Source organism: Lepus europaeus, chromosome 5, assembly GCF_033115175.1.
Source record: "Lepus europaeus isolate LE1 chromosome 5, mLepTim1.pri, whole genome shotgun sequence".
NCBI lineage: Eukaryota > Metazoa > Chordata > Mammalia > Lagomorpha > Leporidae > Lepus > Lepus europaeus.
Window position 1 is genome coordinate 140,307,081 of NC_084831.1, and position 57,255 is coordinate 140,364,335.

At 51.8% G+C, this 57,255-nt stretch overlaps 2 protein-coding genes across 3 annotated transcripts in view; one reads left to right on the forward strand and one right to left on the reverse strand.

Annotated features, from left to right (window-relative positions):
• The first annotated feature begins 10,980 nt into the window (after positions 1-10,980).
• On the forward strand, positions 10,981-41,702 carry NUB1 (negative regulator of ubiquitin like proteins 1). The gene is made up of 15 exons (XM_062192877.1): positions 10,981-11,100; positions 14,434-14,551; positions 18,144-18,311; positions 21,245-21,303; positions 22,545-22,615; positions 25,377-25,559; positions 25,712-25,803; positions 26,984-27,090; positions 33,524-33,710; positions 34,636-34,743; positions 35,556-35,708; positions 38,433-38,579; positions 40,403-40,495; positions 41,105-41,282; positions 41,463-41,702. The coding sequence occupies exons 2-15, from the start codon at positions 14,435-14,437 to the stop codon at positions 41,639-41,641; spliced, it is 1,842 nt and encodes a 613-aa protein (XP_062048861.1). The 5' UTR covers positions 10,981-11,100; position 14,434; the 3' UTR covers positions 41,642-41,702.
• Positions 41,703-46,537: 4,835 nt separating this feature from the next.
• The window catches only part of WDR86 (WD repeat domain 86), a 17,997-nt gene continuing 7,279 nt past the window's right edge, over positions 46,538-57,255 (reverse strand). Inside the window, exons 2-6 of one of the 2 annotated variants that reach the window (XM_062193810.1) lie at positions 53,949-54,090; positions 51,736-52,162; positions 48,301-48,436; positions 46,868-46,971; positions 46,538-46,711 (exon numbers count right to left, since the gene is read on the reverse strand). In XM_062193810.1, the coding sequence (XP_062049794.1) occupies positions 46,538-46,711; positions 46,868-46,971; positions 48,301-48,436; positions 51,736-52,162; positions 53,949-54,090 (983 nt within the window). Of the gene's footprint in view, positions 46,712-46,867; positions 46,972-48,300; positions 48,437-51,735; positions 52,163-52,274; positions 52,381-53,948; positions 54,091-57,255 lie in introns of those variants that run through there. The other variant, XM_062193811.1, reaches the window with a different exon arrangement.

The following is a 57,255-nucleotide window of genomic DNA, read 5'->3' on the forward strand; positions in this document are numbered from 1 at the left end:
CCTCCCAGAGTTTTAGGCAATCAGTTTCACTTAGAGATCAGGAGTGGGCGTGGGCACTGGGGAGGTGGAGAAGACACCACGTGGGCGCCTGCTCCCCACAATAGAACGCCTGGGTTCAATTTCCAGTCATTGTAGCTTCCTGCTAATGCACACCCTGGGAGGCAGCCAATGACGGCTCAGGTAGTTGAGTGGGTCTCTGCCTGGACGGAGTTCCTGACCCTGAGACATTTGGGAGAATGAACCAGGGAATGGGAAATCTCTCTGTCTCTTCCTCTCTCTACCTTTCAAATACATAGAAAATTTTTGAAAAGAAAATAGAAATGTGGGGGCTGGTACTGTGGCGCATGTGCCTATGTTGCTGGCATCCCAAATGGACGCCGGCTCTAGTCCCGGCTGCTCCTCTTCTGATCTTGCTCTCTGCTGTGGCCTGGGAAAGCAGTAGCAGTAGCCCAAGTCCTTGGGCCCTTGCACCTGCGTGGGAGACCGGAGGAGGCTTCTGGCTCCTGGCTTCCGACCTGTCCAGCTCTGGCTGTTGCAGCCAGCTGAGGAGCGAATCAGCAACTGTCTATCTCTGTCTGCTTCTTTCTGTCTCTGCCTTTCAAGCAAATTAAAAAAAAAAAAAAAAGACAAGAACACAGGAGGCTGTGGAAAGTTTTGGTCACAGAGAACGTCTTCATCAGTTGCTTTAGCAAAATCGAAAAGCTCCAGACTGAAAACCTGAAGCATCATTCAAATTCCCCCCAATTCCAGCTTCTACCCACTCCTTCAAAATTCCCATTTATAAGTGGGGAAGTAAAAAATGAACTTGTTTTCATTTTCAGCTCACTTCCCTGGCTGTAATGAATGAGATCTCACACGATTTCACTCCACGCAGGTGTGCGGTTCTGATCAGGGCAACCATAAGTAAGCACTTCCTAGCAGGAATGTGCAGCATCCCCATTAAAGTTCATTGTTGTGCAGAAGGTGTTTAAGGCTCCTCTGATTTTATTCCAACAGAAGTAAAATCAGTTAGATGGAAGTTCATTGATTCCTTATAGCCACCAAACCCCTAGCAGCAAAAACAAAAATGAAGAAGAATTTTTGACCTCAAAAAACTACAGTTGGAGTCACTAAATGTCAGTATAAGAAATAACAGAAAGGAGACAGGTTGATTAAAAACAATTTTAAATAATTATAGCTAGGGGCCAGCACTGTGGCATAAAAGGTTAAGCCTCTATCTGCAGTGCTGGCATGCTATAGGAAAACTGGTTTGAGTCCCGGCCGCTCCACTTCCGATCAAGCTCCCTGCTAATGTGCCTGGGATGGCAGTGGATGATGGCGCAGGTGCTTGGGCCCCTGCACCCATGTGGGAGCCATGGATGAAGCTCCTGGCTTCAGCCTGGCCAAACTCCAGCTCTTGTGGCCATTTGGGGAGTAAGTCAGTGGATGGGAGACCTCTCTCTCTGTCTCTGTCTCTCCCTCTCCCACTCTGTAATTCTGCCTTTCAAATTAATGAAATAGATCTGTTTTAAAAATTAAAGCTGTATTATTGGGTCAAAGAGAATATACATTGGAATTTTGGTGGATTCTGCCATATTGCCCTCTGAGGAGCTTTTTTTTTTTTTTCTTAAAGATATATTTATTTATTTGAAAGTTAGAGTTACACAGAGAGAGGAGAGGCAGAGAGAGAGAGAGAGAGAGAGAGAGGTCTTCCATCTGATGGTTCACTCCCCAGTTGGCCGCAACTGTCAGAGCTTCATGGATCCGAAGGCAGAAGCCAGGAGCTTCCTCCGGGTCTCCCACATGGGTGCAGGGGCCCAAGGACTTGGGCCATCTTCTGCTGCTTTCCCAGGCCACAGAAGAGAGCCGGATAGGAAGTGGAGCAGCCAGGTCTCGAACCGGCACCCATATAGGATGCTGGAGCTTCAGGCCAAGGCTTTACCTGCTACGCCACAGCGCCAGCTCCCAATGTAGCTTTTCACAAGTAATTTACGAGGGCAAGCAGTCTTACCATCACGATGTTATTCAACTGCTCCCAGTTTGACAGGTGGAATGTGATATCTTGGTGTAGTTTTAGGTTATCTTTATCTTCTTGTGAGTGAGGAGATAAATACAATCATGTAGAATCATCATGTTTATAAACTATTTACATAGCATATATATATATATATATACACACACACACACATATATATATAGTAATCATATTTTTATAGCCTGTGCTCAGTTTTCTATTTTGGTCTTACTGCATTTTAAGAGCTGTTAAAGGTTTCCTCTGTAAGAAGTCATTGTCAATGTTGGCCCACTTTACCATTTGTCTTTTGCCTTTGCTTTATGATTTGTAAGTGCAAACTTTTAAACAGGTGGTAGGGCCTGGTGCTGTGGCGTAGTCAATAAAGCCACTGCCTGCAGTGCTGGCATCCCACATGGGTGCCAGTTCGAGTCCCGGCTGCTCCACTTCTGATCCAACTCTCTGCTGTGGCCTGGGAAAGCAGTAGAAGATGGCCCAAGTCCTTGGGCTCCTGCACCCAGGTGGGAGACCCAAAAGAAGCTCCTGGCTCCTGGCTCCTGGCTTCGGATCGGCACAGCTGCGGCCATTGCGGCCATCTGGGGAGTGAACCAGCGGATGGAAGACCTCTCTCTCTCTCTCTCTCTCGCTCTCGCTCTCTCTCTCTCTCCTTCTCCTTCTCTCTCTCTCTGTAACTCTGACTTTCAAATAAATAAATAAATCTTAAAAAAAAAGCAGGTGGTAACTTTTATTTTGTGTCTCTAGATACTGTGTTTTGGTTTAAAAAGGCTTTTTTCTCTCCCTCCTTTTTATTTCTTCTAGAGCTTCTATAGTTTTATTTTTTACACTTTGAACCCTCGGATCTTTTCTAATCTTTGGATCAACTGATCCTGGTGCACTGTGTGAAGTATGAATCAGATTTTGTTTTCTCCCGGATAGTTATTCAACTGTTCCTATGCTCCTACTGAATTAACTGGCTTTTCTCTGCTGAGTTGAGATGCTGCCCTAATTAGAACCGGCCCTAGGCCAGAATTAAGAGAAAATGCAAATTGCTCCATTAGAAAGAACGATAAATATCTGTGTATATACCAAAGGCCTCAAGGCCACAGAATAGTATGTGGAATATTCCACTTACGCAAGCTTGCGGGAGAGGCAGCTTAGCCTAGGAGTTCGACTTGGTCCAACATAAAGACCGAAGCTTTCCTAGTCGAGTTCCCAAAGGGAGCTCCTGAGTGGAAGACTCCATTATTCAGACAGAGAAATCAAATCTGGCTTCCTATGCACCAGCCGACCCATGGGCGAGCCCTGGGCATCAGCAGATGAGAAGGGAAGCTCTGCACGCCCTGGGCCGTGCACACGGCATCTCCGTGATGGACAGGGAGGCGCTGGCAGGTGCAGTGCCTTTGGGATCACTATTCTCTTCCTTAAAAGGGATTTAAACATACGCCCTGCCCAGACATCCCCAATGGAAAACAGACAGCACCGGGATGAGGGGGGCCTGTTTCACTGCCTCACCTCTCCCTAGCAGGCGGGGTCAGGCTGTCTGCTGTGGGACTAGAGCTGTTCTAGGTTCACTCCCCAGATGGCTGCAATGGTCAGAGCTGTGCCGATCCAAATCCAGGAGCCAGGAGCTTCTTCCAGGTCTCCCACGCGGGCGCAGGGGCCCAAGGACATAGGACATGAGACATCTTCCATTGCTTTCCCATGCCATAGCAGAGAGCTAGATCGCAATAGGAGCTGCTGGACTAGAACCGGCATCCATATGGGATGCCGGCACTGCAGACCGGGGCTTTAACCCACTGCACCACAGTGCCAGCCCCAAGGTTAGCTTGTAAGGTTTGAATGTGTCCTCCCTCTGCCTTCCAGGGTGCACTATTAGGAGGAAGCTGGAATCAGAAGCGGAGCTGGAACTCCAACCCAGGTGCTTCAATGTGGGAGGCAGGTGACCCACTGTGCCCAATGCCTGCCTCAAACTTACTTTTTAATTCCATTTTCCATGAACTTTTGGCAATGACTGTGTGTATGCACATGGTGTAAGATTACACAGCAATTTTTTTTTTGTTTATTTATTTGAAAGGTGGAGTTACAGAGAGGCAGAGAGAGAGTCTTCCATCCACTGGTTCATTCCCCAGATGGCCGCAACAGCTGGAGCTGCACTGATCCGAAGCCAGGAGCCAGGAGCTTCTTCTTCTGGGTCTCCCATGCAGATGCAGGGCCCAAGGACTTGGGCCATCCTCCACTGCTTTCCCAGGCCATAGCAGAGAGCTGGATTGGAAGTGGAGCATCCGGGAGTTGAACCAGTGCCCATACGGGATGCCGGCACTGCAGGCGGTGGCTTTACTCGCCCCAAAGCATGCATTCTAACATTTTCTACACACGCCTATTATTTGCCAAAGATGGCGGCCAATGAACACCATGATTTTGAAACATCCTCAAAATCATTAGTCATTAAGGAAATGCAAATCAAAGCCACAATGAGATATCACTTTGCACTCATTAGAATGGATAAATAAAAAAGAAAGATGTTGGCAGAAACATAGTGAAATTGGAATCCTTATAGATTGCTGGTGAGAACATAAAACTAGTACAGCTCCTACAGCAACTAGTTTGACAATTGTCCATTAATGATGAATGGACAAACAAATGGGGGAGGGGAGGAGTGTGAGGCAGTGGGTAAGCCACCACTTGAGGCCCTCTTCCTACATCAGAATGCCTTCATGGAGTCCTGGCTGCTCTGTGCTTCCAATCTAGCTTCCTGCTAATGTGCCTGGGAGGTTGCTTCCTGCCACCTCCATGGGAGGCCCAGATGGAGCTACTGGCTCCTGGCTTCAGTCTGGCCCAGCCCTGGCTGTTGCAGGCATTTGGGGAGTGAACCAGCAGGTGGAATCTCTCGCTTTGTATATCTATCCCTCGTTCTCTGTCACTCTGCCTTTCAAATTAATAAATCAATCAATCTTGGGGCTGGTGTTGTGGTGTAGCAGGGAAAGCTGCCGCCTGTGAGGCTGGCATCCCAAATGCGCCAGTTCTAATCCTGGCTGCTCCATTCCCAAACCAGCTCCCTGCCAATGGCGTGGGAAAAGCAGCAGAGAATGGCCTACGTGATTGGGCCTCTGTTACCCACCTGGGAGACCCAGAAGAAGCTCCTGGCTGCTGGCTTTGCCCTGACCCAGCACTGGCCACTGGGGCCATCTGGATGTGAACCAGCAGATGGAAGATTTCTCTCTCTGTTTCTCACTCTTCCTCTGTACCTCTGACTTTCAAAATAGAAATAATAACTCCTTAAAATAAATAAATAAATCTTTATAAAAACACAAATTGTGGCATATCCATACAATGGGATACTATTTGTCAATAAGAAGGAATAAGTATTAGTACATTTCACGATAAGGGTTAACTTTATTTTTTTTTAAAGATTTATTTATTTATTTGAAAGTTAGAATTACACAGAGAGAGGAGAGGCAGAGAGAGAGAGAGAGAGAGAGAGAGAAAGGTCTTCCAACTGGTGGTTCACTCCCCAGTTGGCCACAACGGCCGCAGCTGTGCTGATCCAAAGCCAGAAGCCAGGAGCTTCTTCCGGGTCTCCCACAAGAGTGCAGGGGCCCAAGGACATGGGCCGTCTTCTACTGCTTTCCCAGGCCACAACAGAGAGCTGGATTGGAAGTGGAGCAGCTGAGACTAGAACCAGCGCCCATATGGGATGCCAGTGCTTCAGGACAGGGCGTTAACCCGCTGTGCCACAGCACGAGCCCCAAGGGTTAACTTTAAACATTATGTTCAGGTGAAAGAAGCCAGCTGCATAAGACCACATATTAAATGATTTCATTTTTTATGAAATGTTCAGACTAGGCAAATCCACAGAAGCAAAAAGTTGATTATGGTTTCTAGGGGTGGGGCAGGGGCAGTAGGGAAAGTTGAGTGGGAGATGGGTAGTATGTCCCCGCTTGGGAGCTTGGGGGAAAATGAGAAGTGATTGCAAATGGGCACAGGATTCTTTTGGGGGCCAGTGAAATGTTTTAAAAGTATATGTGGGCTGGTGCCGTGGCTCAATAGGCTAATCCTCCGCCTTGCGGCGCCGGCACACCGGGTTCTAGTCCCGGTTGGGGCGCCGGATTCTATCCCGGTTGCCCCTCTTCCAGGCCAGCTCTCTGCTATGGCCCAGGAGTGCAGTGGAGGATGGCCCAAGTCCTTGGGCCCTGCACCCGCCTGGGAGACCAGGGGAAGCACCTGGCTCCTGGCTTCGGATAACTACAGAGTAAAAATTTAAATCACACAACTAAAAGATCTACAGAAGTTGATCGATCTACAGATTGATTTTGTGACATCTTCAGTAAAGTGGCTTTGTTATAAAGAAACAAACGACTGTTAACCTTGGCATTTGTTTTAACTGGTAATAATTCTTTACAGATCTGCTTCCCTGGGTATAACTGGTTGAGTTCACAACACAGTTTTACTTTTCCTTGCTAATGAGCTGCCGTATCAGCTTTTGCTTTATACCAAACCATCCCCAAACCTAATGGCTTAAAAATAACAATCATTTTGCAGTGGCGTTACAGGTAAGACAGTGGCAAAGAAAGGCCACCTTGGCTCTTGTCTCACGTAAAAGAATTCCCAAGCAGACAAGGCAGTGAGCAAAGCAAGATTTATTGAAGTCAGAGACCCCAGCCGCAGCAGCCAGGAGGGGGCTCCAAGAGAGGAAGACCCCAGAGACTGGCTGAAATGGAGTCTTTTAAGCACAATCTAGGGAACAATCAATTCAGAAGGAGGTATGGGGGAACAAGACCCATCAGAAGACTGGAATTGTGGTACTGCCTAGCCTGCTCATGATAAAAAAAAAAAATCCACCTCCCATCAGAAGCGGGGAGAGGTAATTTTATTCTCATGATAAAACTAGAAACTCAGAAGGGTGAGATTGGCACTTTTGTCTCACTACTGGCAGCTTCTGGGGAGAAGCAAGCATCTTGTGCACTCTTTTATTTATTTATTTGAAAGGCAGACTTACAGAGAGACAGAGGCAGAGACAGAGACAGAGAGAAGTCCTCCACCTGCTGGTTCACTCCCCAGATGGCCACAGTGGCCAGAGCTGAGCTGATCCAAAGCCAGGAGCCAGGAGCTTCTTCGGGGTCTCCCATGCAGGTGCAGGGACCCAAGGACTTGGGTTATCCTCTACTGTTTTCCCAGACCATAGTAGAGAGCTGGATTGGAAGTGGAACAGCCGGGACTCGAACTGGTGCCTATATGGGATGCTGGCACTGCAGACCGGGGCTTTAACCCACTGTACCACAGTGCTGGCCCCTTGTACACTCTTAAAGGGACTCCCCCTTTTCTCATTTCAACAGGGACCTGAACTACCTCCTTGCATCTCATATCAGAGTGTCTGGTTCAAGTACCTGCTCCAGTTTCCAGTCCTGCTTCCTGCTCATGCACACGCTGGGAGGCAGCAGATGATGGCTGAAGTGCTTGGGTCCCTGCCACCCACATCGGAGGCCTGGGTAGCGTTCTGGATTTCCGACTTTAGCCTAATCCAACTCCAGCTGTATGGGCATTTGAGGAGTGAACCTAGTGGATGGGGAAGATCTCTCTGTGTTTTTCTGTCTTTCCAATTAAATAAAAACAACCATTTTGTTTAGCTCGTGAATCACAGAAACAAGGCAGCTCTGGTCTGGGTTGGCTCAGGTGGTCTCTGCTGGGCCCACCCATGTGCTGTGGTCCTCGGGTCACCCGAGGATCTCACATAGCTTCACTCAAACACCTGGTGGTGGCAGCCTGGCAGCTGGGGCTCCTTGGTTTTCCACCCCGTGGTTGCTCACGCTCCAGTAGCTCAAGCTAGCTCAGCCTGTTCCGTACGGTGGGCTGCAGCAGGAGAGGGCCAAGTCCAGTGACCCAAGTCTCTGCTTCTGTCACAATCACTAAGGCTGCATGTATGAAAGCAGACCAGGAGGCCAAAGAGCCTGGATAGCATCTGCCAGAAATGCGATGTACGCTGGAAAGTTTCTGGGTATTGAGTAACATTTCGCACTGGTACTGAGTTTGTACAACACATTCTGGAAATAGTGTTGGATCTGTTTGATGCATCACCTTGTTATTTGTTAATCCTTCTGTAAAGTCATCATCCACCCCTCCCCCCGTTTCTATTGAAAAGGCCTAGTGATCTTCAAAGAAAGGAGGTATTGTGGAAGTTAAATGAAGGAACAGGTAGTTAGGTCAGGTGCCTGTTGTAATGAGAAAAGGGAGAGTCTATTTGGAAGTGTACAAGAGGGGTTGGTGCTGTGACATAGTGGGCTGGGCCTTTGCCTGCAGTACCACCTGCGCCAGCATCCCATATGGGTGCCAGTTTGCATGTTCTGGCTGCTCCTCTTGTGATCCAGCTCTCTGCTGAGGCCTGGGAAAGCAGTAGAGGATGGGTCAAGTGCTTGGGCCCCTGCGCCCAGGTGGGAAACCTGGAAGAAGCTCCTGGCTCCTGGCTTCTGGATCGGCTCAGCTCTGCCCGTTGCACCCATTTGGGGAGTGAACCAGAGGATGGGAGACCTTTCTCTCTGTCTCTCTCTATACCTGTCAAATGAATAGATAAAATCTTTTTAAAAATATATATATTTAAGTGTACAAGATGCTTGCTTCTCCCCAGGAGCTGCCTCTGTGTGTGTGTGTGTGTGTGTTTAAATATTTATTTATTTGACAGTCAGAGTTAACAGATAGAAGGAGAGACACAGAGAGAGGTCTTCCATCCACTGGTTCACTCCCCAATTGGCCGCAATGGCCGGAGCTGAGCTGATCCGAAGCCAGGAGCCAGGAGCTTCTTCTGGGTCTCCCACACAGGTGCAGGGGCCCAAGGATTTGGGCCATCTTCTACTGCTTTCCCAGGCCATAGCAGAGAGCTGGATTGGAAGTGGAGCATCTGGGACTCGAACCAGCGCCCACATGGGATGCCGGCACTGCAGGTGGAGGATTAACCTACTGTACCACAGTGCCGGCCCCAGGAAGTTTCTGACTTAAAGAAATGATGCTTTGCTCACTGCCTTGTCTGCATGGAAATTCTTCTACGCGAGACAAGAACCGAGGTCGTCTTCTTGGTCGCCGCTCTCCCCATAACAGCAGGTCACACGTAATACCTCTAACTCCCCTGAACATACACCAGTCTCCATGCACTTGGAAAGCAGAGGGCCCACCAAGCCTCTGTAGAAGCTCGGGCTTGTGACTGTCACTACTGGCTGCGTTGCGTCAACATCCTGACGTCCCGAGCATCTTTGCACTGCAGGGTCTCAATGCTTTTCTCTCGCCCCTTTCCTTCTTTTTGTCCAGAGTCAGATTCAGATCGTCCTTTCAAGCCTGGATTAGCCCTGTGCCCTCTTCATGGGTCTCCTTGCCTCTGGGGCTTCTCCTTGCTCCACTCGGTTATGCTTCTCCCTGTTGGACTCATCTCCCTTGGACTGGCCCTTGCTAAGTGGGCAACCCACTATCCAGTATCTACACCCATACCCTTTTTTTTTTTAAAGGAGATCCATTTTTTAAAAAGATTTAATTTATAAGTCAGAGTTACACAGAGAGAGGAGAGGAAGAGAGAGAGAGGTCTTCCATCCGTTGGTTCAGTCCCCAATTGGCCGCAATGGCCGGTGCTGGGCCCATCCGAAGCCAGGAGCCAGGAGCTTCTTCCAGGTTTCCCACGCAGGTGCAGGGGCCCAAGGACTTGGGCCATCCTCCACTGCTTTCCCAGGCCATAGCAGAGAGCTGGATTGGAAGTGGAGCAGCCAGGACTCAAACCAGCGCCCATAGGGATGCTGGCACTTCAGGCCAGGGTGTTAACCCACGGCGCCATAGCGCCGGTGCCTACACCCATACTCTTTAAAATCCCACAAAAACAGTAGTTCATTCGTGTAGGTGAGGCTCTCCAAAGAATGTTTCTTTGAGGGGGGAGAGGAAGTGGTTAATGATAGATGGCTCTGCTTGTATAATCTCGCCGAACGCTCACAAGTAGGGTTATTATTATCCCCACTGAGACAGAGCTTTAAGCAACTTGCCCCTGTGCCCCTAGGGACTGGTGGGAGGGAGCTGTCTGCACAGGACTTATGCTCCCAAGCTCCACCCATGACTGTGCTACAGTAGGTGCAAGGACGAGCTTTGGGATTTGGAAGGGCGGGGTCAAGAGCCTCATCTAAGTAAGCATTCTGGGGTCTGAGATGTACTTTCCATATTCCACCCCCTGTTCACCTACCAAAGGCCTTACTGTCTGAAAGCTCTGCCCAGAACCATGCTCCACCACATGCTGTGCCCTGGTTCTCAGAGCCCTTCACGAATTCTCTTGTGGCTTGTGCACGCTCGCCTTATTTCCTTGCCTGGATATACTCATCGGGTTTTTTTATATTCAACACGGCGCTGAGCAGAGCCCTTTGGACGTAGACCAATCTCCATAGGCATTGTCGATCACAGCAGTGATGCGTGCAGAGCCAGCGTCCAAGCGTCCAGGCATGCAGGAGGGAGCATGCGGGAGGCAGCCTCATTTCGCCCGTAGCGGAGGTCCCCCGTGGGACTGGGGAGAGCTGGGGGAGGACCTGCAGGGTTAGGGGGTCCGCCCTGGACCAAAGGGCCGGATGCGAGGTGGGTCCCAGAGACACCAGAGCCTCCCTCCGGGAAAACGGTCTTCCCGTAGGTCCCTTGGTCCCTTCCCAGGCTTTCGTCACCCGCTGCTGTCACACTCCTCGGCCTCGCCCCAGCCGGGTCCGAGTATTAACCCCGCCTTCCTCAAACAGCAGCCCCACCCACAGCCCACCACGCCCTCGGCCTCGCCCTGCCCCGCCCCCTCTCCAGCCCGGCCCCGCCCCCATGCCAGCCACGCCCACTCACTCTCAGCCCCCGCCCACATTAGCTCCGCCCACAAACCTTCTTCCGGGTGCGCGAGGCCGGTGCGGCGGCGGCGGGGGCGGGGCCGTCCTCACCCGGAATGAAAACAAACAGCGGCCGTCTCATCCGGGCACTCGGCAGGTCGCGGCGGGCGCAGCGGTGGCGCAGGTGGGGCTGGGCGTTGCCGACGCCGGCCTCCGCGGCGCCTCTTGGCAGTCTCCGGTCCTTGGCACAAGCCGAAGCCTCTCGGGGCCCGGCGGGCCGCGGCTGCAGCGGCGGAGGTGAGCGGCCCTTCGGGGCGCCCGGCCGCGGCCGAGGGCGGCTGTTCGGGGCCCTGGGTTTGCGTTGGGCTGGGCGGGGGCGGCGGGTCTTGTTTTGTGGGGACACAGGGAACACATATGCTTATGATTCGCCTCACTAGCCCTCGATTCGTAGCGCTTGCTCCCAGTCTGCCATTTGGGATTAATTGCGATTGAAAGCCGGGTTTTCTTGGTTACTTGGGAGAAGCGCGCGATTGTCTCCACTGACAGCGGGGTCTGCGTTTCTCACCGCCTTTTCGTGCTCTTATCTCTGAACACGAGAATCTTCCGCTTCTTATTCTCGTGGGAGAAAATGTAAGAATGTATGTTTGAATGTGCACATATAGTTGAAAAGCTCTGGTTGAGAGTACGGTCCGGGGAGTCGTTACGAAAGTGAAATTTAAAGAATTGGGTTACCACGTTTCGGTTTCAGTTTGCAGGACTTCGGCTTTCCGTGGTTACGTGGGACGTTGTGTGGCGTGCGTGAAACTTTTCAGTTCCCCATTTGAAAACCGAGTATTGACGTGTTACACTTTTCCTTTTGACTTAGCATGTCATCACTCTGTTTTCCAGAAATGCAGTTTTGTAAGTTTCAAGACTGTGTCAGTGTATTCTAGACATTAGGTGCCATGCGGTGTAGCCCCTGAGCTGCTGACTTGCTTCCTGGGGTGGAAGACTGGGTTTTTTTAGGGTCTCATCAGGCGCAGGTGTGGCTGGGGTCACTGGGGCCCTGTGTTCAGCCTTTCCCACCCTTGGCCCAGTAAGCAGCCGGTGGACGTACTCTCCCCCACCCCACCCCGCAGGGCCGCAGAGATGTTGTATTCGGGATTTCTGCAGGCTAATGAGTAGCGCGTAAAGCGGCCTAATGCTTCTAAGCGCACGGGGAAGCAGTCAGCTTGAGCCTGGGATCCTCCCGTGGTCTCCACGGTGCACACAGCGCTCTGCTGGACCGTGTTCCTTTCTCACCGTCAGCTGATACCAAATAGATTCAGATTTTCTTGTGAAGGTTTTTATACTGGCGTTGTGCAGCAGGTTAATCCACTGCCTGTGACGCTGGCATCCCATATTGGAGTGCCAGCTGCAAGTCCCAACTGCTTTGCTTTGATCTGGTTCCCTGCTACAGTACCTGGGAGGCAGCAGGGGATGGCCCAAGTACTTAGGTCCCTGCCACATGTGGGAGACCAGGGGGAGTTTCCAGCTCCTGGCTTTGGTCAGACCTGGCTGTTGCAGCCTTTTGGGGAATAAACCAGAAGATGGAAAAAAAAATCTTCTCTCTCTCTGTCTCCCTTTTCCTCCCCCTCCCTCTCTGTTGCTTTGCCTTTCACATAGATGAATTTGTGAAAGTTTTTTATTTGTGGAATACACTTAATCTACCACACTTGATTTAAAAGTTGGGGAATTGGGTCTTGAAGAATGTGAAATACTGGAGTTAGCTGTATTTTATCAACTCATAATTTTTCCACTCTGTAGAACTTGTCTTCACCGGTCAGGAGCTAACCACTTTGTACTTTTCCTACCACTTGTCTGATTTGGCTTCACTACACCTGCTAGCTGCCTCACGTCTCCTGGGAGCCCAGCACTGGGGATGAGCAGACAGTTCTATGTGGTGTGTGCTTCTCTGGCAAAGAGAAGTTACGCACGCGGGACACCAGCACGAGGAATTTCATGGCAGTGCAGAGTCCCGGGTTCTAGTCCAGCTAGTTACCGTGCTCCAATTTTGTGACAGGGCCCGAGCTGTTTTACAAACCCAGGGCCTGGGTTCTTTCAGCTGTAAAGTGATGACACAGCTGTGCTCCACTTAGATGTGTGTCATACAGGACTTTAGGATGTACATTTTCAGTTGGAGAAATCAGGCATAGGGAATATTTATTGATAGTTCACAGTTCAATGTGGCTTTTTTTTCTTTTTCTTTTTTTTTTTTTTTTTTGCTTTTCTTTATGTTTAGCTACTGTAGTGGCTGGTCTTGCTTTTTGTGTTAAACTGGTAAAAGTATGAATTTACAAATTGAGTTGCCTAAAGAGATCCACTGCTTCAGAGATTCATCATATTTTATTTTTTCTCATAGAGTATAGAATAATAGAAGGTTAAGAAATAGAAGAATACAATAAACCTTGCTGTATATCAGTTAATTTTTTAAAAAACTTTATTTATTTATTTGAAATTAAGAGTTCGAGGAAGAGAGAGAAGGAGGTCTTCCATCTGCTGGTTCACTCCCCAGATGGCCACAACAGCCCAGGGCTGGGCCAGGCTAAAGCCAGGAGCTTCATCCAGGTCCCATAGGTGGTGCAGGGGCCCTAGGGCTTGGGCCAGCCTCTGCTGCTTTCCCAGGCACATTAGCAGGGAGCTGGATCGGAAGTGGAGCAGCCAGGATACAAACCGCACGTGTGTGGAATGCTGGCATTGCAGGTGACAGCTTAACCTGTTATGCCCAATGCCAGCCCCCGTGTTAGCTGTTTTGAAGTGTGTGTTTTGGGGCTGGCGTTGTGGTGAAGTGTGTTAAGCCGCCGCCATGAGTGCCTGTTTGTGTCCTGGCTGCACCAACTTCCCATCCAGCTCCCTGCCCATGCACCTGGGAAAGCAGCAGAGGACTGACCAAGTGCTTGGGCCCCTGCAGCACAGCTGGGAGACCGGGTGGGGTTCCAGGCTCCTAGCTTCAGCCTGGCCGTTGTGGCCATTTTGGGGAGTGAATCAGTGGATGGAAGATAGATATCTCTCTCTGTGTCTCTGTCCCTCTTTTTCTCTGCCACCCTGCTTTTCAAATAAATAAATTTTTTTAAAAGAAATGTGTGTTTTGATTATTACTTTGTTTCATGTGAGAGGCAGACAGACAGTTCCAAACACTGATTCACCTCCCACATACTCACAACTTTTATGGCTGGGCTGGAGTGGACCCAGCAGCCAAGAATTCAGTCCACGTTTGCCACGTGGGTGACAGCGACCCAGTTACTTGAACCAGCGCCTGCCTCTTTGGGTCTGTGTTGGCAGGAAGCTGGACTTGGGAACTAGAGCTGGATTGAACCAGGCACTCTGGTGTGGGACATGGACGTCTTAACTCCTGGGCCAAGCATCTGGCCTCCAAAACATTTTATATTATATATGTGACAGATACACTTAAGTTCAATTGATGTATATGTCAATGTATACATATATATAGTCTAAAAGTCTGGAGCAAGGTAAACCTTATTAGTAATTTAGATTGAGTGAGGAGTGGGGAAGAGCTTTGCTTACTGTTCAGAACAGCTCACCATAGTAGGCAGTTTATATGCATTTTTAAGTGTGGTGTGGCATTGTATTAATGTATGGTTTTGTTTCAAGGATGGCGCAAAAGAAATATCTTCAAGCAAAACTGACCCAGTTTTTAAGGGAAGACAGGATTCAACTTTGGAAACCTCCATATACAGATGAAAATAAAGAAGTTGGTTTGGCATTAAAGGTATTTTTATTTAATATATAAATAATTAACAGTGATGTCTGGTTGTCTTTCAAATAATTAAAAAAATTTTTTTTGACAGGCAGAGTTAGACAGTGAGAGAGAGAGACAGAGAGAGAGGTCTTCCTTCCGTTGGTTCACCTCCCAAATGGCCGCTATGGCCAGCGCTGCACTGATCTGAAGCCAGGAGCCAGGTGCTTCCTCCTGGTCTCCCATGCGGGTGCAGGGCCCAAGCACTTGGGCCATCCTCCACTGCCTTCCCGGGCCATAGCAGAGAGCTGGCCTGGAAGAGGAGCAACCGGGACAGAATCCGGCGCCCCAACCGGGACTAGAACCTGGGGTGCTGGCACCACAGGTGGAGGATTAGCCAAATGGGCTGAGGCACCAGCCAATAATTAAAATTTTTTTAAAAGAATCTTAATTAACAGTGTCATGTAAGTCTCTCTGGTAAATAAGATTCTGAAGTCACCAGAAGTTGCTAGGAAGGATCGGGCCGACACTTGGCATAACCGACAGCGTAAGTGATGAGCACATACTCATTTTTTACTAGGAGCTGACAAGCTTGTTTTTGTTTACTAATCTTTTATTCATGAGAATGTTACTGAAGTTCTCATGCATATACTATTGTTAACACCTCCACAGCATGACATACAATTATTCGTGTGATGTTGACTTGTTAGTCCAGGTGCTGGGAACTTAGCACGCTGGCTGCCAGGGCGAGTGGTCAGTTCTCAGTGCTCGCTGCTGTCATCCTCTGTAGCAGTATAAAACGGTGGCTCCCCTCCCTGGCCATCAGGGTTCGTTTTTCTGAAATGTGTTTTTCTAACAATTATGCCTTAGTTTCGTTTTTTTTTAAACACAATTGACTTTGACTTTTTTTGTCTTTTTTTTTTTTTTAAGATTTATGTATGTATTTGAAAGGCAGAATTACATAGAGAGAAGGAGAGAGAGAGAGACTGGTCTTCCATCTGCTGGTTCACTCCCCAAATGGAGGCAACAACCAGGCTGGGCCAGGTGCTTCTTCCGGGTCTCCCATGTGGGTGCAGGGGCCCAAGCACTAGAGCCATCCTCTGCTGCTTTCTCAGGCCATTAGCAGGGAGCTGGATCAGAAGTATAGCAGCCGGGCCTTGAACAGGTGCCCATATGGGATGCTGGCACTGCAGGCTGTGACTCTAACCCACCTTAATTTTTTACAGCATTGTCAGAAATGATGTTATTTTATGGCAAAGTGATTTTTTTAAAAGCTGAAGTTTGCCTACTTTTCTAAGCAGAAACCTCATTTTTGACAGAAATCTATCATATTGGAATGTCTTAGGATGTCCATCTCTACTTTCTGGGCCTGGGTATCCTGAGCATGATGTAACATTTTTGAGGGTCTGGGGACTGTCATGAAGGGGTTTAATTGTCCTGAAGATGACAAGCTGTGGCAGGATCTTAGTGTATGTACAGTGTATGTACAAATGATGTACACATTTTCTGTGTCTCTTGTTTCTGACAGGCTGCTCAACTTTTTATTTTTGCAACCCACCTTCTGGCCTTAATTCCAAGAAACTAGGGGCTAACATGATAAGAAAGATATTTGATTTTTGCCCTCAGATTTTTGGGTGGTAAGGGTGATAAGAGCATTTTATGTTTTTTTTTTTTTTAAGATTTATTATTTTAGAGGCAGAGTTACAGAAAGAGGGGGAGAGATGGAGATCTTCCATCCACTGGTTCACTCCCCAAATGGCTACGAAGGCCAGAGCTGGGCCAGTCTGAAGCCAGGAGCTGTGAGGTTAGCAGGCCGAAGGAGCTTTCAGCTCCGTTATGATCCTACGGGATTGCTTTGTTGCTGTCGGACGAGCAGTTCGTCACTGACAACCGCGTCCTTAGGCAGTGTGGGAGTGTAGCCAAGTGCAAAACGTAGGAAGGATGCATTTCTGAAAACACTTTAAACATCAGCATTAAAATTATTATGCATAGGTTTGTATTATTTTAAAAATAAAATACTCTGATTTGTGTTTTGTAACTTTATATATCTTTTTTTTTTTTTTGACAGGCAGAGTTAGAGAGAGAGAGAGAAAGGTCTTCCTTTTTCCATTGGTTCACCCCCCAAATGGCCGCTACGGCCAGCGCACTGTGCCGATCCAAAGCCAGGAGCCAGGTGCTTCCTCCTGGTCTCCCATGCGGGTACAGGGCCCAAGCACTTGGGCCATCCTCTACTGTGTTCCCGAGCCACAGCAAAGAGCTGGGCTGGAAGAGGGGCAACCAGGACAGAACCGGCGCCCCAACCGGGACTAGAACCTGGGGTGCCCGTGCTGCAGGCAGAGGATTAGCCTAATGAGCCACAGTGCTGGCCGTAACTTTATATATCTTAAACATTTTCCTTATCATAAACATACACTTTTACCATCATTTTTAAGTGCTACGTAATATTGCTTTCTAAGTCTAATGAAACTGGAATTAGGGTTTTTTGGAGTGTTTTTGTTTTATGAGATGTGTAATGAGACATCAGGTCTCAAATGCAAATATTCTTTGTTGGGAGGAAACATAGTGTCTTCATTTAAGTGACAGCTGGTTTACATCCTTTTGGGGGCCCCTTATATCTTCTGGGGTTTCCTTCTCAGTTTGGAGGCTCTTCCTAGAAATAATTCTTTAAATGGTACCAATGTTTAAAAGTTGCTCCATGAAGAACATTATTTGAGCGGGCTGGTGGTGTTGTGCTGTGGGTTAAGCTGCCACTTGGGATGTCGCATTCCATATCGGCGTGCCTGAGATCAGGTCCTGCTTCAGCTCCGGTTCCAGCTTCCCGCCAGTGCCTGCCCTGGGAGACAGCGGGTGATGGCTCAAGTACTTGGGTTCCTGCCACCCTTGTGGGAGACCTGGGCAGAGTCCAGGCTCCTGGTTTTGACTTAGCTCAGCACCATCTGTTGCAGGGATTTGGGGAGTAAACCTGTGAGTGGAAGATCTGTCTCTGTCACTTTGCCTTTCAAATAAAGAAAGAAAAAAATGATAGTCACTAACATTTAAAAAAAAGTTGCTTGGCATTTGACCTTGTATGTAATATGCCCTCATCCTATATTGGGATGCTTGGGTTTGATTCTTGACTCTTGGTGTTTGGGGAATGAACCAGCATATAGGAGCTCTTTCTGTTTCTCTGCCTCTTGATTACAGAAAAGAAGTTAAGTCTAACCTGACTTGTTCTCACAGATTTGAAAACTACTTATATACTCTGGTTGTTTGGTTTGGTTTTGATTTGTTTTCCTTTTCTCGCCCAGTGTTGAACAGTTCACTGTTTTAAAGCAGTTTTTTGAGTGGTTGCTGTAGCAGAATTCAGAGCTGATCTGTTTTCCTCCTCTAGCATAATGCAAGTTATTTTGATTTCTACATCGAGCCAGTTGTAATATTACCTATTTGTGGATGTTTTTATTTTTCGCTGGATCCTCTCTAAAGTCCACACCTCTCAAGGCGTCAAACCACAGTGTGGCTTTCCGTGCAGTAGGGGGACCCGCAGCCACCAGGGTGGGTTGCTTGGGACTCTTTGACGCCCTTTTCTGTATCTGCTGTTGTTGAGTTAATGTTATAGTGATCTGTCTTTCCTGATTTGTCCTCACAGGACCTTGCTAAGAAGTACTCTGACAAGCTAGATTGCTGTGAAAATGAAGTAGAAAAGATAATAGAAGAAATACGTTGCAAAGCAATTGAGCGTGGAACAGGAAATGAAAATTATAGAACAACAGGAATTGCTACAATTGAGGTATTTTTACCTTCAAGACTAAGAAAAGTGAGTAATTTCACCCACCCTTTGTGCTAATGCTTAATTAGTAATGTGATAAAATAATTTTTTAATAAAAGTATAATCCAAAGTTACAACTCTTTTAGGTTATTTTGCCTGTTGAACAACTGAACAGTTAATGTTACAGGTTCTTAAACTGGACCATTCCTCAGCCAGGCTTCACCAGGCCCTCCAAACGTCACAGCCTGTGCATCACGCTCTTCACGCTTTCTACGTTTGTTTGGAAGTAATGTGGGACAAAAGAGGCCTTAGTTTTCTAGAACCCTGTGTAGTAGGACGCATCGTAAAGGAATTTATCTTTGCCCTATTCTGGTGGCGATCAGGGGCGGTCAGCTGAGTTCTAGCAGGGCAGAATGACCTGGGTGGGGTCACCTCATCTCAGGGCCACATCCTTAGTGGCTGCGTCCAGAAACGTTAATGTGGTGGGCCGTCCGAAGCTGCTGGCCCTCTCTGGACTGATCACTGGTGTTGTTTCTCAGAAGAAATGAAATTATATATGAGGTTACTTTAAAACATTTATAGAAAATAGGATTAAAAGGTAAATTTGGGGCTTGGGCATTTGGCACAGCAGTTAAGCTGCTGCTGGGGACTGCCAGCCCATACTGGAATGCCTGGCTTCAGGGCCTGGTTTCCTTTCCATTTCTAGCTGCTTGCTGATGTGTGCCCTGGGAGACAGCAGGTGATGGCCCAAGTACGTGGGCTCGTGCCACGACGTGAGTGACCTGGATTGAGTTTTTGTCTCCTGGCTTCAGCCTGGCCTGGTGCTGTTGCTGGTGTTTGGAGACTGAATCAGCAGACAAGAAATGTTTGTCTGTGTGTGTGTGTGTGTTTATGCCTTTCAAATAAACAGTTTTTAACAGATAGGGAGTGGGCAGAGATGCCCTCATCCCACACCTAGGTTTGATTTTTGATTCCTGGCTCCAGCTTCCTGGTAATGCAAACCCTTGCAGCAGTGGTTGTAGCTCAAGTAACTGGGTTCCTGCCACTCATGCTGGAGACCTGGATGGAGTTCCCAGTTTCCAGTTCAGTCCCCACTTTGGGGAGTGAATTAGCAGATGGAAGTGTTCTCTCTCTCTCTCTCACTCTCTCTCTCCCTCCCTCCCCCGCTGTGAAATATACTTTGTTAAAAAATTTATGTATTTATTTTGAAAGGCAGAGTTACGCAGAGGCAGAGAGAGAGAGAGAGAGGTCTTCCATCCACTGGTTCACTCCCCAACTGGCTGCAACAGCTGGAGCTGCACTGATCCAAATCCAGGAGCGAGGAGCTTCTTCCAGGTCTCCCCCATGGGTGCTTTCCCAGGCCATAGCCAGAGAGCTGGTTCAGAAGTGGAGCAGCCAGGACTCAAACCAGTGCCCATATGGGATGCCTGCACTGCAGGCAGTGGCTTTACCTGCTATGCCACAGCAGTATTCCCTCAAATACACTTTAAAAAAATTTTTTTTAAAGATTTATTTATTTATTTGAAAGTCAGAGTTACACAGAGAGAGGAGAGGCAGAGAGAGAGAAAGAGAGGTCTTCCATCTGCTGGTTCACTCCCCAGTTGGCCACAACAGCTGCGTCAATCCGAAGCCAGGAGCCAGGAGCTTTTTCTGGGTCTCCCACGGAGGTGCATGGGCCCAAGGGCTTGGGCCATCTTCTACTGCTATCCCAGGCCATAGCAGAGAGCTGGATCAGAAGAGGAGCAGCCAGGTCTTGAACCAGTGCCTATATGGGATGCCGGCGCTTCAGGCCAGGGCATTAACCCACTGTGTCACAGTGCCAGCCCTGACACTTTCAAAATTAAAAAAAAAATTATTTTGGTGCATAAAAATTTTGAGATCTATGCATACAGAATTCTATGCATTCAAAAATGTATACTGTGGGAAAACTGCGTGGATTTCCAAATTTTTTTTTATATCTAAATAAATTTTATCTTTTAAATCTATTTTTCTGCTGACTTTTTAAAGTACCCTAGCAGTGAGCTAGGGGCAGGAGGAGAGCAGTCTAATAAAACTAACTTTGGGCCGGCGCCACGGCTCAATAGGCTAATCCTCCGCCTTGCGGCGCCGGCACACCGGGTTCTAGTCCCGGTCAGGGCACCGATTCTGTCCCGGTTGCCCCTCTTCCAGGCCAGCTCTCTGTTGTGGCCTGGGAGTGCAGTGGAGGATGGCCCAAGTGCTTGGGTCCTGCACCCCATGGGAGACCAGGAGAAGCACCTGGCTCCTGGCTTCGGATCAGCGCGGTGCGCCGGCCGCGGCGGCCATTGGAGGGTGAACCAACGGCAAAGACCTTTCTCTCTCTCTCTCTCTCTCACTGTCCACTCTGCCTGTCAAAAAAAAAAAAAAAAAAAAAAAGTTGCACGTGAATGTTCCTGACAGTACTGTTCTCAGTAGCTAAAAGCCAGAAGTAGCCCAGATGTTCAGCAGTGGACGGATGGGCAAGGAGAGTACACCCGTGTGATAGAAAACTGCTGAAGGAGTGCAGCGCTGATACTGCCCGTTTGGATGAACCTCAAGTACATGCCGGATGAAGAAAGGCTACCTGTGGTCCTTCCATTCATAGGAAATGTTCAGGACAGGCAAACCTCTAGAGACAGAAGATGGGCAGTGATTCCTGGGAGCCGGAGTTGGGGGGAAGGGGAGAGATTGGAGGATGCAGGGTACCCGGTTTGAGGGGTGGTCAGGATGTTCTGAAATTTGATTATAGTGCTGATGGCCACTGAGCAACCCAGCCTGGCAGCGCCACACTGCTGTCCTCGTGGGGACGTTCTGGGTTATGTTTACTGGGCTGCTTCTCCAGGTGGTTTTAGTCCTTAACCTGTGTCCTAAATTTAGCTGAAATCCTCTGATATTAGCTTTTCTGATATTACAGACTACGTAGTGTTAAATTCAAAGTGTTAAATTCAAGTATATTTTGTTTTGTTTGCGTTGTCTCTAAACAGGATAGGAAAAACTTGCTGGAGACCCGACTGCACGTCACTGGCAGAGAACTGAGGTCTAAGTGAGTATGCGTGGGTCTGGCAGGGGCTCATTTCCTCCTTCAGGGCTGTCCTTTAAGGGGCGGGGGGGGGGGCAGGTGTTATCCTCATCTTTTAGAAGAGAAGATGGAGGCTTTGAGGTGGAAGAACTTACTTGCACTCAAGGTGGTGGAGAAGTGGCAGAGTGAGAACTCATTCTTCTTACTTCCTGGTGTAACTTTAGACCAGGTGGGAGCTCTGTGCCCACACGTAGTACGTGCTCGGTCCATGTTGAGTGAAGGAACGAAGGAGTGATGGGAATAGAAGATGACCTGGTATTTGTCGGATCATCACTTACAGCTCACTTTGACCTTCAGCATAGTGTTTTAGTTTATTTCAGGCTATCGGACCAGCCGTTAAAAAAATAAGTAGACCTGACTGTTACCCATTAGTGAAGTCTTCACTTGAAGGCCTGGTCGGTTATTTCATCTACTTGTAAATTTTCATGTGACAGCGTTTTAAACACCTCCAGGGCTAGCCACTCAGTGTGTTTCTTCAGCTGATTTTCTCGTTTTCATCTTTGGTCTAATGAGGGCTGTTAGGATGAGTTAGGAAGTATCAGTCACTCAGCACACTTAAGTAGAAACTAATCTGGGACAGCTGCCGTTAGGCGCGCCTCCAAGGAAACCGCAGAAGGCTTGGGGATAGTTTTTCTCTGACGGGCAGTGGGGACGCTCCTGTTAGATGGATACGCAGCACTGTGGTCTCCACTTGGTGAGGAAACAAGAGGCCAAGCAGAGAATTCTAGAAAGGGACCTTGTCTTTCACACAGTTTCAGATAGCCATCTATTAAGCCTGCTTTATGCACTTACTTTTAATTTTAAAAATATATCATTTATTTGATAGCCAGAGAGCTCACATTTGCTGGTTTACTCCCCAAGTGCCCACAACAGTCAGGGCTAGAGCCAGGAACTAGGAATTAACTCAATCCAAGTTTTCCACATGAGTAGCAAGAACCCAATTACTTGAGCCATTACCACCACTTCCCAGGGCCCATGTTGACAGGAATGAAACCCAGGCACTCTGATAGGGGACACAGGCGTCTTTACTGCGAGGCTAAACACCTGCCCAAGCCAGCTTTCTTTTCATGTGACTTCCTGAGTTAGTAAGTGGAAATCTGGGTGTTTCTGAGTAAAATGTGTGAAATAACTGTTATGTTTAAAATCTTTTAAGTAGATAATAACAGATTTGTTTGTCTATAGTTTTCACTGGTTTTATTTTACAGAATAGCTGAAACCTTTGGATTTCAAGAAAATTATATCAAAATTGTCATAAATAAGAAACAGCTTCAATTAGGTATGCAAATTTTTCCAGTCAAACTAATACAGAAATAATGACTTTCCGTTTTTTTCTCACTCTTTAGTCAAAAATTTCCAGCTTTGTTACAATTATAATCCAAAGCCAGTTATTTGAGGATTTTGCTAAAAGAAAAATGTGAAACAGAAAACAATTTTCCAATAAATATTTTACTGTATGCTGTGTCCTAGTGGGATAGAAAGATACTCACTCTTGGTCTGATAAAATATTACTGAAGAGAAGTCTAGATGTGCTGGGAGGAGGAGAGGGGTTCTAGTTAGTTCTTCCTGAGCACTGAGAGCTGAAGCTGCGAGGCAGAGGGCGGGCCGTGGTGGGGAGTGTTCTGGACTGAGCCTCACGGGCACCAGGATGTGGATCTGCGGCAGTGGGAGAGGTGCAGTGTGGCTGAAGCTGGAGGGCAGGCAGAAGCCCTGCTGAGCGCTGCTGCAGCAGTTCCCAGCCAGGGACATTTGGCACTAGGGACTCCCTTTCGGTTGTTGTGATTTGGTCTGGCAGCAGGTTGTGCCCCTGTCATTTAGTGCGTGGAGGCCAGGGCTGCTACTGGACCACAGCCAATGCACAGAGCAGCCCCCACAGCAGTGCCTTCGCCAGCCCAAGATGTCGCTAGTGCTACTGTTGAGAACCCCTGGACTGGATGCGCCTTGCTCAGAGAGCATTTCTCCTGAGGCGTTTACGCTGGGAGTGACAGCAGTTATCTGTGTGTTGAAGATTGCCATGGCTGCAGGAGGGGAGTGCACTTAGAGGAAGCATGGGGGGACTGGGGAGATGTTAGCTGTGCAGCGGTTCAGGGGGCATCGCGGCCGGAGCAGTTTCCAGTGGCTTCCTGTGCTCTCCAGAGTCCTGTCACACATCATGGCCCTTCTCAGTACCTTGCCTTCCTTTACAGCACCCCCTCTCTGGCCATTTCCCATTGCACACATATGCAGGGCTGTCAAAAAGTTCATGGGAAAGTACATACCATGAGGAAACCGTGCTTGGATTTCAGAAACTTTAGCACCAAGATAAACTCACCTTTTAATCCCATTTGTCCACAAGCTTTATGAAGTACTCAGATATAAGGCTAAGGGTCCAGCTTTATTTTTCTTCCAACATCACCGACTAGACAGCCTGCCCAGTGATTGGTGATCTTCCTTTATCCCGACTCTGTTCTACACTCTGTCCCATTTGCCTGTAGTGTTTTTTTGTTTTGTTTTGCTTTGTTTTAAATTGTGGCTTTCTTGGAGTCTTAAAACGCAGTGAGGTGAATCCTCGGCTCTTCTTTACCAAGGTGACCTAACCATTGGTAGGTCTTTATTTTCTCATATGAGTGCTAGAATTGTTACCAAGTTTCTAAAAGCAAAATCCAAGGAGTTTTTCAGAAATGTGCTCACATTTGTATTTGTTGTTCATAATATTATTTATATATTTTGGTTATTTGAAGGCTTATTTATTTATTTGAAGGGCAGAGCTAGAGAGAGAGAGGCCCTCCATCAGCTGGTTCACTCCTCAAATGGGCGAAACAGCGAGGAGAGTCTGGGGTCTGGGCCAAGCCGAAGCCAGGAGCACGAAACTCCATCTGGATCTCCCGCGTGAGTGGTGGGGTCCAAGAACTTGAACCGGCCTCCGGTGCTTTCCCAGGCACGTTAGCTGGGAGCTAAATCGGAAATGGAATAGCCGGGGCTCAAACTGCCACTGCTGGGATGCCGGCGTCGCAGGCGGCAGCTCAGCCCACTGCACCACCACGTCTGCACCCGTTTTGCTGTTTTAAAGTCTGTTTGCATCTGTGTTTACCCTTTTTTTTTTTTTTTTTTTTTTTTGACAGGCAGAGTGGATAGAGAGAAAGAGAGGAAGGTCTTCCTTTTTGCTGTTGGTTCACCCTCCAATGGCCGCTGCGGACGGCTCATCTCGCTGATCCGAAGCCAGGAGCCAGGTGCTTCTCCTGGTCTCCCATGCGGGTGCAGGGCCCAAGCACTTGGGCCATCCTCCACTGCCTTCCCGGGCCATAGCAGAGAGCTGGCCTGGAAGAGGAGCAACCGGGATAGAGTCCGGCGCCCCAACTGGGACTAGAACCCAGTGTGCCGGCGCCGCAAGGCGGAGGATTAGCCTGTTGAGCCACGGCGCTGGCCAACCCCTTTTCATTTGTTCGTTTATTTGTATCTTTGGCATAGTTTTTGTTTGGTTTGTATATTTGGTAACTGTTTTCATAGAGCTAGCTTTTGATTTTGTTACTGTTCTCTTTCGTTTGTTTCATTGATGTCTGCCCTTTATTGCTGTTTTTATTTAGGTTCTAGAAGATGAATAGTTTGCTCAGGGCCACAGGATTAAAACAGGGTGAAGCTCATCGTGGTCTTTGCTTGCAGCCAGGACACAGTGCACGCCTGTGCTGTGGCTTCTTGGCATTGCTGTGAATTGGGTTTATTACTTCTCAATTAGAGGGCAAGGAAATCTGTGTATTAATTGTACTGAGCCTGGCATAGTGTTCTCCCTGTTGCAGATTCTCAAATATTTGTTGCTTTGAATTGATCTTAGGGTAAGAGTAGGGAAAACTGAAAGAAATGAATTTAGTTGGTCTGTTTTTCCTGGCTAATTTTAACTGTTGCTTAACAGTAACATAGTTACACAACCAGTTCTTCCGAAGTACGTGGCATGCTGGCTTGCAGATGCTCACGCGGGTCTAAGAATTTCACTTACTATAGAAAATGGACTATTGCCTGGTAAACGCCATGGTTCTTTGAATGACATGGAGTTCTGGTTTTTACAGGAAACACCCTTGAAGAACAAGGAGTGACTCACAATGTCAAAGCAATGGTGCTCGAGCTGAAACAGTCTGAAGAGGATGTGAGGAAGAACTTCCAGGTGGAGGAGGAGGAACAAAATGAGGCAGAATTAAAAGAAAAACGGATTCAGAGGACTAAGAGAGGACTGGAGATACTGGCAGAGAGAGGTACCTGGAACTCTGGGCTTATGTCCTCACTCAGCTCCTTAAAGGTGGCAGCAAGTCACACAGACGGGGAGTGTGTCCCCTCTGACTTAACGACGTCGCCGTCACTGCTGTTGACTGTTGCATTAATGGAGCTCCGCGTGATTTTCTTGCAGCTGAGATGGTGGTGGATCCAGAAACGACACCTTACTTAGACATAACCAACCAGACGGGCAGATCAATCAAAATTCCCCCGTCGGAAAGAAAGGTACGTGCCACGAGACTTGGGTGGGTGGTTCTGGGTTTGTTGTCGGAACAGAAGTGGTTTTCTAGTGGTTTTATCTTGAAATGTCATAAAAGCAGAAACCAGCTGTGTCTGCAGTCTTACAAATGGGGACTATCACCACGTGGCGAGCAGTTGCGTGTAGTAGGCCTCGCCTGTAACTTGCCGTGCAGCTGTAGACCATATTAACTTGCTGTCCTGTAGCAGTGACTGTCACCATATCTGAGTGGCGTGACCCACTGCCTTCAGTCTGAGTGGCTTCCTGTGGCTATGGGTTTTGTTTTGTTTATTTTACTAGGGAGCCATGTCCCCTAAGGATGTATCATAACTGGGGAGGAGGAGCTGTATAGCTGGGGAGTGGTCAGCAGGTGGTTCCCTCCTCTCCTGTCTCCTCGTACCTGGTGGGACAGTGTTCTAACACTAAACATTGCGAGGGGCTCTTAAGCAGCTTCCTACACCTTAGGCCCTAAGGTCAGTCCCTGAGCTGGGAGCCAGGAGCTGCTGCTGCCTTTTTAAAAAAAAAAAAAAAAGATTTTATTTATTTGAGAGGTAGAGTTACAGACAGTGAGAGGGAGAAACAGAGAGAGGTCTTCCATCCACTGGTTCACTTCCCAAATGGCTGCAACAGCCAGAGCTGAGCCGATCAGGAGCCAGGAGCCCCCTCCAGATCTCCCACGCGGGTGCAGGGGCCCAAGCACTTGGGCCATCTTCCACTGTTTTTCCAGGCCATAGCAGAGAGCTGGATCCAAAGAGGAGCAGCCGGGACTAGAACCGGTGCCCATAGGGAATGCCGGCTTCACAGGCAGAGGATTAACCTACTGTGCCACAACACTGGCCCCTGAGTGCTCTTTTAAAAAAGGATACAAGCATTATTCGTTGCTAATTTTTATAAGCTTAGACTTAAAAATTATTAGAAATGGATCTGGGACAACAGATGCTAAAATAAATTAATGAAAAGAAAGGAATGGGTGCTGCTTAGGGCCGTCATCCACATTAAATGGAGTGCTTGGTTTCCGTGTTTAGCTGAAGTAAAGCTGCAATTGTATATTAATTTTGGCTTTTAGATTGAGTTGTGACGTTGGTTTTGCTTTTTTAGAATTATAATGCTTTAAATATAATTTAATTATATTCTAAAGTGAATTTTTTTATCTACATTTTTTCCTAGGCCCTTATGTTAGCTATGGGATACCATGAGAAGGGCAGAGCTTTCCTGAAAAGAAAAGAATACGGAATAGCCTTGCCGTGCCTGCTGGACGCTGACAGATATTTCTGGTAGGCACTTTTGAATTTGGTGGACACCAGTTTGAAGGAAGCTGGCACAGATCGTGCACCATGTACTCCCTCCCCTGTGCACTGTGCTCTTCAGGAAAGGATGGTTATGCTAGAGAACAACTTGGGAACTCTTTCTGCCCTTTGTATTTCTAGTTGACCTCTTCTCGCTGTGAAGAATTTTATAAACATACACACTGTTCTTTTGCAGTGAGCATGTTTGACTGGGTTTGACTATCTCTTTCTCTCTCTCTCCCTCTTTTTTTTTTTTTTTTTTGCTGATGTGTTGCAGGCCTAAACTATCTGTTAGAATGTTCCCCATCTCATGTGTTTGGGATAGACATTGGTAGTCATTCTCTATATCCATTGTGTCATTAGGGGCTACAAAATGGTGATACCCGATTATTCCTTCTGCATTTATTGCTAGAATTCTCCTGAAAACCATTTTTCCTCATCAAATGCTTGTTTATGCTGAGGCACAGTTTGTATAGGAATGATAGAATAAAATACTTGATTCCTTTTTCTTTACTTTCTTGTTTTCAGAATAAATGGATTGCTTTTCTGGCATCGTCCAAATGTGATGAGTGAAGTTTTCTTTTTTCTAAGAATTAACATTAATTCATAGTTTTTTTGTTTTTGTTTTTTAAAGATTTGTTTATTTATTTGAAAGAGCTACACAGATAGAGAAGGAGAGGCAGACAGCAAGAGAGCGAGAGAGAGTCTTCCATCCATTGGCTCATTCCCCAATTGGCCCAAATGGCCAGAGCTGAGCTGATCCGAAGCCAGAAGCCAGGAGTTTCTTCAGGGTCTCCCATGTGGGTGCCGGGGCCCAAGGACTTGGGCCATCTTCCACTGTTTTCCCAGGCCATAGCAGAGAACTGGATTGGAAATGGAGCAGCAGGGACTCCAACAGGCACCCATATGGGATGCCAGCACTGCAGGCAACGGTTTTACTCACTACACCACAGCACCACCCCCACCCCATAGTTTTTAAAACATTTGATGTGTTTCAAGCTTTAGCACTTAAATTGACAGGTGGTCCCCGTGCCCTTTTGACCTGTCCTGGTGCTCTTGTAGTCTGATCTCTGGAGCCCAAGATACTGCAGGCTCATCTTGTAGACGTCATGGCCCAGACTGGGAATCGGAAGTTTCCCAAAGACTCCTGGTTCTTTTGAAAGGGAAATGGCACTTGGCAACTGTAATCCAGACCTATTAGACACTTGGAAAGTAGACTTGATACGTGGAAATGGTCGAAAGCTAACAGCCTTCTGGTTAACTTCTTTTCTGTTTTTGTGAATTCCCAAGCTGGCGCTGTACCAGCAAGAGCTGAATACAGATGTTCATAATTTGCCAGTTGCCGTTGGTCACTAACTTAAGCTTTAACTGAACAAATTCCTGCCTCCATTGTCCCTCCCATCTGGGAGGTGAAGGGCAAGACTGGGCATGGCAAAAACAAGAGCGTGGTGCCTCTGGGCCTGTTGCTCTGTCTCTGCTTCTCTCTGGTGTCAGTTCCAGACTCTTGCTGCACACAGTGTGAGCTGGTAAGTTGAGTCCATCACTTTCAGGTAAATATTCGTTCCCTTCCGTAATTGTTTCTAACTTCTTATTGTGTAAATTTCAAGTAAATATAAAAACAGAGAGTGTAGTAAACTTCCACACACCCACACTCCCGCTCGGCGGTTCCCAAGGCATGGTGCGTCTGGATCCATCTGTGTGCACTTGATCTTGCCCTGTGCTAAGCCTTGAAATAAAGAGTAGATTTCAGGGAACTCATAAATAAAAACAGTGGACCTTTAGTTCATGGTTTGTTAACATGTTCAGTTAGTACTAGATGTAGGTAGTAATAACTGCCATACCTTTTAAAACATTTGTTTGTCTGAAAGAGAGAGAGCAAGCTCCCATCCACGGTGGCGGGACTGGGCCAGGCTAAAGCCAGCAGCCAGGAATTCAGTCCACAAGGCACGCGAGTGGCAGGAACCCCGTCACTGGAGCCATCACGGCTGCCCCCCTGGGTCTGCATTAGCCGGAAGCTGGAGTCAGGAGCAGAGCTGAGGAGAGAACAGGCGCTCTGGTGTGGGTGTGGGCATCTTAACTGGTGCTCAGCCGCTAGACCAGACACGCGGCAGAGAATGACGTTCTTTTTTTTTTTTTTTTTTTTTTTTTTTTTTGACAGGCAGAGTGGATAGAGAGAGAGACAGAGAGAAAGGTCTTCCTTTTTGCCGTTGGTTCACCCTCCAATGGCCGCTGAGGCCGGCGCATGTCGCTGATCCAAAGCCAGGAGCCAGGTGCTTCTCCTGGTCTCCCTTGCGGGTGCAGGGCCCAAGCACTTGGGCCATCCTCCACTGCCTTCCCGGGCCACAGCAGAGAGCTGGCCTGGAAGAGGGGCAACCGGGATAGAATCTGGCACCCCAACCGGGACTAGAACCCGGTGTGCCAGCGCCGCAAGGCGGAGGATTAGCCTGTTGAGCCACGGCGCCAGCCGACGTTCTTGTCCTGGGATCTGTTTATTCTGTCCAGCTTGCTAGCATAGTTTTTGAGTGGTTTCCCCACTTCATAAAGCAGATTTAATGCGAGTCAGTAATGTAGGTGGGGGAAGACTTCAGTTCCACTTCCTTTCCCACTTCCTTTCCTAACTTCTCCAAGTAAGCTTGAGGTTTATTACAGCTTTCTACTGTACATCTTGGGGTACAATATGGAGTGAGACCAAGGCTAGCTTTTTCCCTATTTAAAACTAAAAATGGGAGTTCTGCTCTCAGCTGAGATGGTGCAGCGTGGACTGGACTTACCCTGTCACTGGAAGCAACTGAAAACCAGCCAGACGGGCGAAGTCGCTTGTTCCCAGCTGCAGGGAGGTCCCTCTGAGTGGAGGAGATGGATCCAGGAGTCTGAGGTCACGGAAAGGAAGTGAGGCAGCTGGCATCGTTGGCACAGTGGATACAGCTGCCACCTGCCACACTAGCATCCCATGTGGCTGCAGGTTTGTGTCCCGGCTGCTCCACTTCTGGCCCAGCTCTCTGCTAATGTGCCTGGGAAGGCAGTAGAAGATGGCCCACGTGCTTGAGCCCCTGCGCCTCCTACTTTCCCTCCTCCCCTTTTCCCTTCTCTCCTTCTCTCTGCCTTTCAAATAAATAAGTCATTCTTTAGAAAATAAAACAATTGAAGAAATCCAACAATTTTTTTGAGTTTGACAAAAACTGTAAACCCTCAGATACAAGAACATAGTGAACTCTTAGTGCAAGATATAGGACAAAACCAAAAACTACAACAAGGCACACAGATTCTGTACAGCCAGTAATAAAACTAAAAATGACTTTTTTGCCAACCTTTATTGCAAAAAGATACTTAAGATTAACTTTACCTTTCTTGAAATTGGCATCTTTAATAAAGATTTCATAAGGCAAACATAATAAATTTCTGTTAATTAACCAACTTAAGCCCTGAAGAGGTTTCACTCTCCAGAACTAGGCCCAGTAGATTTTATTTAGGTAAGTTTTGTATATTTTTAATGTAATTATTTTTAAAAATTTATTTATTTGTTTGAAAGGCAGAATTACAGAGAGGCAGAGAGAGGGCGATATCTTCCATTGCTGGTTCACTCCCCAGATGGTCACAATGGCCGAAACTGCACTGATCCAAAGCCAGGAGCCAGGAGCTTCTTCTAGGTCTCCTACGCGGTGCAGGGGTGCAGGGGCCCAAGGACTTGGGCCATCTTCCACTGGTTTCCGAGGCCATAGCAGAGAGCTGGATTGGAGGTAGAGCAGCCGGGACTCTAACTGGTGCCCATATGAGATGCTGGCACTGCAGGCAGTGGCTTTACCCGCTACGTCACAGCGCCAGCCCCAGTTTTGTACATTTTAGAAAAAAAATTTTTAAAGATTTATTTTTTACTTGAAAGTCAGAGTTAGAGGGAGAGACAGAGATCTTCTGTATGTTGGCCACAGCAGCCAGGGCTAGGCCAGGCTGAAGCCAGGATCCAGGAGCTTCTAGGTCTCCCACTTCAGTGGCAGGGGGCCAAGCATTTGAGCCATCTTCTACTGCTTTTCCCAGGTCATTAGCAGGGAGCTGGATTGGAAGTAGAGCAGCTGGGACAAGAATTTATGCCCATGTGAAATGTCAGTGTTGCTTGTAGGTGTCGGCTTTACCGCTGTACCACAAGTTGGCCCCTGTACATTTATTTTAATTAATACTATTTTCATATGAAAATTTAACTGTTGAATATTAAGTTACTAGAATTGTAAATCAGAGCAATATTAATGAAAAATATACTTTAGAACACATATTATACCGCTTTTAAAAAAAAGCATTGTTTTCCAGGTGACCTAAGTTTTACATGTAGGCCTGGCAGTTTCAGAATTTTATTTAGTGTTGATTTCTTTTTTTTTTTTTTAAGATTTATTTATTTATTTGAAAGTCAGAGTTACACACACACAGAGAGAGAGAGAGAGAGAGAGAGAGAGAGGTCCTCCATCCGATTGTTCATTCCCCAATTGGCCGCAACGGCTGGAGCTGGGCCAATCCGAAGCCAAGAGCCAGGACCTTTTTCCAGGTCTCCCATGTGGGTGCAGGGGCCCAAGGACTTGCGCCATCTTCTATTGCTTTCCCAGGCCATAGCAGAGAGCTGGATTGGAAGTGAAGCAGCCGGCGTTTGAACTGGCGCACATTGGGATGCAGGCCCTGCAGGCTGGGGCTTTCACCCTCTGCACCACAGCGCCAGCCCCCAAATGGTGTCTTAACTACTGTCCTAAAACACTCAACCCAAGAGACCACTATTTTAAAGGGTAAAGACCAACAGCTTCTGTTTGGTTTTTCTTTTCTTTTTCCTGAGTGTTTTTTGATAGACAAGCTAGGAAGCTTGCAGGCATGTAGGTTTTATGGTTTTATCCAGGAGCAGTCTTATCTTAGTAGAATACCAGTGAAAGCAAACAGGAGGCGGGCGTGGTAGTGTTGTGTTGCAGCAGGTTAGCCATTGCCTGTGATCCTGGCATTCCATATCGGAGCACCCTTGCTGCTCTATCCAATTCCAGTCCAGCTTCCTGCTGATCACCTGGGAAGGAAGCAGAAAATGGCCCAAGTACTTGGGTCCCTGTCACCCAGGTGGGGACACCCAGTTCAGGCTCCTGGCTTCAGCCTGGCCCAGCTTCAGCTGTTGTAGCCATTTGGGAGTTAACCAGCAGGTGGAAGACCTCTTTCTGTCTCTCCATCCCTCTGTCACTCTGCATTTCAAATAAATAAAAATAAATCTTCAAAAATTTTATAGTTTGTAAATTTATGTGATATATTGTAGTAAATGTTTTTGTACTGAAGACTTGAGATCTCCATTTGCATTATGAATTTTAAATGTAATCATAACTTAAGAGATGTTATCTTGATGACTGGGAGCATTTCTCCTGTTCCAGACTAATCCTGTGTATTGTCTTTTCTTCCTTGCTGTGTACCTAGGTTCAGCCTGCTGAATGTTTAGCTTGTCTGTGGGCCCTCAGAAATCAGCCTGGCATTTTCTTTTTCTTTCTTTCATTTTCTCCCTAAGACTTAATTTATTTTATTTGAAAGGCAGAGTGATGGAGAGAGGGAAAGCAAGACAGAGAGAGAGAGTGAAGTTGAGATATCCTCCATCTACTGGTTTACTCTCAAGTGGCTGCAACAGCCAGGGCTGGACCAGGCTGGGCCAAAGCCAGGAGCCCAGAACTCCATCCTGGTCTCCCACATGGGTGCAGGAGCCCAAGCCCTTGGGCCATCTTCTGCTGCCTTCCCAGGCACATTAGCAGAGAGGGGCATTGGGATGTGAGTGGTGGCTTAACCTGCTATGCCACAGTGCCAGCCTCAAGCCTGGCCTTCTCCACGTTGCTTCTTCCTCCCAACGTGAATGTGACTGAACACGAATGCCTTGTCAGAACCTTCATCAGCTGACACATTCTTTACAAGTAGTCATCGTTTTGGACTGGAAAGCAGTGCTTCTCAACCTTGGCTGTCCACTAGAGTCACCTAGAAGATTCTAGAAATATACCTAGAGTGGAGTCCTAGCGAGTATTTCTCAAAAGGGAGAAAAAAAAAAATCTTCATAGCCAGGTGATTCTAATTTGCATCAGTGTTGAAAGCCACTGCTTCAAAAGCTTGGTCTGCCTGTTTGCTGAGGGACGCTGCCACACTGGCCCCGGGTTCTGCTTCCTGCAAGGGTGGCTGTGTGTGTGTGTGTGTGTGTCTGTCCGTCCGTCCGTCCTGGGCAGGTGGTGGTAAGTTACGATTCCTGAGCCCAAATTTACTTTTTCCCATTTGAAAGATTCAGATCATAAATACAGCTTCCTTCGTAAACACTGGGACCTTGTTTTCAAGCAGTCTTTGGAAATACGCCCAGGACTGGAGGAGAATCCTGGTAACTCACAGCAAGGTTTCTGGTGGTACTTTGTCAGCGAGGTCTTTTCCCCTTCTTCTCATCCAGTGAGTGCTGCAGAGAGCTGCTGGACACGGTGGACAACTATGCTGTGCTCCAGCTGGATATCGTGTGGTGTTACTTCCGCCTGGAACAACTGGAATGCCTTGATGACGCAGAAAAAAAATTAAACCTGGCCCAGAAATGCTTTAAAAATTGTTATGGAGAAAATCATCAGAGACTGGTCCACATAAAGGTAGGTTACTGTCATTTGTTTTAAGCACTGTTGAGCCGATTTCTAGAGTTTGTGTTTATCCCTATTAAAGGATTTAGACTGCTAGCAAAGGTGATTTTATTTTAGTAGTACTTTGGAGTATGCACTGTGCTCTTTTTAAGCCATATTTTTATAAAGTGCTAAATGTTTTCCAGATCTTTCTGTTCATTTGGTGTGTGAGTGTTTAGCTCAGAGGAATACAGTTTTCTAGCCATGAAACCTCACTGTTGATCACTCTGACCAGGAGAATCTAATGCAAGCTGGAGGTGCAGAACAATAACAGTTCTTTTCTCTTTAAGATTTATCTATTTATGTGAAAGGCACAGTGACAGAGAGAGGTTCCATTCACTGGTTTGCTCCCCAAATGCCTACCACAGCCAGGGCTGGGCCAGGCCAAAACCAGGAACCAGTAACTCCGTCCAGGCCTGGCTGGCAGGGGCCCAAGTACTTGGGCCATTATCTGCTGCTTCCCTGGCATATTGCCAGGAAGCTGGACCAGAATCCGAGCCGGGACTCAATCCCAGGCTCTCTGATGTGGGGTGTAGGCATCCCAAGTGGTAACTTAACTCACTACACCACCGTCTGCCCTAAAGTAGGGATTTTTCTGTTGTTCCTATGAGTGATAAAAGTCTTAACTCTGTGTGGAATATCTTCTGCCTGGTTTGGATTTTTTATCTTTCTCTGCTGACCAGAAGGGCCATTGTCAGCTGCCCTGACCCCATTTTTACCCTGGGTGGTACAAGGAGCGTCCCTGTGCTTGGGGGTCCGCAGTGTTTGCCTCCAGTAGGAGTGAAGCTATGGGCATTTTACTGCTACCATTTTGCCCCTTAGGGACAAAGTTGCAGCTGTGTTAAGACCTGTCATTAGAACTAAGACAGTTCTATCCTTTTTTCTCCAATAATTTTAGGGAAATTGCGGTAAAGAAAAGGTGTTGTTTTTAAGACTCTACTTGCTTCAAGGTATCCGAAACTATCACAGTGGGAATGGTGAAGAGGCTTGTGAGTATCTCAACAAGGTAAGAGAAGTAAAGTTGGAACCGTTTTTCAGCTTTTTAAATCCACAGTCGGTGCTATTTTATAACCTCAGCATAAAATGTGACCAGAGAGAAGTAGGCATCAGTTTTAAAGGGAGCTGTTTCCTGTTCTCGCTCCCTCACATAAATCATAACATGTCTGTATTTGTTAGGTACAGGCAGGAATCTGTAATCAGGAAATGTAAAAAAAAGAAACAGTGACTTTCATTGCACAGTGGTTTAGGTCTCTCCCATCCAGCAGTGTAGAGTGAAGAGCCCAGAGTGGCTCTGTAAGCCACAGTAAATGGTGGCCCAGGCTGTTCCTGTCAGTGCCTCTTCCACCAGCAGGAGGGGCCAGAGGGGAGTCCAGCATGAGCCTCTTCAGAAAGACGATCCAAAAGTTGTTCCCATTCTTGGCTCCAAGCCATTGACCGAGACTTAACCCCCAGGCCGCAGCGGGCGGCAAGGGAAGGTGAGAAATGCCATGTGCGTAGTTCAGATTCAAGGGCTTGCGTTACAAAAAGGAAGGGCTAATGGATGCCATTCACTAACCCGTGTTATACCCATGTTATACCCATGTTAGATCATGGATGCCATTCACTAACCCATGTTATACCCGTGTTATACCCATGCTAGATCATGGATAGGTTGTGGAGCAGAAGTAGTGATGTCTATTTCCATTTGTACTGTGGATGACCAGTGAAATCTGACACACCACACATGCTGTGTAGTCTGATTCCTCTTAGTCTTTAGCATTATGTTACACTTTACTGTTGCTCTAGTTACATGATTCTTGAATTTCTCCCTGTCTGTAGGCACGCCAGCTCTTCAAAGAACTATATATCGATCCATCCAAAGTTCACAACTTGTTGCAGTTGGGATTTACGGCCCAGGAAGCCCGGCTTGGCCTGCGGGCATGTGACGGGAACGTGGATCACGCCGCCACTCACATTACCAACCGCAGAGAGGTGCCTCTTCACGTGCTCCCCACAGCACTTGCTGGAGGCCTGGGTCCTGGCATGAGTTGTGAAACTTTATTTGCACAATGCCTTAGCTCCCTTGAGTATGAAACAAACAACAAAAAAAGATCATCTCTAGGAGGCATTAAATAGTCAAGAAGAAAGGGGAGACTTAAGCTTTCCAGTTACAGGAGTTTTCAGCAGTGAAGCTCCCTTGGCTGCACTCGTGCTGTGGTGGCAGGTGACACCCTCAGTCCCCCTCTGTCTGTCACCACAGTGTGTTTCTGGAAGCCAGTTTACAGGAGCCGCGTTCCCCATGACGATGTGTTGGGTGTGCATCCTTGCCTGGAAGGGTGAAATCAGGTCAATGAAAAAGGTCAAATTATGTCATAAAAGCACAGCTTACCAAAAAAAAAAAGAGAACATTTAAAACAATTAAGTACATTTAAGAAAACGTTAGGATTTTGAATTTTGTGGTTGGAAGGGACCTCATGTCCACTGTGCTAGTTTTACAGGAAAGGCGCTGAGGACTTAAGCGAGTTAATGATGGAACATCAGCAATAAAACCGTTTTCCTAACCTCCAAACAAGAAGTCGGTTGTAGATTATCTCCTAGGTCCTTCCTGCTGTGCCCTCTGGCCATAAACGTCTCTAGACTCTTCTCGTGGAGGTCTCTCCTTGTTTTCCTGTTTGCAGAGGGACAGTCCTTGTCCCAGAGTCCTCAGGGAAAGCCCTGGAGGAGGAAGGAGCCTGAGGGGCTGTGGGACGGGGCAGGAGAGGCCAGCGGTCACTTCCTTGGTGCTGGAGAGAGTGGATGCATGGGTTGGTTATGCGGCAGACCGTCAAAGGGGCTTTTAAGGAAAGTGGTTAAGATGGCGCTGAGACCGCGCGTCCCACACTGGAGTTCAAGTCCAGGCTCCGCTTCCCATTCCAGCTTCCTACTAGCGCACATCTCGGGAGGCAGTGGTGGTGGCTCAGATACTTGAGTCCTTGACACCTACGGAGGAGACCTGGATGGAGTTCCTAGCTTTGGCCTGGCCCAACCCTCGCTGTTGCTGGCACTTCGGGAGTAACCCAGCAGATGGAAGATCTTTGTCTCTCTTTCTTTGTCCCTCTGCCTTCCAGATAAATAAAAATTCACATATACATGTGAAAATACTTACATTTTCTGATGTGCATGGACGTGATTAAAAAAGAAAAAACTGACTTAGACATTTGTAGTTAAAGAGGAGTATGCTTTGAGGCTCCAATTTGGTGTCTCAACTGTGTTTAGGTTTTGCCCGGACCTTGTGTCTGCTCCGTGTGTTTCTCTGTGCTTACCTGTTAGGCATGTCTCTGAGCCCTTTAACATAAAAATGCAAGGACTGTGACTGAAAACACAGGATGGGTGGGTGGAGACATTTTACGTGAGTGTGTGTGTGACCAGAAGTCAGATGTGGGGGTGTGGAGCAGTCTCGCTGGCTTGATGCATTGTGTGGTTGATGCATTGAGCAGGATAAGGGCACGCTGCTGGCCTGGGTGGAGCCCAGGGAGTTGGAGACCTGGGTGTCAGCAGAAAGACCTAGAGCTTAGCTGGGGAGGTGGAAGGGAGCCCTGCAGACTTGAGAGCAGTGAGTGAGATGGTGTGACCCATCACACCACGCGGCAGGGGCTGGAGCTGGGGAAGACTGGCCACTCCAAGCAGTTGGAAGTTGCCCTCAGGTACAGAGACAGGCCGGGTCACTTAATTTTCTTGAAATATTCCTTGTCTCCGTCTCCTCCTTGGTAAAATGCAGTTGGATAAATATAAGTGGTTTTCAAACTTTGGCGAGAGCAGAGGGGTGGCATGTGTTAAGCAGAGCTTGTGTCTTTTTTTAAAATATTTTTATGGGCATCCCAGTTTACAAATATAAAACTGTCCTGACTGTGCTGGGTGGAGGAGGGGAAAGGGTAGGAGCCCTCTGCAGCCTTTTCAGGCTCCTGTGGCAACACCAGGCGCCTCTGAGAAGAAAGGTTGAGGACAAAATGACCTTTGTCCCCAAGAAGGCTACCCTGCTGGTGGCTGATTCAGCGTCTACTCTTTCTTTTTTTTTTTTTTTTAAGATTTATTTATCTGAAAGTCAAAGTCACAGAGACAGGGAGAGCTAGAAAGAGAGATCTTCCATCTGCTGGGTTGCTCCCCAGATGTCCATAGTTTAGCTGGGGCTGGGCCAGGCTGAGCCAGGAGCTTCTTCTGGGACATAGGTGGCAGGGACCCAAATACTTGGGTCACCCTTCGCTGCTTTTCCCAGGCCATTAGTAAGGAGCTGGATCAGAAGTGGAGCAGCCGGGACTCGAGCCGGTGCCCATATGGGATGCCAGCGCTGCAGGCTTTACCTGCCCCGCCACAGCACCGGCCCCCAGAGTCCACATTCTAACTCGACTTCCTGGACTGTGTGTCAGGTCTGGAAGAGGCTCCACCCTCAGTGATGAGAGCTTGTTGGGATCTGATGCCAGCCAACAGGCTTGTGAGGCACCACTCCTGCATGGCCGGGAGTCTCCCCCCAAGTCTGGACCTCAGGGGCAGCACCCGTGGCCATGCCCTGTGGTTCCCCTGCTGTCTGCCTGGGCCAGCTAGGAAGAGACAGCGTCACCCTTCTTTGGTTTGGCTCTTCGCTTTGCCTGGCAACCTGAAGCCTCCTCCACAGCGTGGGTTGAGGAAGCTCTCTGTGATGTCACATCCCTAACTCAGCGGGGCTTTGCTGTTTTCTTGAAGGAACTGGCCCAGATCAGGAAAGAGGAGAAGGAGAAGAAGCGCCGCCGCCTGGAGAACATCAACAACCTGAAGGGCATGGGCTACTCTACACACGCGGCCAAGCAGGCGCTGCATCAGGCCAGCGGGAACCTGGAGGAAGCCCTGAAGGTCAGTGCCTTGACCCTGACAGTGGGCATGTCCTGCCTTGACCACCGCTCGCCTGCGCTCCGGCGTCCTGCTGCGGGTCTTGGAGCCTAGTCCTGTGGGCCTTCCTCCTGGTTCCTGGCTTGGGTGTGGGTGTCAGCACCCTCATGTTCTCCAGGCCTCCTGGCCCAGAGGGGGCACCTGTCCCACTGGCAGAGCCCGCAGACCGGGGCTCTGTGCAGGGTTTCCCTTGGCAGCAGGAGTGTGACATAGACAGAATTGCCGCAGGGGAAGGGGAGGGCGGTAGTTTCAGTCGCAGTGCACTTTTTAAATGTCAGTCTCCAGTTTTGTTTATTCCATAGCGCATGTGGGGAAAAGGGCTGCTTCAGGAAGCCCTCAGAAGTGACAGAGCAGGTTGGGGGCCAGAGCAGCAGCGACTTTACCTGGGCCCGCGTCCTGCATCTGAGTTCCCAGTGGAGGCAGGTGCCGCGCTGCCTCTCGGCAGCTCCAAGTAGGAGACACCTGCCCTCGGGAGCCCGCAGGTGAGGGGAGACAGGCACAGGACACACGGGCTAGGGGCCCCCATTTGGTGTGTGGGGGCGGGTGGCAGCAGCTGTGTGGACAGGCGCATGGCAGTGTGAGAGGCTGAGGCCTGGGCAGCTGGGGAGCTGTGGTTCAGGTTCTACACCTACTGTGGCTGGACACAGGGCCAGACAGGCAAGTGGGCGTCACGTGGGCACGTGTCTCCTTGACAGTGCCATAGCAGCAGGAGCCTGCCCTGCCTTCAGCTGTTACTGCTGTCCTGTGCCCCAGAAAGCCCCATGGCTCAGTATTTTTGTTTGTCTCTGTGTATGTGCGTGTATTTTTTTTTTTTAATGTAAAAGATGTTATTGCAACATCTAGTTTTCATTTTTTTGTGTTGGACAAATAAGAAATTCGCAACATCCGAAGTCACTGGCAAGGCTTAAAACCGTTTTAAATTATATAAGTAGTATCAGCCCATGCAGCCAAGCTCGAAGGAGTTCGTGTTCGCAGGGAAACTCCACAGAAGGGTTTTTAAGGTGAAGAGCGAGCATCATGTCACGAGGGGTCAAAGAAGTTTGCTGCCTGCTTGGCGTTTTAAGTCTAGAGAGCACGGCACCTTAGAAGAGCAGCGGGCAGCCCTGAGCCGCCTCGGAAGCCTTGCGGTGCACAGCTTTTCGTGCCTCGGCTCCAAAGTCTAAGCCCTGATGAGGGCCAGTGCCGTGGCTCACTTGGTTAATCCTCCGCCTGCGGCGCCGGCATCCCATATGGGCTCCGGGTTCTAGTCCCGGCTGCTCCTCTTCCAGGCCAGCTCTCTGCTATGGCCTGGGAGGGCAGTGGAGGATGGCCCAAGTGCTTGGGCCCTGCACCCGCATGGGAGACCAGGAGGAAGCACCTGGTTCTTGGCTTCGGATTGGCGCAGCGCCAGCCGTGGCAACCATCTGGGGAGTGAACCAACAGAAGGAAGACCTGTCTCTCTGTCTCTCTCTCTCACTGTCTATAACTCTACCTGTCAAAAAAGAAAAAGCCCTGATAGACTTTCTGCTCTCAGAATACCTCCCTGCCCCTGCCTCACCTTCCTGCTGCTGGGGAGGAGGGAGTGTTTCCTGGTCACTGCGCCTCCTCCTCCGCCCTCAGCTCTGACGTGGCCTTTGACCGGGAGCCTCCTGGGAGCACAGGCTTTCCCTGCCTCGTGACGCCCTCTGCACGGCCACAGCACAGTGTCCTGCGCTCGGCTGCCTGTCCTGGTTGTAGACAGGAGCCGGGGCTCTGCTGCCCGCCACATGGCAGGGAGGGACGAGTGAAGGGTCCTCCTGTGCTTTCAGATTCTCCTCAGTAACCCTCAGATGTGGTGGTTGAACGATTCGGACCCTGAGAGCAGCCATCAGGAAAGCCCTTCCCAGGAAAACATCGACCAAGTGAGCGACGAGGCTGCGGGTGGCTGGGGTGATGAGGGCGGGGGCAGGACACGAGGTGAGTAGGTGAGTGCTGGGCCCCGGGGGAGCCTGCCTGCCCTGCAAGGCTGTCCAGGCGTGTGGCAGCGGGGGCTGGGGGAGGCAGAGCAGGAAGAATAGAAGACATCAGGAAATTCCTTCCTCTGCTTGCCTCCCCTTCTTCCTGCGTGCCACTGTGTATGTGAGCCCCAGCTCTCAGCCTGTGACCTGAGCGGATGTCCCTGTGTCCTGTGAAACCCATCCAGCTGTGTCACAGTGACGGCCACTCCCGCCCATGTGCCCGCACGCAGAGCAGGTGCACCGTGGCCACTTGCGGAGGTGCTTCCCGCTGTGTCTGCCCTCAGTGATGTTGGGGTGCCCGTCCAGACACGGCGGCTCTGACCAGTCTGACTCTGGTCTAGCGACCCCCTTCCCAGGAGGCCCCACGCTCACCCTGGAGCTGCAGAGTGACCTGTCAGGAAGGGCTGTCCTCGCCGTGCCCACGTGGGTGTCGGGAGTGCGGTCGTGGAGCTGGGGCTCGTGGCGGCTGTCGCCCGTCACCCATCACCGCCCCCGCCCTGTGCTCCCCCCTAGCTCGTGTACATGGGCTTTGATGCCGTGGTGGCCAGCACGGCGCTGAGAGTGTTCAGGGGCAACGTGCAGCTGGCGGCTCAGACCCTTGCCCACAACGGAGGCAGCCTCCCTCCGGATCTGCAGCTCTCGGGGGAGGACTCCTCCTCAACACCGTCCACGTCCCCTTCTGACTCTGCAGGTAGGTCTGAGGGCGGGGGCCGGGGCCTCGAGCCGAGGCTGCCCAGAGCCTGGCCTGGCCGTGCAGGCTGCTGGGGCGGGGTGGCCAGCAGCAGGCAGTCTGAGGGGGACCTCCGACGTCAGTCGCCCCGGGAAGAGTCTGGTCGTCTAACTCACTTCTCACTGTGCTGCGTCGTCACAGGAACTTCTAGTGCCTCGACTGATGAAGACATGGAGACTGAGGCCATCAACGAAATCCTGGAAGACATCCCAGAACACGAGGAAGACTACCTTGACTCCACTCTGGAGGACGAGGAGATTATTATTGCAGAGTACTTATCCTATGTAGAAAATATAAAGTCCTCAACAAAGAAAAACTAGATAACGACAAAAATAAGTACTATGTTTCTGCTTATAAATTCTATCATTATCAGAAGTCTAACGCAGGGCTTCTTTTGTTCTTACGTCTTCTCCGGCTTTGCCGCACACAGGCTCCCTCCTTGGGGTAGGGGTACGGAGAACACTTGCTGGGGCCAGCCGGGCCCTGGGCCCTCCGCCCAGGCTCTCGGGGAGGGAGCTTCCTGTGGCCTTGCTCCTGCTCTTGCCCCTCTGCCTGCAAGTACTGTGCTCTGAGCCCCCCTCCCCGTGGTGGCCAGGAGGCTTGCTGTGGGGGTGGGCTGCTCCCCAGGGGAGGTCTGCAGGACCAGGGGGTGGGAGGGAAGGCCCAGCATCCTCCCTGTAAGCACGCCACAGTCGCTAGCTGTGAGCCCCTCCACCCCGCCCCGGAACTGTGCTCTCTAACTCTCCATTCCAGGTGCTGTGGCAGTGCCGTGGGCACCCCCAGGGTGCACCAGCCAAGCCAGAGAGTAGACATATTGTCTCCAGGTGGCGATTTTGTATCTGAAAAGATGTGGCTCCGATGGCCAGGCTCAGTGCTGCCCTGCGTTCCTCTGTAGATATGTGTTAAATAAAAGTCCTTTCTAGCCAGCAGGACACGGCCGGCAGTAGCCAGGCGGTGAGGGAGTCAAGTGCCATACGCATTCCTGATCCAGAGTCAGCGGAAACTCCCGTGGCCGTGGGCAGGACGGGCCCCGTGTCGCCCTCACCGGGCTGACTGAAGGGCTGTGGCGTCACCAGACGTGGACAGCAGGGGCAGGCACCGGGCACAGGGGTTGCGTTGCCTGTACCCTGTCAGAGTACCTGGCTCAAGTCCTGGCAGTGCTGCTTCTGATCTGGTTTCCGGCCTGGATCCAGTGCGCCTGGGGAGGCAGCAGATGATGCCTCAAGTACTTGGCTCCCTGCTAACCACGTGGGAGACCCAAGTGGAGTTTCAGGCTCCTGGCTTCAGCCTGGCCCAGCCCCGGCTCTCAGGACATTGGGGAGGTAAACCAGCTCTCTCTGCCTTTCAGATCAAATAAATCAACAACTACGTTTTCTAAAATGCAGACAGCAGTCCGGTTGAGACAGATGGGAACCTTGTCATTCTTTTAAAATGAGTGATGGTGTTGGAGATCAGAGGTGGAAAATACATTCATAAGTTGCCAGGCTACCTTTGCCGTAAGTTACCGAAATTCCTAGATTACGTGTTGAAAACGTGTGGGTGACCTAGAGCTTCGTGTCCATCCAAGACTTTTTTCCACTGAATTTTGTGAGGATTGGAGTGAAGGTCCTGAGAAGCAGCAGGGGACATCTGCTGTACAGCTCGGGGTGCTGCTGGGAGAAGGGAAGCTCAGTGGGGTGGGGAGGGGAGGAGGGAGGGCAGGCCGCGGTGCACCCCACAGGATGTGATGGGTAGAGGCCACGGGCTGAGGGGATGAGTCTCTCTCTCTTTTTTTAAAGATTTATTTATTTGTAAGAGTTAGAGAGATAGAGCCAGAGAGAGAGAGGTCTTCTATCCACTGGTTCACTCCCCAAATGATTGCAACAGCCAGAGCTGAGCTGACCCAAAGCTAGGAGCCAGGAGCTTCTTCCGGGTCTCCCATGTGGGTGCAGGGGCCCAAGCACTTGGACCGTCAGATACTGTTTTCCCAGGCCATAGCAGAGAGCTGGATCAGAAGAGGAGCAGCCGGGACTCGAACCGACGCCCATAGGGGATGCCGGTGCTGCAGGCCGAGGCTTTACCTGCTGCGCCACAGCACCGGCCCCGGTGATGAGTCTCTTGATGTCTCTTTGAGACAATGTCGGTCTTCATTTCAGGCCTGAATTGAAGCTTTTGGCTAACAAGTCACCGCTGTGGGCGTAGATCAAGACAGAGGCTTCTAGCATCCAAACTGGCTTTGTAGATGATCATGGAGAGGCTAGGGAGGAAGCACAGTGAAGAGAGCTGCGGAGAAGCCGGTTCTGCAGGTGCGGCAGGACGTCCACTGTTACCCAGGCGCGGCTGCCGCTCTGGGGGTGTGAAACTGGACAGACGGTGGCTGCTGGGAGCGAGGGGGCTGAGGCAGCCAAAGGAGGGCCCGGGAGGGTTCTCCGTGGAGGGTCAGAGGAGAAGGAACACTCTGGGCCCAGCACAGACACAATGGTCAGGGAAGCCAGAGTGAGATCGTTCATGGGATCACAGGGATGGTTGTGGCCCCACCAGCTGGCAAGTGTGGAGACAAGTCGGGCTGGAGAGTCACCGCGTCCAGTTACAGAGCCTGCGAAGAGGGGTTTTGAGCGGGGTGGGGGGTGGGAGGATGACTTCAGGAAAGTGGTGAGGTCAGCCTGAGGCTGGAACAAGATGTGTTGGCGCCGGCCAGGTGCACCTGTGCTTGGCTTGTCAGATTACCCCTGCTTTGTCTTTCTGATGAGCAGTATTCATGTGAGACACGAGGCTCACATGTGCTGCTTCAGTGCCCAGGTGGTTGGCCATGCGCAGGGGCACAGTTCAGGGTCTCCCCCATGGGCGGCAGGGACCCAGTCATTGAGTCCTCACTCGGCCCCTGCGGGTCTGCGTTTCCAGCCCAAGCGCTCCAGTGTCCAGACTGAGTGCCCCCCAGTCTGTTCTTGGCCCCTCCTCCTAGCCAACCGAATAGATTGCTCAGAGGTACACCTGCTTTATAGCAGAGCGACTGGCGTGGCTCCAGGGACCGGGTCTGGGTTAACGTGTAAATGTCCGGAGCTCATGGGAGTCACAGAAATGAGCGTTTCTCCTCCTTGAGACAGGACTTCAGAAAGTTCATGGAAAAGGAATTCAAAGACGAGTTTATTATGGTGCAAAAAATTCTGAAATTCCTGCATATCAGGGACCTATAAAGTATGCAACTGTGTTATGAGAAAACACGGATTTCAAAAATTTTTTGTTCTTAAGATTGGTTTGCAAGGCAGAGTGACACATCTTTTCATGCACTGGTTCACTTCCCAAATGCCCGCAACGCCTGGGGCAGGGTCAGGCCAAAGCCAGGGATGCCCTCCGGGTCTCTCACTGGGGCGAGCAGAACCCAAGTCCTTGAGCCATCACTCACTGTGCTCCCAGGTGCGTTAGCAGGAAGCTCGGTTGACACGGAGCAGCCAGGACTTGAACAGCACCCGGATATGGGGTGCAAGCATCCCCAGTGGCAGCTTGACCTCCGTGAGCCGCAGCACCTGCTCCTGAACTTCTAATCCCATCTCCCATGAACTTTTTGAAGTCCTCTCATAATGTTCTCAAATGGAACAAGGTTTCTGTGCTATCGAAATAAAAATCACTCCCAATGCATTATGCTGTCTGGATGCAAAATAGTGTTTTATTTCTTCCTCTTTGGGAGGTGGTGGGGTTGGGAGGCAGGGGGAGCTCAGAACACGTGCAGCAGCCCGGGCCATAGGACCCAGGCCCAGCTGGTTGTCCCTCTGGGCAGCTGGATGGCACACGTGTCTGGTGTTCTCGGGGGAGGAGCCAGAGCTGCTGGGGCGAGCACGCAGGTTGCCTGCCAGCATCAGCGAGCAGGGTCTGGGAATGGGAACTTCAGGATTGTCCCGGGACTCGTCCCTGGGGGAGAGGGGGGCCCACAGGCAGACCCCCTGGCTCCCTCCACCCCGTTTCTGGTGGGCGTGCCGCTCCCTTCAGCCGCTGACCTGGGGAGGAGCTGCCCACAGGTCTCTGTGCTAAAGCCCACGGGAAGAAGAGTGTGTGTCCCATTTCTGCAGGCTCCTCCCAGACTCTGCTTGCTACCAACAGCCTGATTTCCTGGGGGACCGCTTGGGCTCCCAGGGTTTTGAGAGTCGGCCTGCCGCACAATCACAAATGTGTGCATCTGTTCGCCCGGGGCCTGAGCATCCCGGAGCGGTGGGACTTTGCGATGAGAAACACCTTTTGCATTGAGACCACGAACTGCACACTTGTCTGCTCAAGGGTTGCTCTGCACAGACCTGTCGCTAACGGCGCACTGACGTCGGCTGCAGCTTCTCTGCCTGCACCGCGTGTGAGCAGGGCCCACTGCAGACGGCAGCACCAAGGACCTGGAGAGCGCCCCTTCAGGCGCTACGATGGGCGCGGCAGGAGCCTCCCTCAGGGCCTGCTTAGCCCGAGCCCCACTCCCCGCCACGTGGGAGGGCTCTCCCCAGTGGGGTGTGTGCGCACGCGCGCTTGTGCGGTGTGCCGTGCGCCATGTCCACGCTGGGCACCGCGCTGGCTCCTCTACAAGACGCCAGCCGGCTGCTGTCTGTGCTACTCCAGACCCCGAAAGCGGAGGCCCTCCAGCATCCAGGCAGGACGATGGCAGGACCCCAAAGCCGGGGTCCTGGCTGTCCTCCAGCAGACTAAAGAACCGGTGTTCTTTCCCCTTGCACGAGTGACTCGGGGGACCATCCTGACCTCCCCAGGAGGAGAGGCTGCCCAGGCCCGGAGCCCAACCACCCCTGGGTCTCTGGACCTTTGTCCCCATAAGGAAGCTGAGACTGCAAAGCAAACAGGACACAACTCAGAGTGCTGTCAGGGGTGTATTTCAGTCGCTCAGCCGGGCCCCACTCATGGACAACTGGCAGAAATACCAGTCTGGCTCAGTAGCTTTCTCTGAGGCCTGGGCTCCTCGCAGCGGGCAGCACCTGGCCTCAGGGGCATTCAGGCGTCTCGGGACACTGGGAGTGGGAGGGTCCCGGATCGGCCAGATGGCGCGACCTCAGCTTAGGGGAGGAAGAGGCGCCACAAGGGACAGTCCCCAGCGACAGTACCCTCTCCCTCCCCCACGGGCGGAGGGCGTTGAAAAATTCACCGAGGAAAAACAGCCCCACCCCCACCCCCGCCCCCAGGTCTCCGGGCTGGGGCTCCTCCGGGCTCCTCCGCAGGTAGCAGGGCCGGGGCCAGGCGGCAGGCGGGCGGGCTCAGGCCGGCTGCAGGGGCGCGGCGGCACAGCCCACCTTGTTGCTGAAGAGGCGCGAGAGGCTGCGTTTGGAGGCGCGCCTGGGAGGCGGGGGGCGCGGGGCGCGGAGGCCGCGCACGTCCCAGAGGCGCAGGGCGCCGTCGTGCGAGGCGGTGTAGAGCACCTGGCCGTGCACCTGCGGGCGGGCGGCCTGTTCAGCTCGCGCGCCCGCCACCCGCTGCGGGGGCTTGGACGGAGGGGACTGCATCTGCCCACGGTGGGGGGGGGGGGCAGGGCGTGGAAGGTCTTCACCTCCCAGAGGGAACCAGGGAGCGGGCGGCAGAGGTCCTACCTGGATGCAGTTGATAACGAAAGCGTGGCCCCGGAACACCCGCTGCAGCTCTCCTGTCTGGGCGTCGAAGGCCCGGGCGCAGGCGTCCCCGCTGCCCGTGAACACTGTGGACACACAGTGGGCGTCGGGCCCTCCGCCGCCACCTTCTCCCAGAGCCCAGGAAGGGAGAGCAGTGTGGCCCCCGGCTGGTCCGCAGGGACGCCGTAAGGGTCATTCGGAAGTAGGCAGAAGCCCCCACCCCGCCACCCCGCCACCCCGCCACCCCGCACCGAAGGGAAACAGGAGTCATCTTCGCTGTCACCCAATCCCTGTGGGTGTGTGGAGAAGAGGGACCTCCCTCTATCAGCCCGTGGTCCTGCACCCCCCCACACACCCATCCCCCCCGCAGGGGAAGCCGTCTCCTCTCCCTGGGGCCTTCCTCCAGCCCACCCAACTTAGTCTCCGCTGGCTTCCAGGAGCATCAGTCACCAGGAGGGGCCTGAGAAGTTTGCATTCCTCGCCCCTCCCCTCCCGCGTGATGCTGCTGGGGGGCGGTCATACTGAGACGACAGGAGTTCCCTTCCTTGGCCAACCCTGACTCCGGGATTGGAGGCGAACCATTCGCTTGGCAGGCATCCCAGGGAGCACCGGAGGGAAGCGGAGGGGAGGAGGGGGGAACGGGACCCAAGCAGGGTCTGCCCCTGAGCAGCAGGTGGCTGCTGGGGCCCTGGGGAGACAGTAACGACCCCCGTGGGCGTCAAGACCCTGGGCACTTACCCATCTGCTCCGTCAGTCATTGCTAGGAGGAGGTCTTGTGTCAACTCCCCCAGCACCGCCAGGGGGCGCTGCTCCTACCAGGCTGTGTGTGTGTGTGTGTGTGTTTCCCAAGCACCTGCCTGGGGGACTCCCTGCTCTGGGGGCATGCACGCCTCGCCCTCACCTCCTGCCTTCACCTGTCCGTCTGCAGCCTCTGCAAAAGCTGCAGGGCGCATGTGGCCCTAGGGGCGGGGGGTTCGCTGCCAGGCCTCGCCAGCTCCTTTCCCGCCTCCCGACCCCACAGATCACAGACAGCATGGCTGCTGAGCGGGCGTGGGCGGCGCGAGGGTCAGGAATTAAATCCTGTAACCTCGGTAACTTGGGGCAGCAGGGAGGGCCCGCGGGGAGGGGCTTCAACTCAGCCCCTGAGCCTGGCTGGATTACCGGGTATCTGCCTCGCTGGGAGACTTAAAGTGTGTCCTAGAGATGCGCTTTTGACCCTAGGGCCTCCAGACACCCAGGGGCCCCCCAGCTCTTGCAGGGGACAGGCGAGGAGGCGCCTCCCAGCCCCGCCTGGGACAGACGCGGGAGGAGCAGGTGCTGACAGTCCCGAGGGGGCTGCAGGCTCAAAGCAGAAGCCAAGCAGCAAAGGGCGGGCTGGGGGCGGGCAGCGCCCCCTGGCGGCACCGCTCACTTACGCGTGCCCGCGTGGTACTTGAGGGCGCTGACGTTACGTCTGTGGGCGGAGAAGGTGCGCAGGTGCTCGCCGGTGTCTGCCTGCCAGCACTTGACGGTCCTGTCGGCGCTGCCCGAGTACACCAGGCGGTCCACGAGCTGGGAGGAGGGCGGGGGCTGGCCTCAGCCGGGGCTCCGCGGCCGGGCCGGCTGCAGGCTCCATGCGACCACCTGCTTTAGGTGGACAGCGCCCACTGCCCACTCCCGACAGCGCCCACTGCCCACCCCTGACAGCGCCCACTGCCCACTCCCGACAGCGCCCACTGTCCACCCCTGACAGCGCCCACTGTCCACCCCTGACAGTGCCCACTGTCCACTCCCGACAACGCCCACTGCCCACTCCCGACAGCGCCCACTGTCCACCCCTGACAGCGCCCACTGTCCACCCCTGACAGTGCCCACTGTCCACTCCCGTGGCCCTGGGTGCGGGGAGAGGGACCCGGAGAAGGGCTCTCGCACAGGACTTCAAGCAAGAGAATGATCTAGAACCCGGACGGCCGGCTGCTAGCACGGGCACAGGGCTCCCCGGGGCGGGCACCCGCAGGCCAGGGAGGAGGGCCCGAGGCGCGCTGATTAAAGACAATCCTGCAGGGCGGCCCTGTGCTGCAGGTTGGGCTGCTCCCTTCCCCTATCAGGAGTGCTGGCTGCAGTCCCAGCCCCTAGATTCCGATCCAGCTTCCCGGTAAGCAGGAAGCCATCAGACCACCCGGGTATTCAGGGGCCGGCGCTGTGGTGTAGCGGGTAAAGCCGCCTCCTGCAGTGCCGGCATCCCATATGGGTGCCGGTTCAAGTCCCGGCTGCTCCTCTTCCACTCCGGCTCTCTGCTATGGCCTGGGAAAGCAATGGAAGATGGCCCAAGTCCTTGGGCTCCTGGCTTCAGCCTGGCCCAGCCCTGGCCATTGCAACCACTTGGAGAGTGAGTTGGTAAATGTAAGATCTCTCTGTGTGTGTCTCTCATTCTCTCTGTAACTCTGCCTTTCAAATAAAATAAATAAATCTTAAAAAAAAAAAAAAAAGATACCCACGTCCCATTTTGAGCGTCTGGGTTTGAGTCCCAGCTTGGCTTCCAATTCCGGCTTCTTCCTAATGTGTATCCTGGGAGGCAGCAAGTGATGGTGCAAGTACGTGGGTCCCTGCCACCCATGTGGGAGACCTGCATGGAGTTTCTGGCTCCTGCCTTTAGCCTGGCACAGATCTGGCTGTTGTGGGCATTTGGGGAGTGAACCAGCAGATGGGAAATTTCTGTATATCTGTCTCTTTGCCTTTCACACACTTGATCTTAGCCAAAAGGCCGAGAAGCGATTGTCTCTTTGCCTTTCAAATAAATACCTAATGAAAATGAATAAAACAGTAGCGAGCCTTCATAGTTGTCCTAGGATGCAGGGCACCCGCACTCCTCAGGATCTGCTTGCTATGACAGCACTTTAAAAAAATTATTTATTTATTTGACAGAGTTAGACAGTGAGAGAGAGAGACAGAGAGAAAGGTCTTCCTTCCGTGGGTTCACCCCCCAAATGGCTGCTACAGCCGGCGCTGCACCGATCTGAAGCCAGGAGCCAGGCGCTTTCTCCTGGTCTCCCATGGGGTGCAGGGCCCAAGGACTTGGGCCATCCTCCACTGCACTCCCGTGCCACAGCAGAGAGCTTGACAGGAAGAGAAGCAACCGGGACAGAATCCGGCGCCCCGACCGGGGCTAGAACCCGGGGTGCCGGCGCTGCAGGCGGAGGATTAGCCTAGTGAGCCACGGTATCGGCCCTGTGACAGCACTTTTGCAAGGAGGCTGGGCCAGGTCAACAGAGGCCCAGTGCACTCAGGCTGCCTCTCTGGCCTCAGGGCCTTGCCTTTCTCTATAGCTGTATTGGAAACATTCACTCTTTTTTGTTTGTTTGTTTGTTTGAAAGGCAGAGAGAGAGAAAGAGAAATCCTCCATCGGATGGTTCACTCCCCAGATGGCTGCAATGACCAGCACTGGGCCAGGCCGAAGCCAGGAGCCAGAAGCTTCATCCGGGTCTCCCACGTGGGTGCAGGGGCCCAAGGACATGGGCCATCTTCTACTGTTTTCCCAGGCCATAGCAGAGAGCTGGATTGGAAGAGGAGTGGCCGGGAATTCAACTGGCGCCCATATGGGATGCCGGCACTGCAGGCGGTGGCTTAGCCCACAACACCACAGCACCCGTCTCAGCATTTCACTCCTCTAGGTACAACGTTAATAACTAATTTCAAGAGCAGGATGTGGCAGCATCCCGGCTGTTCCACTTCCAATGCAGCCCCCTGCTAATACGCCTCGGAAAGCTTCGGAAGATGACCCGAGTGCTTGGGCCCCTGCACCCATGTGGGAGGCCCGGATGAAGCCCCTGGCTCCTGGTTTCAGCCTGGCCCAGCCCTGGCCACTGTGGCCATTTAGGAAGTGAACCAGCAGATGGAAGATCTCATCCTCTCTCTCTCTCTCTCTCTCTCTCTCTCTCTCTCTCTCTCTCTCCCTCTCTCTCTCTACGTCTGCCTTTCAGATAAATAAATAAACCTTTAAGTAATAATAATAAGAGGGCACACACGTATATTTGCTATGCTTTGCATTGGAAATGTTTCACCCTGGCCCTGCACCAAGGGGACTATTAGATCCAATTACACTGCGCGGATAAGGTCCTGGGAGGGGGCCAGGGAATTCTGCACCCAGAAAGCCCTCCACCAGACGGCAAGCGGCGCCCGTGCGCATGTCCATAAACCTCCAGTCAGAACGCAGACCGGCAGGGGGCGCCCGTGCACATGACCATAAACCTCCAGTCTGGACGCAGACCTCACACAGGGCTCTCAGTCCTTTACCCAGATGCCTGCCTGTCTGCCTGGCATTTACGCCACTAAACCTGGCTAGCATGCTTACTGCTTGAAAAGAGAAGGAGAGGGGAGGGGAGGGAGAAGCGGAGGGGTGAGGATGGAGGAGGGGAGGGGAGGGAGGGAGGGCAGAGAAGGGAGGAGGGAGGAGGGGAAGGAAGGGGGAGAAGATGGGGAGGCAGGAAAGGGGAGGGGAGGAGAGGATGGGGAGGCAGGGAAGGGGAGAGGAGGAGAAGGAGGAGGGGAGGAGGGAGGAAGGAGGGGAGGCAGGGGAGGGGAGCCGGTGGAGGTCAGGAGGGCCTCAGCCTGGCAGCAGAGGAGCCGGGCCCAGCCTCCCCACACAGATGCAGCAGCCGGGCACTGTAAGCCAAGTCCTCGTACTCCGGATTCCCGTCGGAAGCCCTACCCCACCCCCAAACCCGGGAAGGCGGCCGTATTTTGAGAAAGGTCTTCAAAAAGAGGTCGTGTGGGTGGGCGCTCATGCAGTAGGGCACCCCCCCACCAGTCTGGGGTGTGTGGCCCCCGCAGAGCCGATGCACACAGCAATCGGGCCGGGCCGGGCAGCTCACCTGCAGACAGAGGACGGAGCCCTGGTGCTCCCGGAACACCTGCAGCTGCTCCCCGCTCCGGATGTCCCAGGAGCGGACAGTGGCGTCGGTGCTGCCGGTGAAAGCCGTGTAGCCGGGCGTGTCCAGCACCAGGCACAGCACGGCGCCCGTGTGGCCCCGCAGCGTCTGGTGGCAGCAGCCACTGGCCACCTGCCACACCTTGGCCGTGCCGTCTGTGCTGCCGGTCACCAGGAGCCCGCCGGCCGCCGTGGCCGCCTCCTCTGCACAGGGAGCTTCCGGAAGGTCCCAGGGGGCAGAGTAGGCCAGCGTCAGCACGCAGTTGCGGTGGCCCCGGAACTCCCGGGACATCTGCCCCTTGTCCACCGTCCAGACGCGAGCTGTGCGGTCGTAGGAGCTGCTGAAGAGCTGGTTGTTGGCCACCAGGATCCTGGGGGCATCAGAGGCAGGGTCAAGGTCCATGAGATCCACACAGCGCCCCCCGTGAGCCAGCCTCAGCCCGGGCCGCTGCAGCAGCCTCTCCTTCCGGTCCACACACTCACCTTCCAAGGCCCAGCTGAAGGCACCCCACCTCCAGGAAGCCGCCCTGACTTCCCTTCTGTGACCCATCCCCGCGCTCAGCCACCTGCTCACCTGCCCTGCACCTGCAGCGGGGAGCAAGGTCAGAGGCTCTGCTCCCCCCCAAGGCTCCGCTCAGGGCAACCGCTCATGACAGTTAAAGGAGGAGGGCAGGAGGGAGACAAGGACGGAGGGCGCTGAGCTTCCCAGGAAGCCTGGGCTGAGGGGCTGAGCTGCTCCCCCTGGAGACAGCTGTTAGGAACTCCAGAAACACCTCCTGCCACTCCAGCTCCCAGACCCAACGCTGCAGCAGGTGGGGCAGTGGTGGGCTGCCGGCTCAGCTGCAGCTTCAGTGGCAGCCCTAGTGGGGTCCCAGGCTCCCAGCAGGTCGAGGGGCCCGGGGACTCTGGGTGGGAGAGGGACGGGGGCCTTGCCTCCCCAGCGAGCGAGCGGTAAGCAGGCCCGCCTCTGGATCTCAGGGTGCAGAATGCTAAGAGCTTCTCCGGTTTGTCTACAGAGCACAACCACGCCTACCACTTCAAAGGGCCTGCATTCCCGCCCCTTGCACGTCTCTCATCCCCAGGGGAGGCCACAGGGCTCTGGCCCTGGCTGCAGCTGGAAGCGGGTGGGGTGGGAGGAACGTGTGTCCCTGCTGGAATGGGACAGAGGAGCTGCCAGGGGTCATGACCCCTCCTGAATCAGGACCCGAGCTGGCCCCGGCACTGCGGGGAGGAGACCCAGACCGGACCGCCTGCTGCCCCTCCCTGCCCTCTGCAGGAACCCTGCATTTCCTGCAAGTGACTCAGCCAGGATGCGCTGACACGCCCACTCGGCCCACAAAGCACGGTTTTCCCAAGAGGAAAGTGACGTTCTGGCACTGTGGCCCAATGGGTGCGGCTATGGGCACGGTGCTTGGTGCCCCCCAACCCAGACTCACACACCTAGCACAGCTCTGAAAACAGGAGCAAGTGGTCAAGGGCCTCGCACTTACCCGCTGTGATCACGGTTACCTGACCATGCAAGCATCTACACAGGGACTCATGGGAAGAGTGTGCACCTGTAGGAGTGTCTGGGTGTGTGTCTGGGTGTGTTGTGTGTGCGTTCCGTTTGTGTTGTATACGTGTGATTGCATGTGTGCGCACATATGTGTACGTGTAGTGTGCACAGGAGACTAAGGCTGGCAGATAAGAATTCCCACCTTGCATTGTTCACTTTTAGCTCTGACAAGCCAGCAGCCAAGGACACACTGCACCCCCTCCCGCCCCCCACAGCCCTGGCTGACTGATTCACACAGGGGGTTCTTGCCGCCCCCACACTGCTGAATTTCCATGACAGACTGCTTTCCAGGAAGGTCCGGGTGCCCAGAAGAGGCCAGCCTGTTGGTCCCAGGGCAGGTCCTGGCCCCGCCCACTTCAGCTAAGGCAGGGGCTGGGCCGACGCCTTCCCTGGTGCCTGGGGGCCTGCAGACTGACCTCTCCGCCCAGCGAGCCCTGCTGGTCTCTCTTCAGCCTTCTCCTTCTCTGTCCTAGACTTCCCGTCCCAGTGTGCTGCTGTCCACACAGGGACTTCCCCAGAGAACCCAGACTCCTCAAGGCCAGGGTCTCTGCCCCCTTGACGGCCCATGACGGGATGCGGCCCAGGCCCCAGGGCGGGCTGACCTGTTCACAATGGACGTGTGTCCTCGGTACACCTGCACACACTGCCCGGTGAGCACGTCCCATCTCCGGATGGTGCAGTCGGCGCTGCACGTGAAGGCGGCTTCGTCCTCCAGCTGACAGAAGGTGACGTAGCTCTCATGTCCTGCAGGAAGGGGGAGGTGGGCAGGGAGTGTGGGAGGCCAGCCCGGGACTGGCCAGTGCGGTTTAAATGCGGACTTCAGTCCGGGAGCTTGTCGGGAGCCTGGGGCCCTGGGAGCAGTGCAGGGCAGTCCCCTAGCCCCGAAGCTTCTCTTCCACTGTCTCCCTCCTCTCCTCCCCGCTTCCTTCCTTATTGTGCCTTCTCGGTCTCCAGGCTTATTCAGCAAACTCAGCCACACAGGCAGACGCACAGGGGCCAAGGCTAGGGGCTCCATAGCTGGGAAGGCTGGACAAGGTCCTGGGCAGCGACGGACTGCCAGTGGCAAAGCCCATTCACCTGCACAGCCTCCTGCAGTGACCACGCCCGCCTCAAGGGGTCGTCGTGCAGACTGAGCTGCAGGAGTTTCGGTGCAGCCAAGGCGAGGGGTTGGCTGTTTTCCCTGCATTCGGAGAGAGACTGTGGCAGGCAGGCCCAAAGCTCGCAGGTCCCGTGAGTGTTACCTTACAGGGAAAAGGGACTTTGCAGAATGACTAACTTAAGGTTCTTGATTTGGGACGATCACTCTGGAGTATCTGGAAGGGATCTGTATGCCATCACAAGGGTCCTTAGAAAGGAAGAGGGGGATCTGACACCCACAGAGGAGATGGCCACATGAGGCTGGCACTGTGGTGTAGTGGGTAAAGCCATTGCCTGCAGTGCCCGTATCCCATTTGGACGCCGGTTCAAGACCCGGCTGCTCCACTTCCGATCCAGCTCTCTGCTGTGGCCTGGGAAAGCAGTAGAAGATGGCCCAAGTCCCTGGGCCCCTGCATCCGTGTAGGAGACCTAGAGGAAGCTCCTGGCTCCTGGCTTTGGATCGCAACAGCTCTGGCTGTAGCAGCCAACTGGGGAGTGAACCAGCAGATGGAAGATCTATCTCTCTCTCTTTCTCTCTCTCTCTCTCTCTCTCTCTCTCTCTGCCTCTCCTTCTATGTAACTCTGACTTTCAAGCAAATAAATAAATCTTAAGAGAGAGAGAGAGAGAGAGAGAGAGACAGCCACATGAAGACAGAGGCAGCCAGAAGCCAAGGAATGCCAGCAGCCACCAAGGCTGGACGCCACCAGGCATGGCTTGGCCCTCACAGGCTTCCCAAGGGGTGTGGCCACCTGCTGGCACTGGCGTCAGCCCAGGGACACTGACTGCAAGCTCATGGCCTTCAAAGACTGCAAGAACACACGTGAATGGTTTCAAAGCGCCAGGCATGCTCATTTGTTGCGGTGGCCCACGACACAACCAGAGACAGAGACTATCAACGCACACGCCCCTTCCAAGACAGCTCCCATAGTGCGAGCGCAGGCTGCGCTCTCAACAGGGCTCAGCGCCTGCACTGGCCAGAGGCTGGACCAGGCTTCCCAGAGGCCCCGGGAGGCTCCTACCAGGACTTCAGGGCAGCACACAGCACATGGGCACTGGGGGCACTGGGGGCCTGGAAGGCCTCTCAGGGCAGAACCGAGCTGATGGCTGAGGAGTTTGGGACCCTGTGCGGGCAGAGGGTGAGCCACAGGTAAAGACGATTCCCCTGGGAGAACCATTGTTAGGGCTGGACTAGCAATAGAATGTAGGAATGTTAGAACCAAGAGCCATTTTACAGATGAGAAAACTGACAGATTCAAACACTCACACGATTCGGGGGATGCTTATGGGGAGGAATATTTATCACATTAATTCTGATTGATTTAAAAAATTTATCTTGGGGCTGGCATTGTGGCGCAGCAGGTAAAGCCGCTGCCTGCAACACTGGCATCCCATATGGGCACCGGTCCGAGTCCCGGCTGCTCCACTTCTGATCCAGCTCCCCACTAATGGCCTGGGGAAGCAGTAGAAAATGGCCCAAGTGTTTGGGCCCCTGCACCCACCAGGGAGACACGGAAGAAGCTCTTGGCTCCTGGCTTCAGATCAGCCCAGCTCAGGCTGTTGAGGCCATTTGGGAAGTGAACCAGCGGGTAAAGGCTCTCTCTCTCTGTCTCTCTCTCTCTGTAACTCTGCCTTCTTTCAAATAAATAAGTAAATCTTTAAAAATAAATAAAAGTCAAAATTTTCTCTTGATGTCTGGTATCAGGCAGAAAGACATTCAGACTCTGCTGGTGGTTCAAGCTGATTCATTTGGGGCCGGGGGTCTTGGGTGTAGCCCCTTGGAGTCAACTTCCTGGGTTGTAGGAAATGGAATTTTTTTTTAATGACAGTTTCCCAATCTTCTTGGAGAGCGTGCATCAGGCCTTTAAGAAAACAATGTAGGGCTCAAGTAAACACTTGAAGAAACTACAGATTATGTTTCCCTGAAAATACACGTTGGCTTCAAAGTTCAGGGCAGAATGTGTTTGGCAAAACACGGCCCAGATTTTTTGCCAGCCCCCAAGAGCTTATAAAATATTTTTCAGTTGTCAACAAACTTTCCCTGAAACCAGATCTGTCCCACCCTCGCTGCTGCCACCGGGTGGGCTCAGCGTGGACTCGGGGGAGGGGCCACCTCGGGCTCCCTGCAGGCCGGGCAGGGACAGGCAGCCAAGGTGCCCGCAGGGAGCCAGGCGCTGTGTGTCCAGCCATTTCCATCCCATCCCATCCCATCCCATCCCAGGGGCAGGGAGGTAGAGGTGGGGGTGGGTGGTGAATTCAAAGCCAGTGGCCAGAACTACAGCCACCAAACCTGGGTAGCTGACGTCCTGAGCCGGGAGATCACTTTATGACAAGTGTAAGGCGGTAAAAGGATATACGGATTGTGAATCAATAAAATGTAAGTGCGCATGAAGTCTGGAAGAGGCAAGACGGAAAGGCAGTTACATTTGCCAATGTAAAAGAAGAAACTTCATCTTTGAACTTGGGCCTGGCTGACCCCAAGCCTCCATCTCTGAACTTGGGCCTGGCATTCTGCCAGCCGAGACTCCCGGTGGAGCCAGGGCCCCGCGGAGAACAAGCCCCTGCCTCTGGGTTCCCAAGCACTCACCTCCCCCGCCCCTTCTGAAGATAAACCCGCACAGGTCACAGGTCAGAGCCCGCCAGCCAAGGACTTTGCCTGACCCCCAAGATCCATATCCCACAGGACTCCACCAACCCGAGACCCTCAGGGTCTGCCACCCAGGGCGCTCACGCCCCCTCCGGACACCAAGGATGGCTGAGGGAGGGCCCCCCAT

What these genes read in the sequence shown, in the direction of transcription:
- NUB1 (XM_062192877.1), top strand. Translation starts at nt 14,435, where the DNA reads ATGGCGCAAAAGAAATATCTTCAAGCAAAACTGACCCAGTTTTTAAGG. An exon ending in CCCAGGAAAACATCGACCAA is followed by an intron (nt 40,496 to 41,104) that starts GTGAGCGACGAG and finishes GCTCCCCCCTAG; the next exon opens with CTCGTGTACATGGGCTTTGA. An exon ending in GTCCCCTTCTGACTCTGCAG is followed by an intron (nt 41,283 to 41,462) that starts GTAGGTCTGAGG and finishes GCGTCGTCACAG; the next exon opens with GAACTTCTAGTGCCTCGACT.